This window comes from Dysidea avara, chromosome 13 (genome assembly GCF_963678975.1).
Source record: "Dysidea avara chromosome 13, odDysAvar1.4, whole genome shotgun sequence".
In the NCBI taxonomy this organism is placed as follows: Eukaryota; Metazoa; Porifera; class Demospongiae; order Dictyoceratida; family Dysideidae; genus Dysidea; species Dysidea avara.
Window position 1 is genome coordinate 2856586 of NC_089284.1, and position 55482 is coordinate 2912067.

General features: G+C 38.7%; 3 protein-coding genes and 3 long non-coding RNA genes across 10 annotated transcripts; 1 reads left to right on the top strand and 5 right to left on the bottom strand.

Annotated features, from left to right (window-relative positions):
- Nucleotides 1–1526: 1526 nt before the first annotated feature.
- LOC136242976 (uncharacterized) lies at nt 1527–6913 on the bottom strand. Of its 3 annotated transcripts, XM_066034481.1 has the most exons (6): nt 5217–6658; nt 5113–5164; nt 3425–3559; nt 3201–3297; nt 3008–3154; nt 1527–2065 (listed from the first exon to the last, which is right to left on the bottom strand). In XM_066034481.1, the coding sequence occupies exons 5-6, from the start codon at nt 3094–3096 to the stop codon at nt 1633–1635; spliced, it is 522 nt and encodes a 173-aa protein (XP_065890553.1). In that variant the 5' UTR covers nt 3097–3154; nt 3201–3297; nt 3425–3559; nt 5113–5164; nt 5217–6658; the 3' UTR covers nt 1527–1632. The 3 variants fall into 3 exon arrangements, with proteins under 3 accessions (XP_065890553.1, XP_065890555.1, XP_065890554.1); XM_066034483.1 differs by lacking the exons at nt 5113–5164; nt 5217–6658 and adding an exon at nt 6734–6913; XM_066034482.1 differs by having other exon boundaries at nt 5113–6658.
- A 920-nt stretch (nt 6914–7833) lies between these two features.
- LOC136243771 (uncharacterized) lies at nt 7834–18406 on the bottom strand. The gene is made up of 15 exons (XM_066035378.1): nt 18190–18406; nt 17579–17690; nt 17046–17116; nt 15996–16126; nt 15882–15944; nt 15753–15818; nt 15093–15227; nt 14953–15018; nt 14111–14333; nt 13876–13922; nt 13588–13662; nt 13168–13239; nt 11447–11507; nt 11174–11313; nt 7834–9907 (listed from the first exon to the last, which is right to left on the bottom strand). The coding sequence occupies exons 1-15, from the start codon at nt 18235–18237 to the stop codon at nt 8032–8034; spliced, it is 3186 nt and encodes a 1061-aa protein (XP_065891450.1). The 5' UTR covers nt 18238–18406; the 3' UTR covers nt 7834–8031.
- Nucleotides 18407–18424: 18 nt separating this feature from the next.
- LOC136243772 (LIM domain kinase 1-like) lies at nt 18425–35175 on the top strand. Its single transcript, XM_066035379.1, has 18 exons — nt 18425–18579; nt 18667–18760; nt 18839–18974; nt 19236–19348; nt 19655–19819; nt 19931–20033; nt 22447–22694; nt 22795–22902; nt 24395–24464; nt 24809–24895; nt 26753–26947; nt 29738–29803; nt 29860–30071; nt 30386–30435; nt 32919–32974; nt 33413–33460; nt 34555–34658; nt 34885–35175. Exons 1-18 carry the CDS (start codon nt 18534–18536, stop codon nt 35069–35071), a joined length of 2088 nt encoding a protein of 695 aa, XP_065891451.1. The 5' UTR covers nt 18425–18533; the 3' UTR covers nt 35072–35175.
- A 1047-nt stretch (nt 35176–36222) lies between these two features.
- Nucleotides 36223–41411, bottom strand: LOC136243773 (uncharacterized). Of its 2 annotated transcripts, XR_010694988.1 has the most exons (3): nt 40825–41411; nt 36421–36512; nt 36223–36372 (listed from the first exon to the last, which is right to left on the bottom strand). It is a non-coding gene; the product is annotated as an uncharacterized lncRNA (long non-coding RNA). The 2 variants fall into 2 exon arrangements; XR_010694987.1 differs by lacking the exon at nt 40825–41411 and having other exon boundaries at nt 36421–37297.
- Nucleotides 41412–41507: 96 nt separating this feature from the next.
- LOC136243774 (uncharacterized) lies at nt 41508–50412 on the bottom strand. The gene is made up of 4 exons (XR_010694989.1): nt 50292–50412; nt 49885–50052; nt 42280–42401; nt 41508–41626 (listed from the first exon to the last, which is right to left on the bottom strand). It is a non-coding gene; the product is annotated as an uncharacterized lncRNA (long non-coding RNA).
- A 441-nt stretch (nt 50413–50853) lies between these two features.
- On the bottom strand, nt 50854–53586 carry LOC136242983 (uncharacterized). 2 transcript variants are annotated; one of them, XR_010694689.1, is made up of 5 exons: nt 53220–53586; nt 52495–52649; nt 52195–52279; nt 51173–51238; nt 50854–51120 (listed from the first exon to the last, which is right to left on the bottom strand). It is a non-coding gene; the product is annotated as an uncharacterized lncRNA (long non-coding RNA). The 2 variants fall into 2 exon arrangements; XR_010694688.1 differs by having other exon boundaries at nt 50857–51120; nt 52495–52653.
- Nucleotides 53587–55482: the final 1896 nt, after the last annotated feature.

Genomic DNA, 55482 nt, shown 5'->3' on the forward strand with positions numbered 1-55482 from the left:
ATAAGTTAGTATATTTTAGTTGGTTTGATCACTGAGGGTCATGGCCTAAGATAGGGAAGGATATAGTGTTATTTGATAATCAGTGGATAAATTATCTCCAACTCATCAGCCACCAGACTGAATTTTCTTTGCCATAATAAAAAAATTATACCGTACAACAGGAAATTTTGACAGAAGGAAAAGTTGACGAATCCACACTTCATCAGCTTTGATTACTTATATGTTGAAAATCATAGACCTGAACATCAAGATTTTCCAAAATTAAAAATTGATAAATTCCTGCAATTCGTCAGTTTTTTCTTTCGTCAAATTTCCTGTTGTACAGCAGATGCAATGCTATATGGTAAAAATTACACAGTGGGGATATGGTACATGCAGCTAATGTGATCAGTTCATTGTAATGATTCCTACTATTCATTTATTATTTATTAAGGCTTTACAGCACAAGTGCTGAGGGTCTATATATATATTATAGCTGATCCACATGTTTGTAAACTTTTTTGTAACATAATTCATTTGTAGCAAATTTCTGGAAAGCTGCATCAATCGAAAGAACAGTGCTGGACATATGAGGCTACAATTGTATGACAGGCACTATAGTAATGCAGAAACTTCCTCAGTTCAATACACAATTTAATGAATAGCAGCAATGACAATAACACAATAACAGTTCAACAGCAATAACAAGACCAGACAGGCAGTACAAAAATAATTCAAGTTATTTATATCAGTAAAGTCATACAAATGAGTCTAGAACATTCTGGCCAGGTCTACAATCTATTTACAATCACAGTAAGTGTCCATAAAACCATATACAATAATTATTTCTATGCATACTGTTACAAGTAAGGGGCAAAGTATAGCCATTTTGATTAGACCTTTTTTTGACTATATGCATATATCTTCACACTGCCCTACACATGGAGAAAGATATGTTAATCTAGCCTACTGGTTACTTCGATTGTTGAAGGTAAGAAACTATTGATATGTTACTAACAATTATACTGGAGCTAGAAGCCACTACACCCCACCTGTGAATCAACATTTACATGGTAGTGAAGAGGACAAAGGTGAGTCTATGATGTAGCTGCAGCTGTAAGTAAAAAGGCTCATCTTGAGCCTAAGCAACATCGAACAGTGATCCCATAGTGTTTGTGAACTCTTGATAGTGTTTACCATAGTTGGGTCATGCTTGGAGTCAGTGGAAAATTCAATTTTTGTTTTTAAATTGTGTCTTGCAGAAGTACTTTTGGTCATTCTGAAGATATCTAATCAATACTGCCAAGTTATAGTGTCATGAACAAAAAGGTGAGGTTGGTTTTCAAGTGATAGTTTATAGGCAGGGCAGGTAAGTGCAATTCTTTAAGATCCCTACTATACAGTACTACTGCCTATAACTGTACAACAGAAGATAGTTCAATCAGTGAGGGTACATTACAAGAACCAAAAGGAGCAAAATCTAAATTAATACACAAAGAATGCTCAATTGTTGACAGCTATAACCCAGATTTTTATTAGTTCAGCTCTTTAGCTTCTCACTGGTATATGACAGTTCTTCCAATAATATGCATAACTACATGTATAATATTTGTGTAGCAATTTAAATACAACAAGGAAATTTATACATCTAGTTTATATGTAATCTATCCACAAGTAACATTCGCCAGTAATACTGTCTCTCCAAGTTCGCTCAATAGCATATTTCAATACTGCACTCTCAGTCAAGGTACTCTTCTTGCGTTGATCAGCTACAGGAACGATTCCTTGCTGTAGTGCTTGTGCAAAGAGATGCTTTGTGACTACCAAACCCAAGCCCTTATGCCGATATTCTGGTACTGTGGACAAGTTAATTCCGAGTCCATAGTCACTAAACATTGCCCATGAAATTGGAAGGGAAGGATCTGACTTCCTGAATATCCCAACAGAGATGTCAACTATACTTAACAAATACTTGAAATATTTTCTAACGATGGTAACATCTTTATTAATCCTTAGCCAGTAGTCTGCAATAAAATCAGCATGATCTGGTGTAAGTTTACTCATGAAATACTGATCAGAATCCAACCTATATAATGACAAGATAGTGGTATAGTTGTATACAGACGCCATCACATGGACATTATTATTATTAACACTTTACAGTGACCAGCACTGAAGGTCTGACAGCAACTTGTGCTGTAACCTTAGGATTACCTAACCTAGTTACAACTTACAAGGACTCAGACTTAAACAATGACTTATAGCAAATAAGATGTAACAGCAAAGTAAGGAAAAATATCCCTCCAACCCCAGGATTTGAACTGCAGGTCACCCAATGTCTAGTCGGGGCCACACTCAGTCTTCCTCCAGGAGGGATGGATTTTCAAAGTAGTACAGTCTCATTCACATCTACTAGCTGTGAATGAAACTACACTACTTTGGAGTACTTACATTGCTTGTTCTTGCTGGAGCATAGCGCAGCCACTGTGGATTTGAGAGCCACACCTTTTGAAGTCTTCTGGACCATCAATTAATGGAGCAGTGATGCATATACCAGACAGGAAAGAATTACTTCGACATCGCAAAGAAGCATTATCCTTTTAGCTAACTGCAAGTCAATCCATACACATCATGCTACAGTCAGCCCCTGTGGTTGGCAAGCAGTAATCAACCTTTCCTTCCCCCTTTTTCACAGTTGCCAAGGTGCTGAAAATTTGGGTTTATATAGACTAGCTAGTTGAAGTGGCCATTGGGTCAGTGCTAGACTGGTATAGCACTTACATGGCACCAACTTAAGTAGACTCTACTGGATATAGCTATGAAACACTGCCTTCAGTAAGCCCCTTTTCACACTGAAATCCCTACAATGAGGTACACTTGTTGATGTAATAATATTATCATGCTTGATTATTCAGCTAGACAATTGGGCATCACCCCTTTTTGACCATAAATATGAACACAGCTATGGTGCATGGGTATAGTGTGTTATTATGTGGTGTCTGGAATTTGAAAAAAAAATACTCTATACCTTTGCCTTATGGGGAAAACATCAGGGTTGTCCACAAAATAATACATCTTTATAGGATAGTGGCCAGCTGGTAAGGAGTCTCTTGCCATTTAGGAAGGATCTTTTTGGCCACATTGTCAAGGTGCTTGTTGGTCACAGAATTGATTCCTGTGGATGCTTAATGACTGCACAACAAATATTACATCTAATTCACCTAGTATCATGGCTTCTTCTTGCAAAACTTTTGATTCATGTAAGAAATTACCAAATTCCTCTTCTGAGTCCGACAAGAGCTGTAATCTACAGCACCGCTACATTGGAGGTTAAACAATTACTGTCACAATCAGGAAATTACAACCGTGACCAAATGTTCATTTAATTCCTACTGATTTTAATTAAAACATGCTCTACATACACATAGCATTATGTTGTGTTTACCTGATTTCTGGTAGGGAAATACAGTGTGCTGGTCCAGTGTTGGAGTATTGCAGTACAACTGAAGTTTGGCCACTTGTCAGTCAGTATTGTTGGGTCACACTTTCCCCTCATCTTGTATAGTGCCACATTCTGAAACTGATTAGAAAGTTAAGCAATCAGTAACAGTAATATGTACAGTACAATCTCATTTTATGACCACGACCTTTTTAATAAGATCGCCTAACTAAAGTAGAAATATTAAATACATCTATGAGTATAGCCATGGAGTATTTCATTGTTCACTAACTTGTTATTAGGGTAATGGATAACAATGAGGCTATATATTTCTCAAACATCTTTTACTAAATGTTTTGTTTGAGTATGTAACTGCTCTGTTATTGTTATTGGAAATACTATTCCACTTAGGGACATGTGAGGAGGTCAACAAAGCCTGTAAAAACAAGACTGCTGCTTTTGTACTAATAGAAATTTCTTGAAAATCATATAACAGACAGCTGAATAGTTACAAGAGATGTATAATGCATTACATTACAGTAATATTTTGCAAAATACAATGAGTTTAAATGTAACTAGGTCCTGTTCATACACATATTGCATCAAAAGCAGTGTAGTGATCTATGGTAATCTATACAGATTTGAATTTGATCATTTCATAGTACTAAAATCCTCAAAATTCTATTGTGACTCTGTTTGCAAGTCTGTGTCTCACTATTCTGTTACTGGCTTGAGAGGGTGCTGTAACAGTAAGTGTTGGATAAAAAGGACTACAGTGAAACCTCTTAACAAACTCGCGAACACAATAGACAAAGGTTTTGGTCACAACAAGTCTGGTCCATATGTTTTTACCTCTGAAAGAGGAAAACCTCTTTATTGCACAAAGTGACTGAAAATCCTTGTCCCAAAGTGACTGAAAATCCTTGTCACAAAGTGACTGAAAATCGTTGTCCCAAAGTTCACTGTATATGTTGGAGTGTTCTAGATCAATTTACTTTTATAGAGCAGTCATACATTCCAATATTATAATATAGTCTAATAGAGTGGTCATAGGTTTCAAGGTTATCTGATAGGTCATATGAGGAAACCCCAACGATCCATATAGTATTACAAAAGTGTATGTATAACAATCAGGCATGAAATGCAGATTGTAATTAGTATGTTACATGGGATGAATGTAATGGGTAGCTAGTTATTATTTTGAAGTAATGACTGTGTATGAACATGTATAGTTAACCAAAGACTCAAGATGTGCGGCCACCAGATCATGGTTTTAGGAGCATTCCATCACTCACTACCATCATAGCTAGTAAAATTTAACTGACTTCTCTACTAGTTGGTGCACGTGGCTACAACTTTCAGTACTACATATCCATTACATGATGGCACCGTATGATGGTCCTCAAAATGTCTCAGCTTGGAGGTTTTCATCTCTGATATTGTTGCTGAGGTCACTGACGCTTTGTAGTCATGCACAAACAATCAGACAAACAATACACCAGCATGCTATAAGAATGTGTATAACACATGTCCTAGATATCAAACAGTACATACAGTAGTACTGTTTAGTAGGGTTCTCCCCTAAAATGTATGGCACCTACAAAAATGCTGTCATTAAAAAAACATCACAGAAATATCATACGTAATTGAAAGCATGAATACACCTAACATCAAATCCAGCATAAAAAACTTACAGAAAGCCAAGTACTGAATTAGAAAACTGAGATCTGCCTGCAAGGCTAGAGGCTAAATGACACATTGTACAGCCACCATTTTATGCCTCAGTACTTAAACTCACTCTGACATGTGCCTTTTGAAGTTCCAACAAGTCTCTGCCCTCTGCACCTTTTCTTTCATCTTCAATGACATGGTCATCTTCTTCATTCACAGAAACCATTAATTTTCTTTACCAACACTTTCCTTGGAGGAGTGTATTTAGATGCCACAAAACTATTTGAAATGCTAACACTATACTGTAAGAAATAGATACCTGTAGTTGCACTTATAAAATGATCACATAGTAACCCCACTCTTACATAATCAGAACACACCACCACGCTGTTAAACGATCGCAATCAGATTGACCATGCCCCTAAAAATCAAGTTGCAGTTTACGATGAACAAATGATATGGCAACCATGTGCCTCTTAATCTATTACGTATGCACTACGCACTTGAGATAAGCAGGGAGATCAAAATACTCTTATAAAACAGTATACAGGGCAAAGTCCTGTGCATGTATGGGGCCACATACATGCATCACGGGAGTTTGTATCTGCAATCCTAAGAGTTACAATTTTATTCTGTTTGGTTAGGTTGTGTTGCATGCTTTTGCTGAATTCAAGTGGAAGAACTAGTGCCCATGGTCTGGCCACTAGACCATCTTTCATCTACTGGAATTTAAAAGATTAAGATACTCTAATAGAGCAGTGCAATTACCATCAAATAGATCCCAAATCTCAAAGACTTAACTTTCACTTTCAGAATTTTTTTGTGCCATGGAAGTAAAATTAACTATATAGCCATGTATCCTTATTATAGCCATGTATCCTTCAAAAGAGACTTTGCATGTAAAAATAGCATCCGGATTTCATTTCAGAAGTAAAAATTTCCCTAAGGGAGAACCCCTAGCTTTGCATGCTATACAAACTTGACTTAGAATGGCTAGCTCGAAAACAAAACGAGAATTTATGAAAGTATGTGTTAACTTATCAAGCAATCAAGACCCATTTTCAAGTGAAATCAAGCGATCAAGGTATAATTTTGTCAATAAAAAACTTTGATCCCAGTCGCAGATGGTTTTACAGGCCTGTTGATAGTCCCTTGCGATTACTTAGGCCAGGCAAACCTTGATTACTTATTTCTCATCCACAAAAATTCAGATTTCCATGTGGGTGGGAGGTCATTTTTCATTATTACTCCAAACATAGACCATTTACACCCTAAACCAAGCTGTCTGTTACTATAAAGGTTAGCTAAAGAACCAGTACTTATGCTTTACCACCATTTCTAACCTGCAAGTGACTTTTGCTGTGTTGTAAAATGATAGCTAGCATTCTTAGCATCAAAATATGTGTCCACGTGATTGATAACAGCAATATAATGAAATTAGAGGCTTGTAACTACACAGTAAAATCATACTATGTGACACTGTACATAGATTATCTATGCACTGTATAACTATAATTCTTATTCTTATTAACACTTTACAGTGTCCAGCACTGAAGGTCTGACAGCAACACGTGCTGCAGCCTTTGGATTATCCTAACCTAACAGGAACTGGAGACTTAATGATTACTTAACTCCCTCCCTCACCGGATATGCTCTCGGATTAAAGCGTTTCAGAGATTCGCAGTAGTGACTTAACTCTTGTTTGGAAACAACGTGGACGTATCGCTTCGCTTGAAGATGTCTGTAACACTTCGCATTCACCACACTGTGCCTCCGAAGTTGTCTCATGATTTGTTTTGCGGTTGCTGTACACGCTCACGTGCGCGTCACGACATACCCTATAACCATAGATAATATCCCCCTGCCTAACCATAAGTTTACCCATATCATTCAAAATACTACACTGCCCTTAATTTAAATCTCAGAACATTGAAGTGGAATTTCTAAACCAGTTTGCCTTCAATGCCAACAGCAGAAATCCCCCTCAGATTTAATTCAATTTTGTTTTGCTGGCCCTCAACTATAAAAATAGCCATATGCAATTTCAAATAGAGTAAATAATTTTTTCTAGGCAGTTGCTAGTGCCTTGCTGTTTTTCAACATACACGGTGCACTACTAATACTGAGAACTGTTAATACTCTATCAACCACGCATAGGATCTCAATCACACTCATGACACAAGCATGACTAACTTGTCTGGCAATTGTCTAGCTATCATATAGACTTTCACCCCAAAATTCGATTCCCCCCAAAGAAGAAATCCTACTAGAATAAACACTGATTTGAGGGGTTTGCAACAGGCAAAAATCAGGATTTCTGATAGGACACGAATCAGCAAGAAATTAGACCTACCATGAGGTCCGTGCAGTCATTTTTCTTCTTTTGTGATTGGTTTTTTCACAAAAAGAAGCAAAAGTGGTCTGGCTGTGCGAGACTATATAGTTCACTACCATGATTGAAATAATGATTGGACTCCCTGTATTCATTGGCTTTGAGTCTCCATTTGAAAACAAAGGAGTAAGGCCGATGGTGGCATGAGACTTTGCAGGTATCCCAAGCCATCAAATCTTGTAACCCTTGTACTATATCACAACGTACTTCCAAGTTCCATGCATGGCCAACTCCTGGCTTGTGATCTAAGAATTACATTTGTAGTGTTGCACTAGAAAGCAGGTGAGTGGAGGGTATGTCTTTTTACAGAAAAGTTGTCTGGCCACGTTCAACAGCCTACAGTTAACACAGGTTAAGGATTCCATAAATAAAAATAGACAGCACACACATTAACAGTACAATTTCTGAATTATGTTATAGTTAATAATCATAATTATTATATACACAGTAAAATTAAATTGACATTTATGATGTGTACACTGAACATTTAAAAAATTGAGAAATAAATAATTATATTTTATTGAAATGGAGAGACAAAGGAAAAAATGATTTATTTTATTCCTGAAAGCTTTCGAAATACTGGTTTTCCTTCACTCCGCAGTGATGATGATCGACAAACAGAATTACTGGAGATGAATAAGTCTCTTAAAGAATGTGACCTTTGCAAGGAATTTGACTTTCTATGTTTAGCAGTTACTGAAGGGTCTGTAGTGTTCTCAAACAGTTTCTTTAACTGGCTAACTGAAGGGATAGTTGCTAACTGGCTGTCACCGTGTTTCTGGTAGATATCCAATGACCTGCGTCGCATTAGTTTCTCTTTGCTGTAACATGCCATTGATGAAATAATGCCAGTCTGATCAAACACTTCATTTGCTTCTGGTGATGCTCTTGCCAATTTCGGTGACATCTTTGGTGAGGAGAGGGGAGAGGAAGAATAAGACCTTACTCGAATGTGGTGTCTATTCTTCAATGGCGGGGTTAACAACAGCTCTTCACTCAAGGGAGAGACGTTAACCTGACTGGATATGTGGATAGTGGAAGCTCTTGGAATAGGAGCAGGCGATGATTGAGGTAGTATATTGGACAGGGACTCAGACAATGGCCGTTTCTTGACAAGGTTTGATATTGTGCTAGAATTTTTCTGCTCAATGTCTTGAACAATAGACCTTACAGTGTCAATTTGTGTAAGCTTGACTGTACCTTGTTCTTCAGCATTCTCACATTTAGTCAGTGGAGAACCTCTCCCTTCTTCTGGCTGTTCTTCATTGCTAGCTTCATTAATTTCTTTCACTTGACTAAGGTTGACTGGAGAGTTACCACCAGAAAGTCTCTTCTTAATAAGTTCATCATCTTTTTCATGTGCAGACAGCTGAGACAACGGTCTCAGTGATTCCTGAGAAGAGATACTGGATAGAGTCGATCCCTTTCTGGAATGTACCTTCAAACTAGTACAGCTCATGCTTGTTTTCATTTCATAGTGTTCATGAGAGCTGGTGGAGGACTGTCCACGTTTCTTCTCCATCACTTTCACCCTCTCCTTCACACTGTCAATCTGTTTAGTTACAACTAATGAAGTGGACTTGCCAAACTTCTTTTCCTCCAATAATTCCCAGTCTTTCTGCGATGGCATCACTGTGATGGCTTCAGAACGCACCCGCCTGTGAGTTGGTGTTAGTCCAATCACAGACACAGGCCGTGGAGCTGGCGGTTCCTTTTCTTCTTTAACACCAATATTAGCAAGGTTGTCAGGAACAGACTGTGACTGAGTCATGATCGGTTTAGTAGCTTCTGTTGTATCATCATTTGGTGTTGGTGATGGAGAAGTGAATTTAGCAATGCTGGAGCAGTATGGCTTGAAGTGTGAGTTTCTTGATGGAGTGAGACTTGACTCCTTCTCAACTTTGCTATCAGTCACTTCCACTGTTCTACCCTTTTCTAGTGGGGAAGGAGCAACTGTCACCTTTCCAGTTAGTTCATAGCTCATTTTCTGTGGTGGTGGAATCACTTTTCCATCTCTCCACTTGTCAAGATACTCCTCATCTGGTGGCGTCATACATATTGGTGATGACAAACTGGAATTGGAGTTTGATTCAGGTGAATTCTCTGAAATACCCTGGTCTTCTTCATCTGAATATGGCTCCATTGACTGAAGGTATGACAAAACTTTTTGCTCAGTAGTTTGTGGATCAACTTCAAGCAACTGTGACTTCCTCAACTCATCCTCAGTTAAAAGAGGATGAACAGCAGTCAAGTCTCCTTGGCGACCACTTCCTGAGTGTGCATACTTCTTCACAGAGTCCAGTTGATGACAGGAAGCAGGAGAGTCCCGGTTAGGAGTTGGTGGGACAAAGTTAGGATCTGAAAGTGATCTCCGGTGTTTTCTTAGTAACCTTTGGGGAGCTTTGATACCCCAAACCTCATTGTTCCTAATGAAATAAAATGCACAAAGTAACATACCACACACAAACAAAATAGCATCTTCTCATCTACATAAATCAATTTGTGCCAAAACATCTCTTTACGAGAATACTATTATACAGTACGATAGTACTGTATAGCAGGGACCACAAAGAAGTGGGCATGTCTCATGAAAAAACATCACCCAAAAACCAGCCTCATTTTTCCCTAATGACGATGAAGCAGTATTGGTTAGGTAAAACTAAGCCCAAACAAGTATTCAGATTGACCCGAAACGCTTACAAGTTGCCATGAAAAAAAAATTTAAAAAATTATTAAACGGAATTTTCTAGTGACTGACTGCCTGATGCCTGCAGACAAGTGTAACTCGATAACGGCTAAGGCTATGGACTTGATTTTTTCACTGTTTGACATTGCTTTGGCCCGAGAGGTGTCTTTTGGCATACTGCAGTAAATATAATGTATTCTTCATGGACTTACCAGTGTCCTCCTTTGTGTCCCAGACATCTTTGCTGACAATGAAAAGTGTCGATTTGGTGGTAGCACATGATGGCTTCCCTTCGTAACAGAAATTGTCCATGTTTTTCATAGCGGCTACTTTGATTGCAGAGGTGCTTTTCGAACAGTTCTTGATTTGTAATGCTGTGTAACGGGTTGAACATAGCTGACAACCAAGTTTAATGGATACTTCACTTTTCAGACGATAATTGGTAGCTGGGGTGCGCGGCACCATTTCTTTTGATGCGGTATGTGTGGGTTCACCAGTTTTATTTTACAAAAAATGTTAACAAACAAGTACACAAAAAAAAAATTAGAATTTTCAACTAGAGTAGGGACCATAACACATTGATAAAAAGTACTGAAACAAGCTGGAGTAGTGCATGATATTAAATCACAGTAAAACAATAAGAAGTGGTATATCCCTACTGTGCTCAAGATACCATAATGGAAATACACAGTAGGGATATAACACTTCTTATTGTTATACTATTTTTTTTTTTTATTATCGTGCACTACTCTCAGTACTTTTTATTGATGTACAGTATTATGGTCCTTATTCTAGTTGAAATTTCTTGTGCACTTGGCAGTGTACATTAAAAATATTATGCAACCACTATATAGGATGGGGAAATGGTTGCCAGAGCTGTAGTACTAAACAGTTCTGTGTACCATGGAATCATGGACCACAGACTCCTAGTCTTAACAGAAGCTCATATTGTGATGACATATTTATACCCACACCTACCAGCACACCCACCACACAAGTTAGTTACCTGGCAGCTAGGATGGCCTCATAGGTCTGTAGTTGCTTGCTGAAGCCAGGGTTGGGATTGATAACATTACGACAGCTCTTGACGTGTTTTATGGCTTCCTGAAGTGTGAGGTTGTACTCCTTCATTGCAAAGGCTATCACCTGAAAAAAAAAAGTAGAGCATGAAGTTATCATAAAACAGAGTTTGTTTTTGTAGTATACACACATACACAACACATGCATGTGCATACATACATAGACTACTGCTACTACATTCACTACACTACACACTTACAGTAGATGCTGATCGACTGATTCCCATCTTACAGTGGACCAGTACACTGGAGTTGGCTAACCTGTTGATAAGATCATCATAACAATATCACTCCAATCAACATGTTATTACACACAACACATATGGGACTCATTATACACAAACCACATGTCAGTGTGGACCCAACCGTTGTGTGGAAACAGACTGGGCATGGCTTGAACCCCAATTAGGCAGAAAATGGTGTCTCTTTCAACAGTACTCAACAAGTTGGACAAACTGAATGATAACCAAATTACACGGTGACTGAAGCAGAGACCATACAGTGCAGACACATATGGTAAGAGGTTTGTATTACAAAGTAAGTGGAATGTATTACAGCAGGCAGTTGTATTGGCTATTCTTAGACTACCAGTGTGTCTACCATGTAGACCATCCAGGCTGTCTCCTGGCTCATACATATTCAATATAACATGACTTCACTTGTGTACAACAAATTGCCAACATGGAGACCCATCCATAAAAATTTACCACCAATATTTACGACAGACTTTATCAAGGGTCACTCAGGAGGTTCTGCAAATTATTTCTTGCAAAAGGCTCACAGGATTATACCCTAATCGTTTAGCCATGGCAGTCAACAAGCATTCTAATAAGCTGAAACACAAGACAACATTACTGAAACAATCATTGGCTGATGATTAACACTCAAACTTGCAGCCGTTTTAAAAAACGCAAGCACTGAAAACGTACAAACCAGAAATCTGAATTATACGCAAGCCTTTTAAACAAACTCCTAAAGTACAAGAACCGTCAAAGCTGTCTAAAAACTACAAACACCATGTTACTCACCATTAAATTTTGGTTTAAATGGTGCTATCCTTTGTCGTATAGAACTTCACTCTGTGCCTTTAAATTACAAAAGAACCATCTCTTCATCTTCCTTCGCATATTGATACATAAAAGGCCATAACTTGGCCATAGTTCGTCCTATCATTATTCTCTGGACATCACCTTGTTCGTCATGTGATGGCGATTCAGTTGATACACAAATATCACATGATTGACAAAATGGCTGACAAGAACACTAACAACACTAACAACACAAGCATGAAAGGAAACAAAATGTTTCAATGCTTCGTAGCGGGTGAGTTCCTTGTTGTTTGTTAAAAGTTTATATACTGTTATAAAGGGTAGGCCTTCCCAAGTAAGAAAATCTCTATTTCTAAGAGATTGGATAAATGCTTCACAAGATATGCCTGTTTAAAACCACGTATGTAAAATGGCAAAAGTATTGTGCATTTTTCATTTGTGTTTCATCAAATCTAGTTTTCTGGATTATGCGGGTTTAAGGGTTAAAGAAGAAACTTCTCAAAAAAATTGTGCAACACCAATGTGGGATTCCCACTATTGCACAGGCTCTTCTCCTGAAACACATGTAACCAACTTGTAGTAGAAATGATAACACCACTTATTTCATAAGGATAACAACATTAATACAACAGCACAGTAAGACCAGTGGTGCCACTTTCTATGTGGTGTGTCTCTTGACAGTTTTAATCAACTCGAATTAGCACAGATTAGGGGGATTAGAATAACCAGATTACTAGCCTGCCAATAGCTGACCACATTCACATGTGTGATGTGTAGTAAAACAACTGGCCATGGTTTTGTGGTACAAACACACTCAAGTGTCAATAATGCAGTGTTGTTTTATACTACATCACATCAGTGATGGAACTTACTTAGCTTCTCGTATGAACTTGTAAGTGTCATCCCAGTGTCTGAGGAGGTCTGAACTGCTCACATCAAACACTCTAAAATAAGAAAATACACAGCAAGAGTCAAATAACTAGTGAAAAACTTTCATATGCATTGAACACAAAACAGATTATTATTACTACAATAATAATAAAGTGAATCTGAATATGACAACATGGAAACTTTGAAAATAGCTACTTCTCTAATACAATAGTTCCCATAGCTCTTTCACTGACTCTATTCATAGTATGAGGTAGACAGTTAGCTAGACATTGTGTTGGCCTATACATTTTGCCATACATTTAATTTACTGAGGCTCTACGGTACATGTACATAATCTACCAGCACAAGCACAGACACACTAAACACACGCATGCATGCACACACCACACACATAACAGTACCTGATATTCTTGTACTTGAACATTCCAGGATAGAAGTTGTCAATTTCCCGAGTGATGTTCAGTATGTAACCAATACTGTAAGAGAAAAGAAGACATGGCAATGACAACAGTGACAGACATACAGCTTGATTTACAGTCTACACACACAATCAAACATCAAGCCCCATTAACGGCATGAGCTTATATAGACCGAGATGTATTTCAATAGGTAAATTACATGCATGACTTGGTAGAACCTACAACTATACTACTGGTGTATATACAGAGACAAGACCACACTCAACATACCCAATATCCTGGAGTTCATCCAAATCAGCGGCATTCCATTCTGAGCCCTATGAGAAAAAAAACATCAAGTGCGTGTTGAATAATGAAGTGACCAATAAAACAGTTACATGGGTGTCAACAGCTTCTCAACAGCTTCCAATAAAAATATTAATATGCAATCACCTATCCAGGTATATATGAAATCAATGACCCTTAAAATGCGTTTTTCTAAACTGGCACATTTTTGTCTAATTACCAAATATAGGTAGTCATAGATCTTGGATGGCTTTTCCATTTGCTTTAATATGACCATCATTTGTTGATCAAGGAAGGCGTTATATGGTTTAAGATCCATGGCCACCGCCTCTTCGACTTTCTTCTTCAACTGTTTTACAGAAACTTCTTCCAGGTTCTCGTGTAGCATTATCTCCCGCAACTTGTGAGTTAGTAACTTCTTGACTGAATCCTTTTCTTCACCACTATAAGAAAATTGAATTTACTATATATATATACATCATAGGTGTATATCTATCATGAATAATAAACACTCTTGGTAATTATATATCAAGTTCAGCTGTGGTTTTTTCACAAGTTAACAAGGAAAAATTTTTGGGAAATTTACTGATGGCTTTATCCTCTTTACTTGAGTGCTGTAGGACTACACACATTTGATATACACAGGTGTATCACTTGTGTATTCAACTCCATAAAATATAAAGTCCACCTTCACAACGAATTTCTGAATACCCTCCAGTGCACAGCCATGAAAGGCAGCTAGTCAATCAATGAGGGATGTAAGTGAAACACTATACACATAGACAGAACAACAATGGAAAAAATCTCATCCAATGGCAACAACTAGTATTATCATTAATCTGCCACAAAACAAGCAAATTACAGTACAAAAGGACAGTTCAAAGCCAAGGAACACCTTTCGTATGTGAACGCCAAGGCGTAAAACCAACAACCGTCACAGAATGAAGACAGTGTTTTGAAAACTGTACCAGCAGGCTTTCAACAAAGCCATGCAAATTTTACATATGAAGCCAGCAGCTGACCATACACAACATATGTAACACAGCAACAATACCAACTCACAGTTTTCCCAAAGCAAAGAAGCTAGGAGAGTCAATCCTGTGTATGTCAATATCCTCCATCAGATTCCTAAAGGGAAACGAGAACTATTATCATACCTGTACACATAGTTTTATGCCTCATTTAGGCCAAACAACACCCACCACTCATTCAGAATACTCCTGTTGTCCGTCAAGGTCCGTGTGTACCAGGAAACCCATGTATGAGACAGGCCACTAACATAGAAGTTATTTATCCGAGCTAGCTCAGAGTATTTGTACAATGTTTGCAATGCAGACCTATAGAAAGACCACAGCATGAATACGCTAAAAATATAAGAAGCAAATTAGTAATATTATTTTCAAACCAATAGCTCAATGTTGGGGGATGAATTTAATCACCACCATCATTTAACAGGAAACAATTACTACATTAAAAATGCTTTCTTGTAACAAGTCATCACAGATGGCTACATTTACAGGTAAGTGGGTGTAAAGCAATGACCTAACCGTGTTTGTAAACATCATATTCCTAATTAGAGGACAACAGAGGAATCTATTAACAGAGGAATCTATTAACAACGGCACTCCCAAGGAAATGACCACAGCCATTAACACCCACACCTATAAACATTGCTGACCATGACAGAGTTATTCCTAATAAGGAAACACTAACAAAAATACCACTAAAATACCTGTTTGACTGTATAACACACGTATAAAACTTGCATAAAACTTGCATAAAACTTGCATAAATAATAAGTGTGCCACCAAATAAACAAACAGCAAGGCTTCCACAACATACTATTATATAGCAAAGCTTACCACATGCTTTGAACTGACGTGGGCTTGAAGAGGTGATGCCTGTCTGCTGTGTACACTACAAAACCACTAAAAGTGAAGAGACAAAGCAATAAACCAAATGGTGATGTGTGTGTGTGTGTGTACACTTACCCATCTCCATCTAGCTTGATTTTAGTGTCAGCCCAGATTGGGAGCACTAAGCCAATCTTAATTCTGAGGGACGATAAAAATTAAGTCATTAATTAATGTGATTTAAAAACTTACAAATCTTCATCTGTATCACTTTCCGTCCCCAAGATGATACATTCCTCTTTGCTCTGGTGACCAATGGTAGTTAAGAGTACCAGATAACGCAACTTGCTGCTTGATGAGTTCACCTTCTCTAACTCTATCACCTAACACAACATAATTGTTTACTATCATAAGTGTTTACCAGTGTAAAAAATGTACAACCATGTGCAATAAACCACAGTATGTAAACAAACGCACACATCTGTTCTTCATATAAGCCACAACACACACGTTCCAAAGACACTACCAAGTGTATTCAGTGTCTTAATGCCATCCAGCACAAATGCTTTTACTAGGCAATAAAGTTGTGTATCTTCTATCAACAAAGGAGCCTATGTCATTAGTGACATCATGTTACTTCATTAAGTGATAATTGTTGTGGCTTCCTGAGTACAGAAGCCCAACAAGTGTGATGATTGGTACAATTGCCATGGCAATAACAATATTCACCCTGGATTAGTTATAACTGACAATTTTCGCTCACATCAGTCCCACACACAAACACCTCTCTGGGTTATATTAGCCCTGGACTTATTGCTACACACCCAACATAACTACTATGATTAAAGGCCTTTCTTTCCTGAATTTCATTTCACAAAGTAATATGTGTTCTATCGTCAAAGTAAGACACATTGTCAAGAACACATGGGCACAAATCACCATCTTGAATTACAACCAAAAAAGGTAAGAATCATTTTTCAAGATAATAAATTCATTGCACACACACACAAAGTGAAAGTAGAAACAAGACTACCCCTGCAGAGCAAACAGTTTATCCAAACACTGCCAGATCGAGATAAACTTTCTCTAAAAATATACGCAACATCTTGTTCTACCATGAGTACAGCATGTACGTGTACTAGAGGATATGTCATATAATTATTCTTTCACTGACCCTCTCAAACATCTGGGATGTGGTCGCAATGTATGCACTAAATATTACGTGAACTCAAGGGTTGGCTTAAACTATCTTTACTATCATGTTAAGGACTACACTGATAACTAAAATGTCATTATACTCACCAATTTCACAGTATCCTCCGGCCTGGACAGCTTGCACAGCAACTTCAGGTGAGTCTCAATAGCAAGCAGATCTACAAGTGTGTAAAACCAAACAACTGGATAATAGCCCAGCACAATTGACAGCTAACCCCATAGAAAATCAAGACAGAAAAGCTAGGTGGCCATATATGGATACAGTGTAATAAGCCAACATCATTTAGACTAGTGGTTAGGCTCCAGTAGAGGCCTGCTAACCAAGTGCACAAAAATGCCACACAAGAAATCATGTGACAAATATTAAAAGTATCTCATGGTTTACATAAAGTGACCTATAAGACCACATCCACTCTAGGCTAGTAAATATGTTGGACTGAAGGCTGAAGTTTTCTGGAGGTACATTTCACACTCAGGTTTAATTTGTTCAGAAATTAATTCACAATTATCAGTTTGAGGGAAAAGCAACATGTTTACATCAAAATCACACCTGTTTGGATAAGGAAGGTGTGCTTATGTACACCAGAGAGTGTTAAGGGGTACTAACAGAAATTTTATACCTTTGTTATTGCTCTGAGTCCACTGTCTGTGTGGCAAAAACATCACTAGACTTCTGGTGGCTACAAAACCTTCGTAACCAGAAGAGCCTGACATCACTTCGACATCCTCTACCTGAGAGAAGGGAGAGACAATAAAATTTGTAAAGGAAGTCGGTCTGTTACACATACTACATCACTGAGTGAAGCCACATCCTTCACTGCTTATCTCACATACACTGTTCAAACAGCCTCCAAACATAAATAAACTTTTGATATCATCTTGTAACAAACTCACAAAGACATAAAACACGTATTTTACAGTACAAAGAGTTCCCGAAGTGTAGGTTTGTGATACCAAAAATCGGCTTTAACGTATCCTTTGCATATCTTTCTAGTGACTAGTACACGTATTAGGATCTGATCCGTGTCTACTGTACTTCACACAATGTCACGACAGAAGGTGTAATTGTCTAACGTCATTAACAGTAAGGTCGAGAAAGCTGTACGCGTTCTCACAAGTGTACATTACAGAATAAACGGATGAGAAAAACATGGTGTTTCATGAAAAAGATTAACAAAAAAAAAAAGTAGCACACTACACACACAGTGCAAACATTGGTGTTATTACTCACCGACTCCTGAGGACTCGGAGTGCTTCGCTCCACCGTGACAAGAGCCATATTTATTTATACTGATAGAAGACCGACTGAACGATCCACTTTATATTGTAAACTAACTACAATTTGTCCACGATAAGTCCAAAAATACGTACAAGTGCTACTGGCCCTATTTTAAATGATTAAACAACTGATCTCCCTTGGAGAGGTGACACAGTCCCGTATAATCACGTATACGGAAGTGCATACGTGTATAAGCTTAGTGTTGATCAGCTCGTACCAAACAATTAGAACCATTCTGTTTCTCTTCGTGTGGGGTTACGAACTGTGGTGGACGTCGGGTCAAACGTTTTAGAACAATGTCAGGCGTTACCCGGAAGGTGCCAGAGAAGAGACCAAGTAAAGGTATTGTCCCAGACCCGTTCTACATTTAAATGGCACAAAATACGGGGCACAGTGACCTTTGAATCCAAAACTTTTGCTTTATTTCAGACGCGTCCTCCGCCTGTGCTAAATGCTGGAGGGAAATAGAGGAGCCATACTTAATAGAAGCACTGAAGAAGTGCTGGCATGTGTCCTGCTTTAGGTTAGTACACACAAACATATCTATGACACAAACAACTTGATGGTATCAATTACGTCATTGTTCCTGCCTATTCCACAGCTGTACGGAGTGTGGTGTCAACTTGCCAGACTACTACTGCGAGCACTCGGACCAAGCCTACTGCTTTGATTGCTACTGTAAAAACTTTGGATTCAAATGCGAAAAATGTCAGGAGTGTATTACGGGGCCTACAATGGTATGTACTTAACAGCATACCATGTACCTTTGCTTACAAGAAGTGGAATGTCAATTAATTATTGAACAAATGTCATAACCCTTTTTGCTCTAAGAAGTAGAGTGTGTGAAGGATGCATATTTTTGTAGGAAACATTTATAGATATTGTTTTTCACAAGCTACTTTGAAGTGTAGCATTAAATGCTTTGTTGTTAATGTTCCTTGTTAAGGAGTTGTGTATTCATCACATCAGCTGTATGACATGATATGTGTATTGTGTAGACCGCAGGGTCAGTCAGGAAATATCACCCAGAATGTTTTGTTTGTGTCAACTGTGAGATTCCGATCGGAGAAAAAGATTCCTACTCACTATTAGATACTGGCATCCTCTTATGGTAAAGTTGTTTACTGTGTGTGTATTCAGTGATTATTTATGGTAGCAGTTAGAGGGTCCCAATATATTTGAAGTGTAGGAGATTTATATATGGAGTCAGAAGTGGACATAATATGTGTGCAAGTCCTTGTACTTAGTTGAGGCTATGGATGAGTGTCCCGATCGTTAATATGTTCACCTTCCTTTTTTGAATGAGTATTTTAGTACAGGTCCTTATATGCACACAAGCATTACCTGAAATTGTGTAGCGTTACAGACAAATATGGTTGTGGTTTTGTTTGTATTTCTGCTTTTGTTTCTGTTGCAGTCAAAATTGTTATGTGCTAGAAAGGGAGAGAAAAGACTCAGCACTATCACATGGCTGTCGAGTAGTGCGCATGGTGAAAGTTCTGATCACAAACTCAAAACCAGTACGATTCAAACTGGACGGCTCAGCTCCACCTGAGGGAAGGTGTTCTCTCAAAGTTGAACGGTGAGCAAAAAATAATTGACTGTTCTTTGAGTTTGTTCATGGGCATGTATTGATAAGTGTTGTATTGATAAGTGTTGTATTGATAAGTGTTGTATCATGTCACACATCTAGGCTTCCTGAGCATTTACAACCAGAACTGTATGGAAATCTAGAGAAGGGAGATAAGATTCTTGAGATTAATGGAGTGCCAATAAAGAATCAGGACCAGTCAGAAGTACGTACATGTATATCAATGCAGTATATGTATATGTAAATAAAGTAGTACTGTATAGTAGGGACCACAAAGGAGTAGGCATGGCCTACGAAATAATATCACCCAAAAACCAGCCTCATTTTTCCCAGATGATGATGAGGCAGTATTGGTTAGGTAAAACTAAGCCCAAGCAAGCTTTCAGATCAACCCGAAACACTTTCAACAAGTTGCTATGGAATTTAAAAAAAAAAATTATTTAATGGAGTTTTCTACTGACTGAGTGAGTAAGTAAGTAACTGACTGACTGATGCCTTTAGACAAGCGTAACTCGATAATGGCTAAGGCTACGGGCTTGATTTTTTCACTGTTTGACGTCGCTTTGGCCCGAGAGGTGCCTTTTGACATACCGCAGTATGTACAATGCATTCTTCATGGACTTACCAGTGTCCTCCTTTGTGTCCCATTCATCTTTGCTGACAGTGAAAAGTGTCGATTTGGTGGTAACACGTGATGGCTTCCTTGCGAACCGGAAATCGTCCGTAATTTTCATAGCGGCTACTCTGATTGCAGAGGTGCTTTTCGAACAGTTTGTGATTCGTACTGCTGTGTAACAGGTTGAACATAGCTGACAATGAAGTGTAATGGATACTTCACTTTTCAGATGATAATTAATATAACTGCAATGTGCGGCACCATTTCTTTCTTTCGGTATGTGGGGATTGCAGAGGTGCTTTTCGAGCAGTTCTTGATTCAAAATGCTATGTAGTGGGTTGAACATAGCTGACAACGAAGCATAATGGATACTTCACTTTTAAGATGATAATTGATATAGCTGGGGTGCACAGCGCCATTTTCAGATGCGGTATGCGTGGGCTCACCAGTCATAATAATTATTTGCAAAAAAAAGTTAACAAACAAGTACATAAAAATTTTTGGAATTTTCAACTAGAGTAGGGACCATAGCACATCAATAAAAAGTACTGAAACAAGTTGGAGTAGTCCATGATATTAAATCACAGTAAAACAATAAAAAGTGTTATATCCCTACTGTGCATTTCCGTTATGGTATCTTGAGCACAGTCGGGATATAACACTTCTTATTGTTTTACTGTGATTTAATATTGTGCACTACTCCAACTTGTTTCAGTACTTTTTATCGATGTGCTATGGTCCCTACTCTACTTGAAAATTCCTGTGTACTTGTAAAATCTTAATAAGCCTTATTTTATTGTGGCAAAATAAATATCAAAGAGGTTTTTTTTATAATAACTGGTCAGGAAATTGCAGCTCCAGCTGTTGTATTTTTCTATCCTTGGGGTCATTCTTCATAAGATGGCAGTTTTGTTATTGCATGTGATTTGTGGTCAAGTTGCCCACAGTACTGGAAAGGTCCAATCCCTCACAGAAGCCATACTGGCACATGCATACCTGGCATATCTGAGTGTGAGACTTGACTGATGGTTGGGGTGTGGGAGGCTTTGTCAAATGATCTGTCTGTATATAGGGGTGAGAGAGAGTAGGTGCTTTAATGTGCAGTTAGTATTATGTGTCTGTGAGTAGAGGGCATTCTAGTTTCTCTGGTCCCGAGGTGTAAGACAACCGGGTTGTTTTATACACATAAATAGTGCCAAGAACTGTCTGTTTCCCTCTGAGCCATAACATAGTACACTATCTAATACTTTCCATTAGTGTAGGTTTCCTGTTTACCATCCTGAGAGCTTGACTCAGAGTGATTGCTTACCTGTAAATGCCATTAAAGTAGTCCATAACTATAGTGTTTCTTTGATGACCCATGTCATAGGATAGCCCCCACTACATTTCTCAGGCATGTCACAGTGATACTGTTGGCTGTTTTAATTAAAACATGAGTCAGCAGTTGTAAATAGCAGTACATGTACTTCCCTGTCCTCCTACAAGTTCACTAGTAGCATATGTAATAGGCTGTTGGTGTGTAGTCTCAATTATCATGTGTATCCAGTAGCTGTAAGAAATGATATAATCCTTTGAGAGCAAGTGATGCAATGTGACATAGCTATGTCAGTGAAGATTATTAATTTTCCTTGCACAGTATTTATGGTTTGTGTGTTGGTATAAATAATGTCAACAAACTGGGATCTGTTTGCCCAACTGACACTAGCTTGGGAATCTGTGCAGTGTTGAGTGAAAAAGTTTATGTACAGTACATGTATATAGTACCTGCAAATTATTGTAGGGCATGCCAAATTCACACCACATCAATTCTCATCATAAAGGGGTGCGAAACAGTGAGTATAGGAAGTTCTTGAGGTTGTTATTGCAGTGGTTTTGTTATCATTTCACATCTTGTTGCATATGTGCCAAGTTTATTTGACAAATAGTATAGTTACTTTTCAAGGTGGTCTAGTTCCTCTTGTACTGTGTACGAGTAAAACAGTGTCATTTGTTGTGTTTTCAGATCAACAGACTGACCAGCTTATCTGGGGACAACCATATTCACCTGACGATTGAACGCAAATGTGACCACTGTAAGAAGGTGCAGAAAGCAAAGTCTCTGCCGGCTAGAGACCCTGTTGTGACACCTCCTTCACCTATTGTAAAAGAAGCAACTGATTCACCTTGGGGACATCCTCCTAAAAGAAAAACGGTATCTGCTTACACTTCGCCAAGGTTCAGGCCATCTACAATTCATGTTTCAACTCCAGTGTAAGTATTATGTGTGTGTGTCCATAAGTTGCATATAGTGTCTGTGTGTATATGTTTTAAATATAAGGATAACACTGTACACTTTTGTATCATTATTTAGACTGGGCATTGTGAGACCCCAGACACCACAATATGCCAAACGAATCAAAGCAAGTATTGAGAGAAGGGCATCATTGAAGATCTCAAATGAAGAAATGGGCTCTTTACAGTAAGTGCAATATAATGAAATCTCCCCTTTACCATAACCTAGAAGTAAATATGGAACCTTCAACTATTCCCAACAAGTCTGTCTCGGTGCAAGCATTTCTACCTCAGAGAGAGGTTCCACATAGACTGTAGGTGTGCTTCTAGTTCATCATTGTGTACAGCAAGCATACTGTCAGTGTATGGATCCAATAGTATGTTTTCATTTGCAAAATCATTTGATGGAGGAGAAAATGCCCAAGTCACTGGATAGTATACATACTTTCTGCTCTCTGTTGGATGATGATACTTTTTCATTAAGAATCTTGTCTATTCTCTGGACTAATTCTCTTAGATGCTAGGGCATCATTGTGTTGTTATAAAAGCATCTCTCTACTTCTCAATTTGAGACTACCTAAATGTACCATCTTCCATTATAGTTGTATCTTTCTATACGGCACTTTATTTCTATCCAATGTTAAGTTAGTATGGTGTTATGTTTCACTAGCTGGCAAGTGAGCTAATACTCTGTGTGTGTGTGTTCGTAGGAAGAGTTCCTGTGTATAGATAGTAACTGTTCCAGTTGAGATGTCACTGTGGGACCATGCTTTGTATGTGTACGACAGACCTTGCCAACAGTGTGTTGTGTGTGCATATGCATATCCTTGTTTCCTTGTTTGTGGTCTGCACATTATAATGTTGAGTTAACCCATGTGTTTCATTGCAAGTTATCTGTGCTAAGACCAAACCTCTTTTTTTTATTAGTGAGAGTGTTGTGACATACCAAAATGTAATTCCATTGCTTGACAAAGTGGATAAATTTCTCTTTGAAGCAACCAATCAGGTCACACCACTATAGAATCTGTCAATGCACTGACCCCACGCACCACACCACTTGTGTACGTGTTTGGGAATGTAGGTACATCATAATATCAACTCAAACCTTCATTGCTTGACCCATGTGAGATCCTGGTTGGTCTTGTATCATAATCATTACAAATCAGGTGATGCTATGCTAAATCAAAAGCTTATAAATGAGCTGCTGGCTAAATGGATCCAAATTGCAGTGAACACTTTGGTACAAAATATTCTCTTCAGCTCTGTGTAATTAGTCAAATGTTTTTGGTTTGTTTTTCAATGTTGTACTAACAATTTTCTGACTTGTTAACTTTGTGTGTGATAACACACATGTTGCACAACTCTTTGAATATGATGCGTATAGCATCTCTTTGTAGTTATCATAAATTGTAATCACTTTCAGTTTACAAGAAGTTGCTGGGTTTATTTATTAATGTGTATTGCAATCATTAAGAATAGTCAAACTCTTGTTGTATATAAAAGAAATTATGTTTCAAATAACTTGAGTGTATGTGTTGTGTAGTCTGTTTGTCTGACTAGTGTGTGTGTGCGTGTGTGCGTGTGTGTGTATTGTGACCATAGGCATGCATGTGTAAGTGTTAAGAAGCTTACGTACAACACGTGTGTGTTATGTTGTGACTGACTTGCTGCTATTGCAGGTGTTTCAGGAGTAATGATCTTGAAATCGGGGAAGTGCTAGGGAAGGGATTCTTCGGTCGAGTGCTGAAGGTATTTCTGTGTATGTTTGTAATAGTGGGAGGACATAGTGTAACATTCCTATACTGTGTGTGCTTGTAGTTGGTGGTTTTCATGGAACTTAAATTTAAACTTCCATTTTATGTTGGTGTGTACAGAATACAGAAAATATTTGTGAATTTCGTCTGTGAGTGCATAGTAGTTGTTATTAATGTTATATATGTGCTAGTTGCAGCTGTGTTATTTTCCATCAATCCATATAAACTAGTGTACATGTTTATGTGTAGCATATACCAAAAATTGTTAGGTACTATAGTAGCCTCTTATTGTGTATTGACTTTATTACTGTTTGTTTGTCTGTGTGTTTGTCTCCTCAGATCACTCACAAGACCACAGGCCAGGTGATGGTGATGAAGGAGATTGTGAGGTGTACAGAGGAGTCGAAGGCATCATTCTTGAAAGAGGTGTGTGTGTTTACATTATTTTCTACCTGCTGAGCAATTGTATGTGTGGTGGATGGATGTATGCACACACACACACACACACACACACGCACACACACACACACACACACACACACACACACACGCACACACACACACACACACGTATGTACATTGTACAACCTCACATACTACAACCCACTAAATACATACAACAATATATCAATGTGTATACACATACTGTATGCCACACACCACACACATACTGGACACAACAACAACACCCATTCTAATAATAATGTGCATGATAGCTTCTGTACAAATATTATGAACTCTTGATATCATATTTCATAATTATTTTACACATACATGTATTAGAAGCATACAATAGGCTACCATGTAAGCCAACTGCATTCTGTAGATATGATATGCCAATGGTATATCTAACCATTTGCTGTTCCTTATTAACTCTATACTAGGTAATGCAAGTTCCTATGGACTCCTTGATATGCATGTTCCTATGGACTCCTTGATATGCATGTTCCTATGGACTCCTTGATATGCATGTTCCTATGGACTCCTTGATATGCATGTTCCTATGGACTCCTTGATATGCATGTAGTATGTGTGTTTTGGTTGGCCTGTTGTCTCCATATGAAGTATGATTGTTAAATAATAGGATAATTTCTATTAGACCATCTGTCTGATAGTTCTGTCTGTTGGTTTGTGTTACCGTCATATTGGCATACTGTAATCCTGATGTGTTAGTCTCTTATGTCTGGTAATCCGTTCGTCTGTTGGTACATCATTACAGTATATGTGTACAGTAGTTTTACTCACCTGGTCTACCTCTAGAGTTTAATTTTAATAATTATGACAATTGCCCTTGCATGACAACGGACAAGTCTGTTAGACCATTAATCAATCAATACTCATCAGCTTATTAGAAATGGCATGCTTTTATGTTCTCTTTGAAATACTGTGGTTGCCTCGGTAATTCAGTTGTCTGGCTTTTGTCATATCCAGTTTCACTTTACTACATGCCTGAACATTGGTCTGTCTTCAAAGCTGGCAGACTTCTTAGTGGTGAACGTGGTTTAGTTATCCCACTCTCAGCTACATTGGAATACTACAGAGTGTATACAAGTGGTGTGGGCTAATGTATGTGTGTAAAAGAAATTGAATTTTATTCAACCATTGATGTGTATGTCATCCTAATACACTCATAAGGTATCAAGCATGCTATTAAGGTTGGCATGATGTGTGTTCATTTTTGCTGAATTTTCTGAGGGTCAGTTATATATCCAGCTACTGTAGCTTGAGAGTTTTAAACACTAGGCAGAGTGTGCGTGCGTGTGCATGTATGCATGCGTGTGCATCCGTGCGTGTGCATGCATGCATGTGCGTGGTAATTGACATCTTTTACTGGCTGGTGATTGTCTCACATACATACACAGTTTAGGACCTTAAGACCACAGCATAAAATTTCTACTGATAGATACAAAGGGATTATGTATAAGTCTTTTTATAAGGTGGAATGTCGGAGCCTACATTACATGCATGTCCATATAGAGGCCAAACCTTAGCAAGTCTGTAGGTGGTGTTCTTGATGCGCATGTGACGTGTAGGTAGTTGATGTGCTCATTTGGTGTTATGGAATCTGCTAGAGTTTCATGTAAACATGTAATTTTATCATTTACCAACCACTACTGTTTTGTTTATCTTGTGTAGATAGCTATCATTGTACATTGCTCAGTGTAAACCTAGCTACATTCGCCACTTTCTCTTCTTACCTGTCTTCTTTATTTGTAGTCTATTTTGTTGCATAGAAATGTTTAGCTGCAGGTATACAAACTCTTTCTTATTCTCTTTTCCTAGGTCACCCTCTTGAAAGCTCTGCATCACCGCAACGTGTTAGGATTCATTGGGATTCTCTTCCAGCCAGGAAAGTTGCTTACACTGATCACTGAGTATGCTGGTGGTGGAACACTGCGACAGAAGATCAAGCGATTCTCGGAGCCGTTTCTGTGGCTCCTGAGGGTGCAGATAGCCCGAGACATTGCTGCAGGGATGGTAAGTTGATCCTTCCCTTGTGTATTGTTGTGTATGCATGAGTGTTTTGTGAAATTGCTTGTGACTACAAGTTACTGGAGTCTATAATATATGGTAGCACTGACAGTTACACAGATAGTAACCCACAATGTAGATGAAACCTTGTCATAGTGTTGTTGTAATAACAGCATTGTCTGCATGTTGTTAAAGCAACGTCGCGTGTGTATATGGAAAATATAGCACGAGAGGGTGTGTCGAGAGGCAAGGTGAAGCCGAGTGCTGTATTTGCCTTGAGAAACCCCCCGAGTGTTTTATTGTACTTCCTGGTCGTCTTTGTGCTCGGAGTAATTTTCTTGGTACCCTAATTGCTTCAATTTTCGGTGATCACACTATCAGTAAGTTGTCGAATAATCTATTTGTAGTCGTAGAACGATTTGGTAGGATTAGTTTGGCTAGTTTTAAAGTATGTACGCGTTGAGCTGGATCCTCAAAACATTTAATAACTCATGGATGCAATTACACACGATTTTGAAATTTGGTTAATTTGTAAATATCTTTTCATTCAAATGTCTGACACAATATTTACAACCAATCAAAATTTTCACCATACATTTCCTATGGGGAAGCCACAAAAGTACAGTGTCCTCTACAGTCCTTACCATACTTGTAATGGAGCCAAAACGGGCGTGTCTGTTGTTGACACCTTTGCTGTTACCACTTATCATCTGGTTTCCTGGAATGTTAACTCTCTTGAGAATTTTAATTTTAGCTGTTTTTCAGGATCCAGCTCAACTTGTAAATACTATAGTGTTTGACAGTGTCATGCACATGATCCATCGTGCCATCTGTGTGGGGTTATTGCTTCAATTTTCCATGTCAGTGATCAATCATGCTGTCTGAGTGGGGTTGTTTTCATAAATTTTCTTACATAACTGCACTGCATAGCTATACTGTATTTGCCCAAGCATACTGTATTTACCAAATTATCCACATAACTGTACTGTATTTGCCCAATTAGCCACATAACTGTACTGTATGACTCATAATGGAGCTAATCGGTACAATATGGAAAATACAGCAAGTGGCAGCACTTTGATCCACTCACACAAAATACAATAATGGTACTTACAGTACACATATGTAAATATACCAAACGTTTAATTCTGTGCTGACTGTTAGCATCTCAAATTCTGGTCCCTATGGTCTCATCTATGCAAGATTACTCACATGGAGTCTCCTGAGCAATTTCAACCACAAGTCTCACGCAGATACATGTGTAATAACAAATCTACCTATATATAGAATGGAAGTTTATTTTAGGTGACATATTCGTAGTCCTTAAGGTGTGTGGTTCTCGTTATAATGTGTACAATACACAACAGCTATGAATACAGTCTGCCACTAATGGCTGTAGTGGAAAATCATAGACCACTTTCACATATCACGTTGCACACTTGTGATCACTGAATACCAGGTAGTGTTTAGGCTTTAATGGGCCTTACATCATCAGACAGAAAACAGATAGTTAAGGGAGGGACATTCTCTATATTCATGATGGAATTTCGCTATCTATTGAAGCAGTCAAGATAAACTGTACTGTAAAGTTTTACCTGGAACAGGCTGACAGTTTAAGAATAATCATTAAATCATGATCAAGAATATTTGAGTGCGATTTGGATATTCAGATATTCCTGGCTTCATTTTGTTGACGTGAATCAAAGCATACCGTACATGTATGAATTTTCATAGAGATGCAAATTTTTCAGACAAGTGGTACCTAATAAATTGAGTTCCTAAATTCTGAGTGCACTGATTGGTTCATTTTAAGTAAAGTGTCAGTGTCATATAACTTACCTGCTGAATAAGCTTTGGCACTTTGTGTTATTTTTGTATGAAACTGATATAAACTAAGTGCAGAATTATTTTGTTTGATGACAAACTTCTAGCTTTGGCAGTGCTTTCTGATGTGTAGTCAATGGTTTTTCAAGGAATTAGTGAAATATACCATACGTAACTTTTTCCTTTCTGTATTCCCATGATTCCCTAGTTGTTATTGTGTTGGTTAATCTAATCATGAACAAAAATGCAATACTGTTTTGTGATGCATAGTGAACCAAAACATTACATGCTCTAGTGTTTACTGCTGTGACACTGTATATGGAATCCATTGCAATGTTTGAAGTACTTCCCAGAATTTTTTCAGCATTTCTTGATGCCTGTTTGTCTTCTGTTAAACTGAGCAAAGCACCAGAAAGAAATTCATATAGAATTGTGTACCATATATGTACACACTTTACAGTTCTTGCTGATTTGGTTGTTGTGTTATTTTTTCTTTCTAAAAACTTTCTCATCATCATCATTCATTCCATGTGAGAAACAATTGATCCATAAAATGAACTCATAATAATGAGGAATCCTCAGCACTGTCAGTCTGCTTGTCCCCCTGAACAAATTGCACGTACTTAATGTTTTGGGGTTTACACTGCATGCTAAGTATTTATGTGAACACAAAAAATGGCTCACACACCCCATAGGTTTTGCTCCGTTTCTAGTTCAGTTGTGTTGCTAGTTAGTACCTTTTACACTTGGAAGTAAGGTCTTTTACACTGGTAGGGAAGAACAGCTTTTGCTGACTAATGTGAGGTTAAACTAAAAATCAATCAATTGAAGTAGTGTACTACTGGTGGAGCAGTAGATGTCTAGATGAGCCCATCCTGTTGTGTATATTATGCCAATGCACTGTGTGTATAGTGTGTGTGCACTGCAAACGTGTAGTGTATTTATGGTTATGCTGTTGTGTGTTTTGTACAGACCTATCTTCATGAACAAAATGTCATCCATAGAGACCTCACCTCAAAGAATTGTCTACTGAGGGAGGTAATTCCTAATACTGAATATAATTAACCAAATGCTTAACACATCATCTCTTATAGGACATGTCGGTTGTAGTTGCTGATTTTGGATTGGCCAGACATTTTCAGCCAGCCAATCCTACCAGGCAGACATGGGGTGGGCATCGACACAAGGACAACAGCAGTAGTATCGATGAAATTGACTCACCCAAGCTAGCTTCTCCCAAGCATTCTACTTCTCCCAAAATTGATGGAAAATCGTCCACCCCAGTTAAGAAAGGCTTAAAAAGACGGTAATGCATAGTCTTCACATGACCAGGCCACCTTAGTACATAAACTGTTGTAGAAATCAGAGTATGGTTTAACAGAGATAGACTACATTGTATTTAAACTCCAGTGGTCGGACTAGCGGTAGCCGTTCTTCAGCACCAAGCACCTAAGTACTTTTTTTTTTTTTAAGTTGCATCTGGTTGGTGTGGTTTGTGATGGCCAGTTAGTAGGGTTTCCAGGGTGTTTTTGGTTTGTGTCTTGTTGATAATGTTGCTGGTCAGCAAGTGTGTTGTGTATGACATGATTGCCTTGTGTGTGTGTGTGTGTGTGTGTATAGGATGACAGTAGTTGGATCTGCATTCTGGATGGCTCCTGAGATGTTGAATGGTCAGTAGCTCTTCTACTGTGTGTGTGTGTGTGTGTGTGTGTGTGTGTGTGTGTGTGTGTGTGTGTGTGTGTGTGTGTGTGTGTGTGTGTGTGTGTGTGTGTGTGTGTGTGTGTGTGTGTGTGTGTGTGTGTGTGTGTGTGTGTGTGTGTGTGTGTGTGTGTGTGTGTGTGTGTGTGTGTGTGTGTGTGTGTGTGTGTGTGTGTGTGTGTGTGTGTGTGTGTGTGTGTGTGTGTGTGTGTGTGTGTGTGTGTGTGTGTGTGTGTGTGTGTGTGTGTGTGTGTGTGTGTGTGTGTGTGTGTGTGTGTGTGTGTGTGTGTGTGTGTGTGTGTGTGTGTGTGTGTGTGTGTAGTGCTAAACACAGTCTTTGTAATACAATGACACAATGTTTTACACAGTTAGTAGTGTAAAACAATGTGATTCTCAAGTGGTGCTTATTGTCCCAAGTATTGTTTTATTGTCGGGTATTGTGTAGTGTAACAGTTAAACATGCTTTTTGTGGCAGATGTGTCACTCTGATATGTTTGTGTGGACTAGGTGATGATGAAAGAAAGGACCAACTGAGTTTTTCTATAGAAAACCACTCCCCTTACTCTATTACATAGACAAGCATGGAGATCGATATACTCTAATTGAATAGTCACAGCCACATGTGTATAACATAGCTTTGCTATAACAAAAAAGTTAAAATTTAAAAATGAAGTGGGGTTCCAGCAATAAAATGTTGTAAACCAAGAAATGTGACTAGGACTGCAAAATAGGGCATGCGACACCCAGCCACACAACCAGTCATGTCTCACTACTGGGATAGAATATTTGCATTCTATCATATCGCCATTAAAATGTTTTTGAAAGGGTGAAAATTGCTTGGCCATAGTATAACACAATAAAAAAGTTATGAGTTATCAAAGTGGGTAAATTTTATGTGCCCACATGCCCTATTTTTGCAGGTCCAGTCACATATATGAATGATGGCTATTGCAACATACAGCTGCAGCTATGTGGGAAATCCATACTCTGGCAATGAACAGATCAAAAGTAGGAATTTTCCCACATAGCTATGTTGCAATAGCTACCACCATTTAATGTCAAAGTAGGGATTTCCATAGCTGGCTTCCCGTGAATTAAGTTTGCCCTTAAACTTTATCACAAGAAATGTTTCACCATTTTGTGTAATTTATGGAGTTGTTTTAATCCATGTGCAACATCATACAGTACGATAGTAGAGATCATGAAGGTTTGGCTTTTCTGGCCAACCTAAAACCGGTCTCACAATACCTTCATGGTGTCTTAGCTAGGTATAACCAAGCTCAAAAGTGCCTTCAGTACGACCTGAAATACTTCCAAAAAGTTGCTACAAAATTTAAATTTTTTATGCAGTGGAATTTTCTACTGACTGCCTGACTGATGCCTGTAACTCGATAATGGCTAAGGCTATGGGTTTCATTTTTTCACTGTTCGACGTCACTTCAGCCCGATAAATGCCTTTTGACATACTGTAGTGCATACAATGCATGCATCATTGTCCTCTTTGTGTCCTATTTCTTTTTGCTGACAGCCCAAAGGCGTCAATTTATGGTCACTTGATGGCTTCTCTACATTTGTAAATGGAAATTGTCCGTGTGACTGGATTGATTGCAGAGGTGCTTCTCCAACTGTTCTTTGGTTGTAACACTGTGAAATGGGCTGACATAGTCGGCCACCTTACTTTCGAGCCAGTAATTGATAGTCGGGGTGCACGTTCAGTTGAAAACATTACCTCTGGCGCCATACTTTCTTTGGATGTGGTATATGTGCGGGTTCACAAGTGTAAGGATAAATTAAGAAATTTAGGGATCATAGAAGGGACATTTAATCCCTGATTCACCCATGAGGAATTAAATGTCCACTAGTTTATCTGTAGGTGTAGGCGACCTCCCTTGTTTCCCTACTGTTTTTTTCTACCAGGTGTAGGCGACCTCCCTACTTTTTTCTATGATCCCTTAAAATTCTTAATTTTCCTTATATATTATCCGTACACCCATCGATATTGTGATTACAATTGTGAAGTACCAGCCATTACTCCCACTGCTCTGTCTAGTAAACAACTCAGTGATGCTGTTAAACTACACAAAACCAGACCTAAACAATGAAAATTATCGTCTGCCCACACATTTAATTAAACTTAACACTTAACGTGAAGGTCTGCATTTTTTGCAATATAACAGTATAGCTAGGTTACTTATCAGTTTCCTGAACTCTTCTTATATGACAGTGCAATTGGTGTGAATGGGGGGGTACTAGCTGGTACTTGGCTATAAAATTTATTAGCACCCCACAAATTTAATAGCATTTGGGATATCGTGTATTATATCACACAGCTGTTAGATGCAGACATGCTCTTTCAGGTGTATCACACATCACTAGAGTGTACGTGTGTGTGTATGTGTGCAATGCATTAGAGAATAGTTTGTACTCGTATCTTACTGCTATTGACTATTAATAGGTAAAAGTTATGATGAATCAGTTGACATCTACTCGTATGGGATAGTACTATGTGAGGTGTGTATTTGTCATACAGATTTGCCCTACATTGCACACATGTATATGCACTTACATAAGGATCTGGTGTATATAGTATGTTGAGCTGAGCCCTGATACTAAAAAAGAAAAGTGGATTTTTCTTAAGAGAAATAGTTTCAACCAACTAGTGGCAGTAAAGGTGCATAGAGTAGGAAAGGGACATAAAAGACAAGTGTACTTTTATGGCTTCCACAAAGGGAAACGTTTGGAATGTTTGATTGGTCGTAAAGATTGTGCCAGATATTTGAATTGAAAAGATTTTGAAATATTTTAGCAGGTCAAGCGGTACTATATACAAATGAGCCAAATTTCAAGAACTTGTGTAATCCATCCTTGAGTTATTAAATGGTTTTGAGGGCTCAGCTCACTGTGTACATATTGTTATGTGTGATCATTTTGTGTTTGTGATGCCAACAGTTGATTGGTCGAGTAAAATCAGATCCTGAACATCTCCCAAGGAGAAATGTGAGTTACCCTTATGTTCTTGCACTGTGACACACACACATAGCTTGCACAAACAGAATTTACACCATGACAGTTTGCATAGCGTTTGTACCCTTAAAGCCTCATAGTGATTTGTAAGCTACGTTTACATAAGTTGTGATACGTAGTTGTGCAGGAGCAGATAGTCCACATACGTCTAGAATGACATTTTCTCACTCCAACGTAGTAGGTACATTATATGGAGCAAAGGATTTGGGGGACGCAGCCTTCTAGAGGATATATATTTTTAGTTTTAATTTTACTTTTCTAAGTGGTCTTCAACTGATCATGGCTTGAGTGCTAGTATTGATTCCCATGATTGGTTTAAGACAATGTAATAGTTTGGTGTGCACAGAAGACAGTCATGGGTCAGCTTGAAAGTTTGTTTTTTGCTACCATGCCATTCATAGGTGTACTGACTAGGAGGAAGTGTCATGTGTGTTGACTGTTCTATTAGAAAATTTGTATGAGCTTGGTATGTTCCCCCCACCCCCGTGTATGGCTCTTCTTGTCACAAAACAATGATTTTCAATCTCCTCTTGTGTAAGCAAATAAGATGACCTTTCAGGAGTATGAAGCATTAAAAGTATTTACAGAATTTTTAAAAAATATGTGCATATTTTACCCATTGTAATCAATGATTTATACTGTAAAATTAAGGCTTGTGTCATTATGTCCGGTTTTTGCAGATCCAATCACGTTTACTTTAAAGCAATTGTGAATACATTATAGGGTAAGATGAAGGAGAGGTGGGTGCACTCCATACCCTCCTATGAATTTACCATTCCAAAATACATTTACATACGGCATCATATCACCTGGGCAAGGATGTTTCAATGCTGATATCATAAGGAACAAAATGAAAGTCCTAACTATTTGAATTCCTTTTCTAAGTGGCAGCAATTTGAAGGCACGATGTGGCTTTTAGTGTAGTCAAAGTTTGTGGATCTAGTAACTTCACATTAATTCAGACATTGTAGCTTTTTGCATGTTGGCGGCTTTAAGGGCATTAGTACAGCATGCAATGGATAGTGTTAGTACAAATGTAATACACAATGTGTTTGTTGTATTCATAGGATTATTGTCCAGATTTTGACCAGTTCAGTACGATGGTACCTGATTGTCCTCCAGTGTTCTTCAATCTTGCCATTGAGTGTTGTAGAACAGACCCAGACAGAAGGCAAGCTATTATCTACAGCAATGGTTATAATATAGTGGGAAGTACTGTAGTCTTGTAACGCTATAAACCAATGTGCACTTAGTATTCTGATTACAAGTGCTGGCTTTTATTGGTCTGATGTTTTGTTTTTAAACTGAACATTTACTATTATTATTGTAATTAATTGACGGTGGTATCTATACACTTTAATGCTTGGTTACTTTTCATATTTTTTTCTTTGTTACAGGCCCTCCTTTTTACCCATCACAATAGGATTGGAGAGAATGGTGTTGTTAACGGAGCAAGAGATGCTTGATCATCCCAGTAACTTCTTCTCTCTGCTCCCAACAGATTCTCCCTTCATGCCATCCAATAATGGCAGCATCCGATGCATGGTTGACTGTGACAACCCCATACAACCATTATCTAGATAGCATTTGGTAACTAGGCAGCCATTTTATCAATAATTATGTAAATATATTTGTTTACGTAATATTTTTATAACAGTCAGAAAGAATAGTATTTTATCATTATAAAATCAGTACATACCACATCAGTTTAGCATAGTATTCAAATTAACATTTCCAAGTATAAAGCATTAAACAGTTATGATATCAAACAGCGGATAAACATCACTGCCTGTTAATTGTACACATTCAGTACAATGTTTGTGTTTATAAAGTTTAAAATAATTGCTGTATGATGTAGAAATGTATGCTAAAGGGTAATAATGCATAGTTAGTGTGCCTCCAAGGAATGGCAGTGCATAACTTGATATTGTACAGTCTTGTGCATGTTTAGTCAAACAAGCTAAATTACTTATAGCATAGGAAAATGACAACTACATATATATACGTGCATCAAGAATGAGTACTCTAATAGAGTTTATTGTCTACTTTAATGTGTACCAGTATTCGTGAATTTAAAATCTAGCACCGAGCACACAGCTTTTGTTAGCTTGGAAACTGATTTCCTCAAATAACCTGATTTCATGCACGAATAGAATTACCAAAAATGCCCTCAAATGGAATAGTTGTGGTCTCTAACTCACTTGGGAGATACCCAACTAGTAAACACTCTTACAATTGATGAAACATGCTTCATATATCAAACTATCATCATGCAAGAGTATATGGTAATGGTTCTTACTGCACTGATCGACAAGTCATTAAATCAAGACTTCACATGCATGTAAAATATCAAGTCAGTATGTGGAGTATTGCTATGAATGACACAGTACATGGGGACCTACACATTATCCAAACATCTGTGCTGGTTCAATGAATTGTTTGATAGCGCACTAGAACAATCACTAGCTTCTACTGATCAGATAATTGAGGTCCTATAATACAGTGCTCCCTCTATTACTCGAACACTTGGTTATCCAAACAGTAGAAGTGACTGCTCTATTAGAGTATTTAGTCTAAGATGGCACATTCTATTAGAGTATTGAACAGGGCTCTGTGTATACACGAATGGGCTTTAATTATCAAAATGTTTTGATCATCCAAACTTTTTGATTATCTGAACATGTCTTGGTCCCAATTAGGGGGTCAGGGAGCACTGTACTGACACTGTGGATTACTGCCAGATCAAATTATTCTTAATCATTACTAACATCATTGTGTTGGTTACAAGCATTTATTGTAGCTACTGTGTTTTATTGCATTTGTAGTTAAGATTAATTCTAAATCAGAAGAGTGATCAGTGTTGATAATAATCTGGAGCTAGTCACCTGTATATAATAACACTGATTACAGAATACATTCGACAATGAACTCACAAGAAGACTTGGTGACATCAAGATTCTGGACTTTTGTACAGAAATGCAACATCCCAATAGGACACCTGGGACACACCATCATACTGCAGTTTCTACAATGACATGCAGGAGTAACTGACTATATATATAATACATCTGGTAATAAGGTTATATTGTTGTGGTATACCCACATGCAAAATTTACTGAATATACAAAGTGTACTGTAGTTCAAGGGCAGTATTGACCTTCCACCAAGAGTTCATAATATTTATATGTATTCCACACACATTGTTGATTTCAAAAGAACAAATAAAACATGATAAACATCTGGTATAACTTCCTTGTGTTTGGGGTCAATACTGACAAAAAATATCACGTATCACTCATCGAGTGGTTTATCAGTTACTTTGCTTAAAGTTTTACCACCATTCTATTCTGTGTTTCTAACAAAACAATTTCTTGATGTAGCTAAGCTCCCAAGCAACTGTCACATTGAAAGAATTATAGAGTGCTTCCAACAACATTTTTGGATATAGTACCATTGCATATTTGACCTTTGAAAATTTGTCATTTTTGTCTTTAACTTCTTGAGTCATTATTTTGATTGTTAAAACATGGTACCAAATTAAAGGTAATAATTAATTTTTTTTGGTTGAAGCCAATAGCTCAGTGTCTCATTTTGATCTAAAGTTATGATCATTATTTATAATAAATTATCTAATTTCACCTGTGCTGTAAGGTTGGTTTTCAGTACTTTATTGTCATTAATATGACAATTCTATAGCAGCCATGGTTTCTTCAAGATTAACATAGAAAATTTTGTGTTATTGCCATGGAGACCTGACCACAGGATCTGCTAGACCAAACAGAAACAGTGGGTACATAATACATTTGTTTATCCATGCTCAACTACGTATACAGATCTATACCCATCAGAGCTCTGCTACTTAGATGTGTTCATTTGGTTTTGCTTTATAAGCCATCCAATTTGCTGCATAACAAGCTTTAAGGTTACGGGATACTGTAAATCCCACATGTACACTATCAATCATTTTTCATGATTAGGATTTGATTTTTCTTAATGCATTGGTATCAAATATTTATGCATTCTTAACTTCTCATTAATTGACATGAAATTCAAATGTTGTTATGGAAACATGAGTTGTCCCCATGCCAATTAGTGAAAACTATGAACCAAAAATCAGACCAATGAAGAGCCATGACAACTTACTAACAATTCTAAGATTTGAAGAACATCACTTGTGAGGGACTGACAAGAGGATTTGTGAATAATGCGTATAGTTGCTGAAATATGACTACAATATTACCTAAAGCAAGACACTGTGGTCACAAAATTAATTTTTAAATTGATATCACAAGCACTAGAAACATTATTTCTAACAAATGGCTCCGTCAGGACCTAGACAAGAAGCCAAACTAGTAGTCTGTTTATACAAAATGTTAACAACTAGTTTGACAGTCCTGATTTTTGGTTCAGGAAAATATCGCCATTAGTCAGCTAAACTACGCATGCGCTTACAGGTGCGCCAGTTGCTAAGTGTGTTGTATCTATGTTATCTTGTACTGTTACGTGTGTTTTCTTGTACCTTGTACCTGTCCAGTCAGCACGCTATGATTCTCCCAACAATTTAAGCCTGTTACCAGCTGATACACAACACAACAACACCAGCCCGCCTTAATTACGTAATAAAATTTTTGTTTGACGGCAGTCGCTCAGTATCCCGTAACCTTAAACTATGGAGTTATATATGCATACATTACGCATATTTTTATGCAGCTGCAATTAGTTTTACTTCCTAACAATTTCAATGCCTTGCAAAATGACTGTCCAAGCCAAGCTAGAATGATGTTTCATCATCATTCAAACGTGTGCAATGCAATAAAAGATTGTGCAAGTATTGAGCAAAGAAATATTACTAACTCTTCAGTATTTTATCAAACAGTTCATCCATTACACAGGTATAAACAAATTTCAGGTAAATACAAAACTGGCAGGAGAAAATTGATGACATACCCCTGTGTGGGTATACAAAGGCATAGATCTATAAAATTCTCAATGCAGGAAATGCATATGGGTAGATAAAATATATTACATATCCGGTGTTGATTGTATGCTTGATCCAATAGTCCTGTGGTTAGCCGACAGACAAACATTTAAGTTTCTATAGTAACACATTATTCGATTAGGGATCAAAGACACAAAGTAGTGAAGCAAGGGAGGTTGCTTACACCTGAAGGTGCACTACTTCAGTCTATACATTTAACATAGGGATTAAATGTCCACCTAGTATACCTTCTTGATAGGGCTGAGCGATACTACCATTTTAGCGACATTTTGAAAGTATCGATATCGCAATATTTTGTTATTAACTATCGTGATACCATGCCTGTACATTACTGTCATTAAAAAGCCATTTGCTATGCTGTATATACTAGGCTCAAGAATCTTTGTAAGTCATAACCTGGTTACCCCTGCAGAGAGGTGTGAACACCATAACATAACTTCAAAGCATGTGTTACAATAACTGTTACTGTAAACAAGGTTGACAGTGGCTAGTTTGATCTTTTAAAGACTTCCTGCAGGAATACTGAGGAATACACTATGTAGCACCAGCTATGATTGACATATTTGTAAGTATCGTGAAGTATTCAGTATCGTGAATAGTGGCTTTAGTATCAATCGTGATGCTAAAATGGCAGTATTGCTCAGCCCTACTTCTTGATTCATAAAATAATCATAACTTAATACCAGAATGAGCTATTGACTTCAAACACTTACGACTATGCAGTGGCTTTGGTATTGCTATTGTGCATCATTCCAAAACATACATGACCCTGACAAGAAAAGAATCTTTAAAAAATTAACTAGGAAGTTAGAAATGTGTTATAGTGATAGGGGTGGTCTAGAGATCGCTATGTAAATGCAATTTAGTTGTGATAAATTAACTACCAAAGAGTGATACAAATAGAACTGCTTTATAGTTACTACATTAATTAAGTAACCTCGATGGAATGTATTTAACATTGTCAATCGGGTACTTACATTTTACTCAGTGTATTTATACCAGCGTTGAAACCGGGTCGGGTCATCCGGGTCACATTTTTTCTGGGTCATCCGGGTCCGACCCGGTTTACAAATTATCCGGGTCTGACCCGGATTGGATCACGTGAGAAACGAAATTGTTCGTTTGACAACATGGAAACTTATAAATGCTATCGCGTAGCTCTTTTGTGAGCCACACCCACTTATCACGTTACCAACATACGCTCAGCTACACCCATTTATTAGTAAATGCAGTATGTAGCACGAAACTGAGGGTATCTATGGCTATTGTCAGTAGATGACCTTTTTTCTTTTTGGTCTTCAACCTACAGCTAGGCTGTAGTTGCAATATTTACTCAACACGAATCGAACGCTCAAAACGTAGTCTCGCCCGAGACTAGCCGAAACATAGCTCTTATCGCACACCTCGGCTTTAATTAATCCAGGTCACACCCGGGTCAGCAGTAGTGACCCGGTTTCAACGTTGATTTATACTAGGGATCAGCTCAATCCAATTCAGGAAAGTAGGAATCATACTTTTCATCAAATTAGATGTTAGAGGGTCTTACTTTAAAAAATGCCGCTACTTTGAGTATTTTGGCAACATCCTCTTAATTCGGCTGATTTGATTTGTCCACTTGTTAGGTTTTGAGTCCTAGTATTGTTCTCAAAATTATTCTTCTATATATAATATATTGTATTTAAATACTTTGCTGTGCTTCAAAATATTTATCATTTTAGCTAGAATACTTGTTCCATATGGTATCTTTAAAATCTGGCTTTGATCTTTAAGAGAGATTCTCTAATATGGTTAAGAGATCGAGGTTCTTTAAAATAGTTAATAAAAGCACTTAGCTAAGCCCTAGAACATTCATACGACATCTACGTGGGCTCAATTTTCATCGACGATGGAGTAGAAGCTGCTTAGGTTTCATGATAATAATGTCAGTTGCAACCAGCACCAGAGTACAAGTACTGATTTTATTACTGAATCCGATTAGTGACTGTTCGACTGCTGACAAGTGTTTCTGTTACTAGACTCTTATGGTCTGCCTGGGAGTGAGCCCCTACAATAGATCCAACAGAGCTACTGCAACTGAAAACTCCTTCAAAAATAACTTCCGCACTATGGTTGTCTTCCATCTGGTTTCAGTGTATACAAGGCCAGGCACTTAATTGTTCTTTTACCCACACCATTTACCACCACAACGTTTAATACATCACGTGCACCTGTTCTTTGCACGGGGCTGATATATCGACGAAATGGATGCCTAAAACACCCCACTAAACCAAGTATTTAATAAGTTTGCCAGACCTAGGCTAGCATTGATGACCCTCCACATCATATCTACTACACTTACCCCTCCAGCAGACTCGCCTGTAGCCATACCAGTTGTGGCGCAGAGCCAGTCCTCCACTGAGTTCAGAGCCCCTTGGCACCATGTACGCGTCGTGGTGTGGAAAACTCATTAGTACTCGTACACATGGAAGTTGTACCAACTATTGCCTCCACAGAACGCAGCTTTAAGTTATGTCTGTGACTACTAATATATCAGTGGTACATAAACCAGTTCAGCGGAGGACTGCCGTGTTATAGCTAAACCTCTTGCTGAGACTTTACTTTACACTAAATCATACTCTTTGTCTCAACAAACACTCTCCGCATAGCACCGCTGCTGTGCGAGTTCCAGCAAGCCTAAGCCCTCAGTTTTGACACTTGAAAGGGTTCACTATGCATTACGGGAAATCGGTACACGTTCTCAGACGTTCCAAACATGAAAACTTCCAATAGTTTTCATTGTTTGTCAAGGTAAGTGTTGTGTATTAAATGTGTAAACAACTGACTTCACTGTGGTATAATCATTTTTCATTCCATGACTCCACAGCTATCATCTTTTTTCTGTGCCTTCAACTAATTTACCAACAATGAGAATGTGCACTAAATATGTTTTTTTTCCCTGTGTGAAATAGCTACCTGTGCCATCAGATCACGAATATTTAATATGTACTCTTGTTTGTAGTAGTCCACCCCAAATTCACAATCCATTATTATAATAAATTGTTATGAATCAACAACACACTAACAGCAAGCTAAATGTTATTCAATTTCCAGGAGAGTGATATCAGTGATCAGTGCTGGTTGTAGTCTCGGCTACCCGGCACCTAAAAAACATTACATAGTTAGCAGCATTTATGTAACATTATAGCCACCAAAAGGAATATGCTTTGTCTTCTATTTTAAGGGATTGCACTTGTAGTAGCACTACACCTGTGAAATTGTTTAGCAGCAATGCCTCAGTTAAGCCTCCCAACCACACTCCATTTATCATGGTTCTTGCGACAAATTTGCTAAAGTTAACTTATACAGCACCTCAAGATTACCATTTTTTATAGCTAAAGGTTGAGCATGAATTCAAAAGGAATTGATTTTGCAAGTGTAATTTAGCTGGCTATTAGCCAAAGTGTACCCTCACCAACTATACACATCCCAACCCATTGCTTAACACATTGTGGGGCTTTCCTAGCTTAGGCTAGCCCCAAGCACTAAGGTAGCAATAGTGTGAATGTGAGTCTGTGTGACACAAGTACTTTAAATATCATTGCAGGTACTGTGTTTGTCACACACATGAATATGTCATAGGGTAATATATGACATGGGACCAACCTCACTGTGTATACAGACAAGGGAATGGACAGGTTCTCCTGTTGATTCTTGTTTAACACATTGAGTAATTCACATAAAATATTATTTTCTTATATACTACAGAATCAGGGTGGCTCATAATATGCTAATATCACTACACAATCAAACTTACATCAAGACTTTGTGGCTCCCGTTTCTTTAGGATCAGTCTTTTGTTGTTTAGGATAGGAGATAGAATCTCCCTGACAAGTAGCAGGCATTTCTCTTGGCAACAAGTACATGTTGGTTCTTATCCTAAGAGACCATATTGTTATTAGCTGTTGTATAAAATTTCATAAACTGCCACATACATACATACATACATACACACATACAGGGGTTAAAAAGAGTAGGTCCAATTTTAGTGAAGCAACTAGCTATAGCATAGATACTTAGCAGAGATTTCTGTAATGGATGTGCTGTAACTTAAAAGAATGTACATATACTGTTCCTGCAATTTTTAAAATAAATTCATATGGCAACAAACCTAAAAGGTTTCCCCATCTCCATAAAAACAATTTAATGGGTATATACCATGGATTTGAAAACCAGGACTTGAGTACAGAACTTGAGGTTCTAATAGGTCTTGCACAACAACAATATTAAATGGAATCATATGTGCATAGTAGGGATGCGTCGATTTTGCTGACAATATTTTGTGGGACAAAAGTAAAATGCTGGCATAACAGGTATAATTTTTGAGAAGCACTACTGTGGAATAATTATAAACTTTACACATTTTGCTTGAAATACCAGGCTAACAGAACAGCCAAATGTGTAGGACAAGCACATGTGCACTTGAAATAATATTGCACAACATACTGAAAACATATGTGACTGTCTCTGGGAAAACCGGTCTTATCGCCCATTTAAAAGTATCGAGAAACGTCGGTTTTAAATATTCTGTGTGTTGTAGCTGGCCAATGGTGGTAGCTACGCATACCAAATTTTCACACGTTTCACAACAATTTCTTACCTTCCTGATCATCCACTGAAGAAGTAGTCAACAGCTAAGTTTCCCGCCATTTTAGATAGTTTTTAAACCGAGGTTGTCTGTATCAGGCGAGCTCCAGAAGGGGTGGGAGGCGGGGGCCCTGGAAGGCGGGCAAGATGGTGTTCAAAAATTGAAAAAAAAGAGACGTGCTGGGATGAATTAGGCCAAGTTATAGGCCATTCAGGGCTCAGAACTGGCTAAAATGAAAGGAAATTTACAGCACAGGTCATTGTCCAACACCACAGAGCTGTACAGCCACACACAGCCATCTGCTGGTCGGCCAGGGCTCCATCAAGACCCCAGACCACTCGTACGGCTCGCCACTGTGCTCTAGAAAAGCAGCCAGCAAAAGCAGACCACTTTACTCTGGTCGACTGTGGCAGTGAAACTTGATAGTGCATTCATTAAGCTTTGTGTTTGTGTGAAAAAATCAAACTTCCTGTCTTGGGCGATAAGAACGGTTTTCGTAGATCCAGTCACATATTATGTGAGTCTCTGCACAAAAAATAGAAGAGACGTAGCTACACCCGGACCTGCACAGGCCCAGGCAATCATAGCTGGTGCCTGGCCTGGTAATAGCGGCGCCCACCCATGCGTGCCCATAATTAATACACAAAATATGCTCTTGCTATCTTTTTGGAGTGTCTTGTAATACTTTCCATAATAGCATCATAAAAAAAAATCGCGTATACTTGAGTTTGCCAAGATTCCTCAGTCAATGTAGTGAACTTCTATGTAATGCCCAGCACCACGTGATAACATTTTAAGGTTTAAGCACGGGTTGAGAGTCAAACATGTGCTGAAATTTAGTGAAATTCAGTGGACAACAGTACTGGATATAAAGTAATTGTTTTATTAGATGTCTAATGGTACAGGGGATTTATTACTTCTTGCAACATTGGAGAGTGAAAGGCGTAGAGCGTGGTATGGCTTCTTACATGTTAACTAGCCACAAACATGTATAGTTCACTCCCATTATGGTGGTTTACTGTTATCATTCCTAATGTGGACTATAGATCAACATTCTTTGGTCAATTAAAGAAGCCATATGACACTTTATGCTTCTTGAATTTTGCCTTCCACGTTGCAAGAAGTAATAAATCCCTTGTATAGACTGATGAAAGACAGACAAAAGCCAATTCCCAGTCGGTTGTTGTGGAAGCAGGACTGACCGGCTAAGGAGGATACAGGTTTAACAGCAGGTTTAACAGCAGGTTAAACAGGGTTAACAAGTCAAACAAGTTGGTGTTGCATCATGTCTACACCCTTCCAGACAGGCAAGCTAAGACCTTACTGGGGCATTCCAATAATTTGAATGTGCACTTCAAAGCACCTACGGGGGGGGGCATGTTGTTCCAGCTTATTCCTGATAAAAAACTACAAGAGCAGTTGCTATTTCAAGAGTCGTCACTAGTGTCCTTTTGGATCATGTGTTTAGATGTTCCTTCAAACATCTAAACAACATTATTGAATCAACTTGATAGTGTTGGTCCATTGCTCTAAGAATTTCATCTACAAGGAGTATCAACTGTGTCTGGCAGGACTGAACCCATGCTGTATAGGGTTAACAATATTATATGTGCTCAGATGATCTAGGATGTGGTGACAAATGATGTGTTCCATGGTTTTACAACACACTGCCATGGTTTTACAACAGTTTGCAGGGATACTTTGGCAGTATATACACTACTTGTTTGTCTTTAAGAATTGAAGCCTGCAAGGTAAATCTGCAGCACCAGATAACATTCCTACATGTATCCTAAAAGAATATGCTTTGCTTATAGTACCAGTTCTACAAGTAATCTATACACAACCTTACCAAACAGGCACACTACCAAATGAATGGCTTACTGCCAATATTGTCCCTGTGTATAAGTATCCCTGCAAAGGGACGATATTGGCAGTACAGGGACAATATTGGCAGTGAGCCATTCATTTGGTAGTGTGCCTGTTTGGTAAGGTTGTGTATAGATTACTTGTAGAACTGGTGCTATAAGCAAAGCATATTCTTTTAGGATACGTGTAGGAATGTTATCATCTGGTCCTGCAGATTTACCAGGCTTCGATTCTTGTAATAAGTTCACAATTCCTTGTGTCGTGAATTCGATGTTGACAATGTTAGGATATTTTGGGGAAGTTAATTGATGGAATGTTATTATTTTCCCTAGTAAACACTGAATAAAACTGTTGGTTGAGAGCTTCAGCTTTGGATGATGGTGAAGTCTTTAATTCATTTTCAACACAAAGAGTTGCCACAGATTGGTGATTTCTTCTTAATTGTTTTACTAAAGACCAGAATCTCTTATTATTATTGGTATAAGCATCATCAAACAAATGAGTACAGTACTATTGGTGAGCTGCACTTATAGCTTTATTAACCTGGTTTCAAGCCTTCCTATTTTCTCTCCAGCCACTTGCTGCCTGTGTCTGATTATCTAAATGTTCGGTCCAGCCGCTAGTCATACATGATCATAAACAACTTAGGTGATACAAAAATTCATCTAGGGTAGAGCGTTCACTTATTTCATTTGGTAAATTATTCCAGTCAATAATGGTGTGAGGGAAGAAGCTTTTCTGATAATAGTTGGATGATGTTAAAGGTGGTATTAATCGTTGATGGTGTGATAATCGTGTATTGTGAGATAAATAGTAATGTGAGTAATGCTCTGGGATACTTATGTCAGGTCGATCTTGATGTAAAAATTTATAAAAAATTGAACTGCTAAACTTTCTGCGTTCATGGTAGGGTAGACCACTGGAGATCATTCATCATTTCAGATACACTACTTGTTTGTCTGTAATCTTGTTTGGTCCGCCAGCTGCTCGCCATTGCACCATTTCAATGCTATCAATTAGGTATTGTTGGTGCGGATCCCATACAACATTTGCATATTCCAGTATCGGTCTCGCTAATGTAGTATATGCAGCAACTTTAACAGATGGTTTCATACTTTTATAATGTTCATTTCACAAAATTTAATGTCTTGCTTACTTCATTTATTACTTCTTGAATGTGTTTAGACCATGACATGGAGTTATGCAAAAGCACACCTAGAGGTATTTATGTTGTTCCACTGACTGTAAGAGTGTATTATTAATATAATAGGAAACCAAGGATGGTGATAAAAATTGAGTACAGCTTAGAGTAACACATTTGACAAGGTTCAATATCTTTTACCACTGTTTAGTCCATGCCATTAAAGTGTTCGAGTCTTGTTGTAAATGATCATGATCTTCAGTTGTTTTGATAACTCTGTATAGAACACAGTCATCAGCAAATAATCGGATAGATGAAGTAATTCTGGTACTTTATACAATAAAAACATCAGTGGATTTAAAACTGTTCCTTGCAGAACTCCAGATAGAACCTTCAAATTTGTAGATGTCTCTCCATCCACGACAACCTTCTGGGTTCTATTAGTAAGCCATGTTTGTATCTATAAGCGAGTATTTGACTGTATACCATAATGTTCTAACTTTAATGACAGTGTCAAAAGCTTTGGAAAAGTCTACTGAAAAACATTTACCATGGATTAGTAAAAGTATTAAGTTACAGATGAAGAAAAGGAAATCTCTATACGATAAAGCAAAACATATAATTTTACAATGTATTGTGTGGGGTTGTGCAGTTGCACCCCCTGTGTTGTATCAGCCATATGGCTGTCTTACACAGTAATCAAATCCAAATCCAAAATGAATTCTTTGTCTTCCGCTAACCCTTCAGTGTCAGGTCCACCAGAGGAACCGCCTCCTCCGGCAGCTGCTGCCCTGACACCTCCAGTTTCACCTGTCGCTCCAATGCTCCTGCTTCCAGAAGCTTCAGTGCACCAGCTAGCCACTGCAGTGGCAGACCTCACCCAGAACCGCATAACAGCCAGACAGAACCCGCTGATGTCGATGTCTGATTCTACAACTGTGATGACTTTGTCCGGGGCAGCAATGACGCTCTCCACTGCAACTCTGTCGTCGTCAGGAACTTCCAGCCCAGGTAAGCTTTCCTTGTAACAAGCTAATTTATTTACCTCTTAGTCATTCTCGGTCATAAATGGCCAGCAAGCTATGCATTTCAGTACCTACCAGGACACACCACCGCCAGCAGTATGCCATACAAGACTAGACTTCTGGCCTTCCTCTTCACCGGCCTGATGCCGCAAAGAATTCAACGGGATGGGTGCAGTTGGTACCTCGCTGCACATGATAATACAAGTGGGCATTTATGACCTCTGTAATTTGCGTCATTGTGTGCTCGTGTGTGTACAGCATGTTGGCTGTCACCTGTTATCTGAGTTTGTCTCCTTCATAGGCTTACTGGGAGTATATAGATGATTTTCCCCTTACGGTGGATCCTCTTCTCACCTGCTGTTCTTTTGGTATCCATGTAGGTGATGTACATTTTTTCAATATACTCGTGTGTGTGTATGTACTTATAATTGTTTCCAAATCCTTTAACTTTACATGTCCAAGCACATATGCAGTCAGGGGTCCTTCCAAATACAAACATGGAGTCTTCCTCAAGGGTCCGCGGTCTCCTATAAAAACTAAGCCCTTATATTACTTTCAGATTTTCCCTTGTAGAGGCAGCAACCCCAAGGGAAAGACATCCATGGTAAGGAGCCCACACCTCCACCCTCTGGGTGTGACTTATTTGTGGGTTCCTTCATTTTAGAGTTGGACCTGGACCTTCATACCAGTGGCATGCTGAGGAACAACCAGTACCTTTACACAGAGGACCTCCTATCACTGGACTCCTGTAGGCCAATTCAGGATGAGTTTGTCTTACAATGCAGTGCATACTCCCCATTAAAACCTCTCCCAGTGGAGAATCCTCCTGGCATATCATCCAGACACCCATTTTAAGGATTACATTCTTAAAAGAATAGTCAGGCTTCCGAATTGGTTTTAATTGGCACAAGACACTAGATACTTTTGCTCATAACATGCATTCAAAAATCCCTTCAACTATCTTTGAGTACTTACAAAGGGAAGTGTCACTAGGTCTCCACTTGGAACGGCATATCCATGCCATGGGACATGAGGGCCAGGGTGGTGGATTTCGTCGTCACATCTGATGCATCTGGCTCCTGGGAGAAAGCATGGTTTCACTTCCAATGGTGGGACAGACTACGCCCACCGTGTATCAGACAAAACAAATGATCCATATAGTGGTTGCAGCAGCCATCTTTGGGAAGCAGTGGTCCCAGAAGGTAGTTCAGTTCCGCGTAGACAACATGGCCGTGGTGCAGGTAATCAATGCCACATTCTGTTCACCTGGTTAGACTATTGGTCTTTTTTGCCTTGTACCACAACTTCTGGTTCAATGCCTCTCATATCGAGGAGTGTGACAACACACTAGAGCTGAGCGATACTGCCATTTTAGTATCACGATCGATACTAAAGCCACTATTCACGATACTGAATAGTTCACGATACTTACAAATATGTCAATCATAGCTGGTGCTACATAGTGTATTCCTCAGTATTCCTGCAGGAAGTCTTTAAAAGTAGCATCAAAACTAGCCACTGTCATCCTTGTTTACAGTAACAGTTATTGTAACACATGCTTTGAAGTTATGTTATGGTGTTCACACCTCTCTGCAGGGGTAACCAGGTTATGACTTAAAGGATTCTTGAGCCTAATACAGCATAACAAATGTTAATGACAGTAATGTACAGGCATGGTATCACGATAGTTAATAATAAAATATCGCGATATCGATACTTTCAAAATATCGCGATATATCGCTAAAACGGTAGTATCGCTCAGCCCTACAACACACTGGCAGATGCTTTATCATATAATAACCTCCACCTTTTCTTCTCACAGGTCTCACCAAAGCCACTTTCCCCAGAGCCATTACTAACAATCATATCTCAAAACATCACCCGGACATCCACAGGCTGTTCACCTCTACTTTACTTCAGCTTTGACTGCTTCAACACACAAGACCTACAAAGTAGCAGACTGTTGTTACTCCCAGTTCTGTAAAGACTTCTATCACCCCTTTTCCAGTGACAGAAAGTACCTTATGCTACTATGCCACATGCATGGCTGAACAAGGGCTCTCTCATAGTACCATTAAACCTATTTGTCAGGGGTCCACCAGTTGCAGGTAGCATTGGGCTTTGGGGATCCTGGTTTAAGTCACATGCCTCACTTGCGTCAAATCTTAAAAGGAATACTGGTCGAAGCAGGCAAACAGGGCAAGGCCCCCCGAGCTCGGCTCCCAATAACTTCAGCCATTCTTCGGAAAATGAAGGCAATATGGTTTCAGAGTGGAAAGTCCTATAAACCAGTCATGCTGTGGGCCGCATCAACCACCAACCTTTTCTCTTTCTACAAATCAGGCGAGATCACAGTCCTTGCAGGGTCACACCTATCATTTGAGGATCTCCGGGCGGACCACCCCTCCCATCCAAACTCAATATCTCTACGTATCAAGCACTCGAAAACAGATAAGGACGTCAAGGGGTTACAGTAGTCATCGGGAGGATAGATGATGACTTATGTCCAGTTGCTGTATCTACTTTGATACTACCACACTGCAGTACTGGGATTTAGAACCACTAAGCAGGCAAACTTGTATAGTATGGGTGGTATGAACTCTCTTGGTACAGATGCTCAACAATATGGCCATAATACAGTACAATGACGGAATGTATATATAGGTACTGCATTCTTTCAAGCTGTATGTGCAGTTGATTCACTAGGTCATTAACTAGCTATGTTACATACATTGAGCTCACCCACAAAAAGCTCGGCTGCTGTAACACAGGATCAATTGCCCAGTTTTTGGATCAACTACAAGGTAAGCATCGAGATGTGGTAGACTCATCAAGTATCCATCTACAACATAGTGGACTTCTCCATGCACCACACCATTGTACTCCTGCATCATTCCACTTTCCATTACTCTGCAGAATGCATGTATGCACACATAAATGAATAGAATCATACAGTGCCATTTGTTTACACAATACAGTAACCAAATACGTGGTCAACTGTATACACCTATCCACTCTTCTATCAGCTGTTATTACAATCATTGAGGTGATTAAAAAAAACAAAATGGTTTTATTGCTTACATTGCTGTGAAAACTTGGACCACAATTCATAGTTCACTAGCTTATAAGTGTCTGCAACGCAAACCTACCTTCCCTTTCACAAACACGTTGGTTCTTCAGCGACGTTTACTGCACGTGTTATACTATTATTGTGCCTTATTTAGAATATCCTGTATACAGTGGAACCTCTATTTAACGGACACTTTGGGACCAACCAATTTTGGTGAAATTTTACTGTTATAAGGAGGTTGTCCTCTTTCAGAGGTAAAATTGTATTGGTAAAGGCCTATAGGGACCTCAGTATCTGTCCTTTATAAGGAGGTTAAATGTAGTGTCCTTTACAGGGAGGGTCCATTAAAAGAGGTTCCACTGTAATTACGTAGCCGTCAAATTTGTAAAGTAGAATAGTAGAGCAAACAGTAAACGTGTCTCTGTCACCTTAGCTATCAGAATGGCTGCAATTGTGCCGTGAAACAGGAAAGAACTACTTCGCACAAAACACGCTAGACTGTGGCAAATTAGCCTGGCTAGCTGATAAACATGCTGCACCAAGTGCCACAACTTGCCTCCTGCATTGATTCAGCCAATGTGCTGTGCATATATTAGTTAGACATTTCTACGCTACTGCCATATCAGAGGTGCACTAGCTGGTATAAATTTTAGTTACGATTTCATTGACATCTAGTGTGTGGTTAAAAACTCTTGTAAGTAGTACTGTAGCACCCCTCAATCTTCAGATGTATTAACAGACTGGTATGCATCATGCCTCATACCGCCCGGTGACGTAACTGTGCCAGCACACGTCTTTTAAGCTATCACACACAAACTTGTAAGTGATGACAGTTATATAAATACTACATGAAGATGTTAGAAGGCCTAGGGTCTATATGAAGCTTGTTCAGCTTGTTGTGCCAGCTCCTGCAAATAATTGAGAAGAAACACACATGAAATATAGTAAAATAGATATTACCTTTCAGGGATCTTGGTCCAAAGTTGATTGAGAGTGATCAGTACTAGAATTAGTACTATGTAGAACCTGTGAATTAACAAAAACATGTAGTCCTTTGCTAAAGCGTGCATCCTGCTTATTGACAAACAGTCCAAAAGTCATAAATATCCAACTTTCTATGCCTCGCCATAAGGACCAACATAGGATATATGAGGTAAACATGCTTGATTAATTAATATAATTATCCCTTTGCTGTTGGCATACAGTACACACCAAATCAAGCACTAAACTATTTAGTTACTATAGTATACATCTGAGTCATTTTTACTGCATTTTATCCACAAAGCTATAAAACACAATTCTATCATGCTATCACTTCTTTTATACATTTCATAGTGTGATGTGCTTATCATGAAACAGGCACACCCCCAAAAGGTCCCATTTCTGGGATAACTGGATCATTGGTACACTATTGTGGGTTTGTTACATAATATCACAAAGTGTTATTTATAATAAAAGATGGGTTTCGTGAATCCTTGGGTTGATAGTCATGTTTTGAAGTTCACTGGACTGTTGTTGATAGGCTATATAAGATGACAGTTGACTGTTTCAGAAGTGTGATGTGATTCGCCCATGCGTGCATACACATTATGTGCACTTGGTTTCCTACTTTTTTTTTGTTGAAAAAGAGGTTGGATATAGTAGCTGAAACATTTTTTGCAAACACCCTTTTGTTATATTAAGATTCACAGATTTTAAACATCAACTATTCTTGCGTAGTACTCCATACCCTGTCAAGTATAGTGTACCACATGGAATTTAAATGAAAAGGGTTACCTGGTCAATTTAGGGGTAGGACAAGAAATATATGATCAACTTTGTGTAATCTTAAAAACCACTATTTCCAGGTAATTCCCCAAAATTGATTGTGGGTATATCTTTGGAGGAGTAAGATCATTTTGAACCTGAGCTTTCACTTAATCCAGTGGCCTCACATGAGTTACTGCAAAGTAATTAAAGCTTGAACATATCAAAATGCTTACATCATTGATGTGGTTCCTTGGATGCTTGGGATAGATTATCCACACACAAATGGGAAACATTCCTATCACCATGACACTTTTGTTCCTGGAAAAGAATATCCAGCATAATATCACTAATCTGGTTTCAACAGGCTTCATTCTAGCATATAGATAGCATCTATTAAAATGTCTTAGCATATTAACATATGCACAGTAACAAATTTATGCAATCAAGTTCATAATTACAATATCTGAATTGTTATACACAATATCTTGGGACCCACTATAGTGCCCAATACATCCATATACACATATACATACCGTTTTTTGCGGCTGCAGTGAAAGTCAAGATGTCCTGTTTTGGGGTTTAGTACACAATAACCATCATGGCATGGCAATGCACACCACACATCATATTTGTACAACCTTCCCCCAAAGAATGCAACTTTCCTCTCCATGATGCAACCGTAGGACTTCTTCCTTGATGAATACAATTTTATTAATTTCATTGCCAGAATTAATTGTCCATGTATGACCAGTTCAGGCGTGTTTTATCACGTTATACTGCCGTGTCTTTTAAAACAATTTTCAGTATCCCATTGGTACAGCTACATAGGCAGTGGGGTAATAGAACCCCACTCTTGAGAAAAAGGTCTACAATTTCAGTAGCAAATAACCTAAAAGTTTTAGTGACTGGATTTTTTTAGTATCCATTTTCAAAAATTTTCCTGGGGGGCATACCCCCAGACCCCTAGCCTTGGCATGCTTCGCACACCCTGATATAATCTATAATCCTGCATCACACTACACAAAAAGGTCATCTAAAGAACCTACCCAGATAAAAGTCTGGCATGCACTGGTCGGTGAGGATACATGCATCTCGACATGCATGCAGTCTAGAAATTTTAAATAGTCCACCTGTCCACGTACGCACGGTCACACATAGACATCCAATTTACAAAACTATGACATATAGGGGCAATTCTATGACATATAATTGACATATAGGGCAATTCTACAGAATAAAAACAGCAAACGTAACATACCTACGACACGTAGTGTACACACTGAGAGCCCTGCGATGTGGTCTCGAACGGGTGGTCTTTTAAACAAGGGGGTGTCACTCAGGCTCTTGCTGTAGGTAGATCTGCGACCGCGGTCAAACTCTAAGTCAACGGCCAAGGCCACTAAATAGCTCTTACAGTGGGTCAAGGGTCAAGACAATAGGGAAGGTTCGAAACCCACAATCGAAAACTATACGTAGTTATTATCAAGTTTACGGAATTATACGTAACTCACAAGAAGTAAGAATCTCTAAGATGTTTTAAAGCTCCAACAGGTATTTCGCCGTAATTATAATGATTTTTCTCTCCCAGTTGCTGGTATCACGCACTAAGAAAGTATTAAGTTATACTAGGTTACAAGCGCAAGTGCGTATAGGAAAATAGAGAAATAAGTGTAGGTCAAAAGTTCGACAAGAAACGCTCAAGTCACAGGTCAAAGACGATAAACGCTGCAAGTCAAGGGTCAAGGTGAAATTTTCCCCGGTCAAGACTTTGACCGCGGTCGCAGATCTACCTACAGCGTGAGCCGACACTCGAGCCGACACTCGAGCCGACATGACACCCCCTTGTTTAAAGGAGTCAGCTTGGGCTGAACGAGAGAGCAGCTGTCGATCAACTTAGCAACTCACACAACCTAGTATCGTACGTTAAAATGAGAACTACTCATATTGTCAAATGTGCCTTAAAATGGAGAAATACTCATAAACACCGGGAGCTGTACATGTAGTTTAACGTGAACAGTAAAATAGTATACTAGTCTAGGTTACTTATCCAGCGCTGGTCTCCCACAATCACTACTACCATTACATGTGCATTATTATTAACTCTTGCTACTACTTTCTGTGAGACTTTCTTGTCGAGCTTCTCGCTAGTGGCTGAAATCACTGTGGCTGTTCTCGGGTTAGTTAATGCATAATAGCTTTCATCCCTAGACCAGAACACTCGGGCTGGTTTCAACCGACATCGAGTTTGCCAGGGAGGCTGATAGTCCAGCATCTGGTCTTCCTGCAGACAGTTGATAGTACGTAAGTTAACCCATTTTTATGTTATACTAATGTGCTAGTGTCAGATACTGTATGCATAGAGCCCAGATAACACAGGGGGTATGTGGCATGAAGGATCCAGGTTTGATGCTTGCCCAGTTGCTGTTGTTAATAACAGTGGCAAAGCCAGCCAACATGAAATCCTAGGCTCTAACTTTAGTTATCCTATGCCACTGCTACCAATGGTGACCATGCATGCAAGTTTAAATGGGTAAGCAAATTTCCACTGTCGATGTCTCACCTAATGGGTAAGGCCCAGGTGAGATGACAGCCCATACTTAATCCTGTGAGACGTATATACCTGTGCTGACTCAATAGCACCTCATGACTGGCCATGGTCCAGTGATTCACCAGGTAATGTATCAATGGCGGCTGAGGGCTTTGTGCGTGCGTGTACGTGTGTGTGTGTACCCAGCTGCTAAATGGGGACCTGCATGGTGACCTGGTGTCAACTGGGAAAGCAGCCCACCCATTTGTATATAGGTACTTGGTATTTACTGGGGAAGCAAATACCCATCTCAAAAAATAGGTGAAGTTCAGTTGGAACTTTGGGTACCCAGACCTTTACTCATGACACATGGCACAGCCTCCTGCAGGATACTAGTCCTGCTCCAGAAGATTTGCCTGCACTGACTCAGCATCACAGCAGTGCACAGATGTCCCAGTGCTGGTTCACTAGGTAGGCGTGATTGTGTATACAGTAGCTGAAGACTTTGCTTTTTGTGTGGGTGTAGTGTGCGTGCACACTGCTTTACATTCTTTCACCAGGTCTGTTAATGATCCAGGCCCCACTATCATCCTAGAGGTTTATCTGTTTCTCTGGAGGTTGCTCATCTGGACTAAATAGACAGTGCTGTAATTAGTTGGATTATTCAGCATCCACTGGCCTGGTGGGTGGACTCCATGGGGGTCAGGAGGACTGATGGACAGGTGGCGAAGAGGTGTGCGTGTTGTGGTGTGTGTGTGTGTTGTGGTGTGGTGTGTGCGTGTGTGTGTGTTGTGGAGTGTGTGGGTGCATGCATGCATGCATGTGTGGGTGCATGCGTGCGTGCGCGTGTGGGTGCATGCATGCGTGCGCGTGTGGGTGCATGCGTGTGTGGGTGCATGCGTGCGTGTGTGTGTGGGTGCATGCGTGCGTGTGTGCGTGTGAATGAGTGAGCGAATGTGAGAGAGACAAGATTTGGCAAATTGGTTTATCGAGC

Excerpts from the sequence above, each read along its gene's own strand:
- LOC136243771 (XM_066035378.1), bottom strand. The coding sequence starts at position 18,237 with ATGGCTCTTGTCACGGTGGAGCGAAGCACTCCGAGTCCTCAGGAGTCG. Across the intron at positions 17,117-17,578 it reads GACTCAGAGCAATAACAAAG|ATCTGCTTGCTATTGAGACT; the intron begins GTATAAAATTTC and ends ACACACTTGTAG. Across the intron at positions 15,019-15,092 it reads AGGAGTATTCTGAATGAGTG|GAATCTGATGGAGGATATTG; the intron begins GTGGGTGTTGTT and ends GTTTCCCTTTAG.
- LOC136243772 (XM_066035379.1), top strand. The coding sequence starts at position 18,534 with ATGTCAGGCGTTACCCGGAAGGTGCCAGAGAAGAGACCAAGTAAAG. Across the intron at positions 18,975-19,235 it reads GTATTACGGGGCCTACAATG|ACCGCAGGGTCAGTCAGGAA; the intron begins GTATGTACTTAA and ends TGTATTGTGTAG. Across the intron at positions 22,695-22,794 it reads ATTCATGTTTCAACTCCAGT|ACTGGGCATTGTGAGACCCC; the intron begins GTAAGTATTATG and ends ATCATTATTTAG.
- LOC136242976 (XM_066034481.1), bottom strand. The coding sequence starts at position 3,096 with ATGGCAAGAGACTCCTTACCAGCTGGCCACTATCCTATAAAGATGTAT. Across the intron at positions 2,066-3,007 it reads GTTTTCCCCATAAGGCAAAG|GTTGGATTCTGATCAGTATT; the intron begins GTATAGAGTATT and ends GTCATTATATAG.